Source organism: Fukomys damarensis, unplaced genomic scaffold (genome assembly GCF_012274545.1).
Source record: "Fukomys damarensis isolate Sample0158 unplaced genomic scaffold, DMR_v1.0_HiC HiC_scaffold_16, whole genome shotgun sequence".
Classification (NCBI taxonomy): Eukaryota; Metazoa; Chordata; class Mammalia; order Rodentia; family Bathyergidae; genus Fukomys; species Fukomys damarensis.
The window spans coordinates 122,453,107-122,517,081 of record NW_022900928.1 but is presented as its reverse complement, the minus strand read 5'-3'; the positions used below and the strand labels follow the sequence as shown (position 1 = coordinate 122,517,081).

Genomic DNA, 63,975 nt, shown 5'->3' with positions numbered 1-63,975 from the left:
AAAAAAAAAAAAAAAAACAAATAGTAAAAAAGAAAGAAAGTTGCTCAGTGTGTAGTCAGAAATATTATCCTTTCCAGGGTTTCTGGAGCGGTTAGCGTTGATGACTTACCAAAGGCTGACGACTTGTCCCAAGTCCTGAATTCCTAACTGAAGTTCAAGAGCGCTGCTTCTCTGCGTCCGGCTCCTGCTCTGACAGCTGTGCTGCTGTGCTTGGGGTATATAGTCAAGAAAATGCATCGTCACGTGTTCCCGGAGGAAGATTTACAACAGTGGTTGACTGTGGCAGAGTAAGCAGGGAACTCAAAGCTGAACTTTGCAGCTGTGAAAAGAAAAAGACTGGGAAGTGGGAACCACTCCTCCCTGCCGCATTGTCTAGCCAGAACTTTCAGGTGGCCTAAAAGAGTGTACTAAGTTGCAACTGTTACCCGGGATTCCATCCTCATTGAAAATAACTTCATGTTTCATTTCCCTCTAGAGAGATAAACATTCTGCTACCTGTGGGTTTTGGAGGCAGTCAGAACTCATTATTTGAATGAAAGATTTTTGGAGGCAAAAGCTGGATTTCCTGTCAAGAAACTAAGGCATAAGTTTTAGCTTTTCCGCTAACTATGTAATAGTGATAAATCCTTTATTAAATGTTCCACATCTCAGGTCCATAATACCTAAAATCACTGGGCATGGAGGAGGTTCAGCAACTACTGTTCTGTGAAGCCTTGGAACTTTCAAGTTCCTTTCAGATTGACTGTACTAAGATGGAAAGCCAGCTGGTGCAGGTCAGCCTCCTAAAAGCACAGAGAGATCTCAATTGTCTTATGCATCAAGCTCACCAAACTATTTTTTATATTCATTAGTTTTTAAATCTTTCGGGTTATTTTCAGTGGGCTATGTGAGCTGGAAAGTTGTTCTGGTGATAGATACTGTGAGAGGGGTTGGCTCCGTTCTCCCGCGCACAGCCACTCCTCTGAAGCATCCCACAGATGTCTTTCACACATCCCTGTGCTGCTTCCAGCAGCTCATTAAGTCACCAGAGTGGCTGGACTTCTCCCCATGAGTCCACTGAGCACAGTCCAAGTTCTGAACATCTAGACAGAGTCTGGTTAAAATGGCTGCTCTGATCAAAACGGAGGAAGAGTTGAAGACTGATGCCAGTCCCTCCGACCCCGGCATGCTTATTCTGAGAGACTTATTCTAAATGAAAGTAAACTAGAATGAACCCTCCACCTCTGGTTGTCCATGATCTATGAATTGCAGCCAGACCTTCTTGCAAGCAAAAGGCAATATCCCTTATGGTTCTGCTGTTGTACATTTGAAGCTAAAGGGAAATGTGAAAACTACCCTCTGACCCATCCAGAACATATAAAGGCCAGGCTCTGGAACTCTCCCTGGGAATGTGAGTAAGTCCCTAATTCTAATGGGACACCTGGGAAAGAGTGGACCAAGAGCCTCTGGGGCAATGGACCATGAGCCTCTAGGGCAGCCTACTGGACCAGTCACCAAATGTTTTGGTCTATGCTCACCCCTACATCCCCAGCTGGCTCTCCTAAAAATCCCGGCATTGAGATAATTAACCCCGTGGAATTTTGCTCACCAATAAAGATGCCCTCAAAACTGTGTCAGTCCTTAAAAGCTGTATAGTTCCCTTGGCCAAGGGACACCTGGCCTTTCCAACCTGTATCCATGAGCCCTGGCAGAGGTGAGTCCACATCTTGGCCTCCAGGGATATCTGGAACACTAGACCAAGGGAGACCCTCAGGACTCGTGCTTGTCAGATGCTAATCCCAAAAATGTGGATTGTGCACTTTGGGATGTTCAAGGTTGATAATCACCCAGGGTTTATCACAGGCTGGGAACTGGAAGATCTGTGAAGGCAGACAGGAGGTGGGGAGAAAGGATATCAGGTTAAAAGGGCAGAAAGAACAAAGCCTGCTACCAGGAAGACAATCAGAAACTGAAGTTTCAAACAAAATAAATTTCCAAACAGGATCCAACAGCCCAAATCAGTAAAAAACAAGAAAGGGCATGCATGCTTGGACAAATCTAAAATGGAGGCCAAAAGACTCAGGAAGTTGGACAGACACAGGAAGAGAAAAATCCACCACTTCAGGAGTCATCCCAGGAGCAGGGAGAGGACAGCCTAGATGAAATTCCACTGGTTGCCTGCAAGGTGTCCCTGCTTCCTCTGCTGACCCACCACTCCCAGCATGGACCTTTCTACTACAGTTCAGTGAATCAGTGCCTGTAAAACTCTTAGCACCAGCTGGCAGAAAGTGTACTCTCGGTTTATGTGTGTTTTTGCCATTGCTGGAAGTCCCTGTGGCTGCAACAGGCTTCTAGTGGCTTCTAAAAGTGCCTATGCCTCTCTCCAGACTGCTCATTTCTGTCTCCCCAACCTTCACCCCAGGAAGGGAACTTAAGTTTGGGGGTTACAACCTCCCAGCCCCTACCTTGGTCTTTTCTCCAGCCCTCCATCAGGCCAAAACTTGAGAATTGTGACAGTGAAAACTGGCATAACTCTTATGGAAGGGCAGAGAGCCTGGCAAGTGCCATTGTCACAGAAAGGAAGGGCACACGAATTCAGTTATGTCTGTGCTGCATTGCAGTTTCAGGAGGCAGCAGTGCTAAAGAAACAAAGCCATCTTACAGATACTTCCTCCTCAATGGCTTACATTTGCATATCCTTCACAGGGTCTTTTGAAGAACATTTCTTAATAACGATAAAGTCCAATTTATCAAATGTTTTTTCTGGTTATGCTCCATGAATCCTATTTAAGAAATTTTTGCTATACACAAGATCATGAAGACTTGCTCCTATTTTTTTTTCTAAAAAATTTTACAGTTGATTTATGTATTTAAGTCTATGGTCCACTTAGTATATGGGGCAAGAGTTCACTTTGTTTATTTTTTAATTTGGGTTTTTGTTTTGTTTTTGGTTTTTTTTTTTTTTTTTTTTTTTTTTTTTAATTTGGGTTTTTTTTTTTTTTTTTTTTTTTTTTTGCAATTGCTCCAGCACCCTTTGTTGAAAAGATTAGCTTTTTCCTATTGAATTATCTTAGAAACTTTGTCAAAAATCAATTAACCATATTTGTTCAGGTCTGTTTTGAAATTCTTTATTTTCCCTTTCTCTGTCCATGCTTGCATCACTATTACACTGCCTTGATAAACCTGTCTTAAATTGGCATTTTCAATAAGTATAGGTTATGCTGTATCCAATATCTCCCTGAGTGTCTGTTATGTACTAGGTCCACATGGATTCTAATAAGTATTACCATAATCACTTTACTAATAATAAAACTGAAGTCCACAGAAGCAAAGCAAACCACTGAAAGCATACAACGAGTGTCAGACCTGGGATTTGGATACAGGTCTATGAAATTACAAACCCATTCTGTTTTAACTATATTTTGTCTCACTGTGTGTGAGACAAGGAAAGAACTGAGAAAGAGTGCAAAGTAAAAGATGGATAGTTCTTCCAACTTCTTTTGGATATTCATAAACCTTAAAAAAAACTTCCTAACTAATCAAATACTCAAACATAGATGCAGACTTACAATTACAAAATGCTTCTTCTGCCCATCAGTTGGAGACTGGATAAAGAAGATATGGCTCTTCTATAAAATGGAATACTACTCAGCCATAAAGAATGAGAAATTAGAGTCATTCGTAGGAAAATGGATGCATATTGAGGATATACTCTAAGTGAAATAAGTAAGTCACATGTGTAAATGCTGAATAGTTTCTCTGGTGTGAAAAACTATAATTATACATAAGATCCTAATGGTATAATTGACAATGTGAAATAGGAATAAAAGGGTTAAAGGTGTGGGGGAAGTGGGAAGGGTAGGGAAAAGGAAATAAGGGAAAAGAAAAAATATGATAAAATAAAAAAATGGAAACAAAGTCTTTGCAAATAGGGAAGGGAGGGCTGAAGGGATGGCAGGGACAAGGGGAAAAAACTGAAATCCAAGACCTGTCATGGAAAGGTATAAGATCCCAATGGTGAATGTAACTGCACTGTATACCTAAAGTGTACCAATAAACTTGATGAGAAAAAAAATACTTCTTCTGAATACATGCTACTTTTAGTTTGAGGGCCAACTCCCTCAGTATGTCCTAGAAGCTATCAGCAAATCAGTAACACCCTTGTCCTGTATTCAGCTACCAGTACAGAAGTTTCTCTTCTGCTAATGTACACAGATCATTTCTGATCTTGCTTTGGTGTTTCGCCCTGTTTTATCTCCTTAAATATTTTTGTTTTCTTGTTTGTTTTCCTACTTGATTCTGACACACACTTTCTCCAGAGCCTTGATTCGGTACTTTCATTTCCTGGTAACGTCATTTTTACCAGATGACCAAGAAGTCCCGGGACACACAACTCTGAAATTATGTTAACAGCTTCTGTAACTAAACAAAGTCCGTGCTGGGATAATAGCACAACCATGAATCTCATCAGATTAAACGTAAGTCTAGAGTCTGGAGATCTGACCCAGCTCGGTTTCACCCGAGCTACGTGACTGGATCTGTTGCATAATTTCTGCGTTTCAATTTTAGCTATCTGCAGGCATGACAAGAATAAGATCATTAACTGTGTCAAGAGCCTCAGAAATGTCCCATAATCCAGTGGGCTGTCCCTCTCCTGAGCAGACCAAGCTGCAGATCTGGCAGAGAACTGCTGAATGATATTTCCGTGCCCACTGCTGGTCTTGGTTTTCCCAGAAACTCTTTCTGAAAAGTTGTGTCTGGGAACTCTTGCAGGCTTATGCCTTGAGTCACTCTCCCTTGACACAGACCTTTTAGCATTCCTAGCCCTAGGAGTAGGACAGGGCTGGATATCTGACAGGGACTTCAGAGGACCTCTGGGCCATGTCTTTAAGACCTTCTATGTCTTGGGAGGATGTGACTGTGACAGATCTCACCTAGACGTCATCCAAAGGAAGATGGCATGGAAGAAATCAGAACTCCTGAAATAAAGCATGAAGTTCTGTTAATTCATCTTTGTTATCCATTATTCAAACATCTTTTTCACCTGATTTTTATCTAACAAATATTTGCATAGTAATTCAAGCATCTCCAGAACTGCTCTAAGCATTTCACAAATTCTATCTTATTTAATCCCCATAAAAACCCTACGAGATAATCTCCATTTTTATCCTCATGCTACAGGTAAGGAATCTGAAGCACAGACTAGTTGGAGTGGGCCATCCTGATCACACAGTAAGTGACAGAGGCACCAGTGGAACCCAGAGCTGAAAAAAGAGAAGGAAAACCTTGAATATGCCTCTGTGAACCTACAAATGGTGTGGGATATGGACAACCCAAACATTCTTTATGTAAAGTAGCAAGAGTGATAAGCATTACCAAAGAGATAAACAGTACTAGGAAAGTCGATATTAGGTGGATATGAATTCCTTAGTGAAATCAGGGAGTGCTGCCCTCAGCTGGGCTATTGAGACTGAGTAGAAGTTGGGCAGATGCACAGGGAATATTGGCCAGGGGTAGATGACGAAAGACCCTTTGAGGAAGAGAATGGGGAGACCAAGGGGATGATAAGAATGAGAACCTAAAAAGTTTATGGGGACTCTATCAAGGCAACAGGAGCCAGGGAAAAGATGGAGCTGGAGAGGTTGGCATGGGCCACATGTACACCACCCAGGAGGCATGAGAACAGGTGACCACAAGAGGCAGGACAGAAGTCCCCACCCTGAGGAGATTAAGTGTGAACTAGAGAGGCAACCTCAAGGCCTGGAGTGAGTGTGCTGGCTGGGTACTGACTGGATGCACAGTTAAACCAGGGGCATAGAAGTGCACAGCATGCCTCTGCAGAGTCAGAGGTGCCAAGGAAGCCAGGGTGAGCAACTGACTGACTTAGTGAGTGTGTTTGTGAAGTAGTCTCTGGAACATGGATTCTGCTTCCAAAATTCTCATCAAGAGTTCCAGACAGTTTAAATATAAAGCTCTTACATGCATCTCAATCATAATTCTCAAGGACTCTCAGTGGTGTACTTGGAATAATTCCTGGACAAAACTTGAAGGAGGTGATATAGAACTCCCAGAGGCCATAAGACAAAATAAACGTGTCAGTGTATGTAGTTTTAAAAGATGGATGGTACATCCAGGGGAGGGGCCTGGAAGGGACTGGGAAGTCATGGTGCCCTGTCCCCACTGGCTTCCAGCCAGACCAGAGTCCAGCAGCAGAGAAGAGGGGAGAAGGAACTTTAGCTCCTGAACTTGAGCCATTATAACCATAGCTTGGAACTGCACATATTAATTATGGAATGGAGACCATTCACCTAGGCGAGAGTAGCCCAGGGATTTCACGACCAGAGAGAGACCAAGAAAGTTATGGGGTCAGCCTAAAATTTCCCTCATAGAGCAAGGGAAGAATCACTCAAATATAAAACTGTTGGACCAGGATTGGAGTTCAGGGAGAGAGCACTTGCTTTGCATGCACAAGTCCTGGGTTCAATTCCCAACACCACAACAAAAATAGGCGGATGCACAGTGAAGACCGCAAGCCCTGATTGTCTGTCTTTGCTGTCACAAGTGTGAAAGTGTGGAGCAATGCCAAGCACACAGTGGGTGTCCATTTACCTTAAGTATTAAACAGTTTTAGAAAAATGCAAACAGGGTGCTCCATGCACTAGCTACTTCAAATTTGAATTTCAGAACCATAACTGATTGCTCATCGTTTTATTCCTAAAATGGTACCTGATGCCCACAATAGACCCTCTAAAAGTATCTGTCAACTGAATAGCAGAAAGAATTTGCTAAATGTTCTTCACAGCCTATCTCATTAAACTTTCACAACAGCCCAGTGAGGGAAATTATGTGCAGGATTTTGTAAGTATGGACAATGAAGCATTAAGAGAAAGGTGTCCCTGTTACAGGAAGTAGTAGAACCAGGGTGAACAATCCTGCCTCCTGCTGAAACCATGCCAGACACATACTCCATTTCCAAGACCCACACAACTCAAGTGTCATTGGTCACTTCTTCTGGCCCAGCTGTCAGAGGTCAGGATGGAGAGAGGATGTCAATGGAGGGTTTCAGGGATTCTAGCTGAGGACAGGGCTGACACTTATCTACAGAATGGATTTCAGCCTTTCCAAGATTTCTCTAAACCTTCTAAGCAACAGATGATTACACAGGATGCAGTGAAAACTACTCTGACTCTTGCGTGTACCAAAAGTAGTTATGCTGAGGAAGGAATTTCACTGTGCATTTCAAACGTATTTCATAGCTTGGGCTGCTCTTTTGCAAAACAGACTAAACTGCAGATGACAGACAGGAAGTGGGGATCCTCTTTCCTCTGGATTAGCTTCCTATCACAACGGTTTCCCATCATTTTCCTCCATTCATCTCCCTCAAGAGGCAAAACAGGGATCTAAAGCGCAGGGAGGCCCGAGGTAAGGGTGAACAAGGAAGAATCTTTATCTTGCCATAGCCCCAGGATCTCACAGTCAGACCAGCTGGGCAGGAAGAATGGGCTTCTCATCTAGGAAGCTCACCCCATCAGCATCCCACAGGTTAGGTCTCCCTGACAGGTCAAACCCAGGACCTGGTGATATCAAAGCTGACTCTCCAGGCAGGAAAATTACATTAGAAATGCCGATCCTTCTGAGTGGTGGGCAGGAGGAGAGGTGAATGTGCCCCATCCTGCCAGGGGCTCCTGTGGAGTGAGGAAGAGACATAGGGAATGGCCCGGTGGTCATCAGCCTGGTAGGTGCGGAACTACGTGCACCAGATTCCTATTTGCAGACATTTCCAGACACCCATCATGGTCCGAGAGCCCCATGCTTGAATGCGTGTGGTGACATATCCATGTGGCCATATCTGTCCATTCTTTTACTGACTGCTTCACCCAGATAAATAGGCATACCTGTCCTGCAACCTAAACCAACACATATTTCACAAAAAAATTAAAGGTTCAAAACGACAAGAAAAAATCACTAAGAAGATAAATCAAATGCAAACAAAAATTAATGTCACACAAGAGGGGCTGGTGTTTGGGTTTTTTCAAATCCTAATTTCGTGGTTGAATAACATGGGCTTCCTCTTTCAACAGAACTACGTATTTGTCTTCAAGGAATCATGTGCCAAGCCCCTGTAGCCCAGATCAGGGCTGCCACCCACTCTCAGATCTGGATCACCATGGCCTCCAGCGATTGTTTAGCCTGAGAGCAGTTGTGCTCAGCTTGCTGTGACTGTGTGACTAATAACCCAGCCCCAGCCCACGGGAAGCCTGGCCCCTTAAGGCTAGTCTCTTGGGAAGAGTGGGTGTGCATGTGTGTGTGTGTGTGTGTGTGTGTGTGTGTGTGTGTGTGTGACAAGTCCTGAGTCTCACTTGAAACTCTACATCCCCCGTGACTTAGTTCTTCTTTCTGGTATAAAGAGGCCAATTTTTTTTCTTAACACTGCAAGAGACAAATTTTACCTCTTCCATTAATCTATGAAAAGGTTGGTTGGATTATCTGAGTTATCTTGGTGCAAATAGGAGAATAATAAATGGGTAGGATGGTGGAGTGGTTGGAGGGACAGGCTCCTGAATCAGATGCCTGCCCTGAAGTCTCATCCTCTGCCACCCACTAGCTGTGGGCAACTGGGAAACTGATCTAATTCAGCCAAGCCTTGACTGAGGCTATCAAGCTTCAAGCAAATACTGTGTGAGCACTTTTCACATTATCCACTGCCTGCTATGCACTCCTGAGCTTAGCTGCTACTGTTAGTTACTACAGATATAATTTCTACATGCTAAAATTTACTACTTCAAAGTGTACAACTTAGTTGTTTTTAGAAATTTATTCACAATGTTGTATAACCATCACCACTGTATAGTTCCAAAACATGTTCATCATTCCAAAGAGACATGCCATCCCCATTAACAGTCATTCCAATTCCCACTCCTTTCAATTTCTGCATTACTCTACTTTCTGTCTCTATAGATGTGCCTCTTAGGGACATTTCATTGAAATTGAATCATGTAAGTGGTCTTTTGTGACCAGCTTCTTTCACTGAGCAAACTGTCTTCTAGGTTTGGCCATTTTGAGGAACCATCTATCTTAGTGGTTGTGAAGTAGAATTTTATTGTGGTTTGGACATAACGTCTTAGTCTGTTCCTGCTCCATAAAAAAATTACATGAACTTGTAATTTATAAAGGATAGACATTTATTTCTCAGTTCTGGAGGCTGGAAGCACAAGATCAAAATGCCAGTGGGATCAGCATCTGGAAAGAGCCCAAGATGGAGGCCTCACATGGCAGGAAGCATAAAGGCAATGGAATGGATAGGACTCTAGCTGATTTGCTCCAATCCTTTCATAAGGACTCCAATTTCATGGCCTAATCATCTTTCAAAGGCCCTAACTCTTAATTTTGTTGCTTTGGGAATGGTTTCCACATGAATTTTACAGGAGATTTAAAGATTCAAACCACAGCAAGTTCATTTCTCTAATAGCTAATGTTAAACAACCTTTCATAAACTATCAGTCTTTGGTTATCTTCTTTGAAGAAATATCTCTCCAAGTCCTTTCCTCATTTTTAATTGAATCCTGTGTGTATATGTGTGTGTATGTGTGTGCATGTATTACTGAAAACTTAACCAAGAGATTTAGCAAAGAGCTATATCCCCAGCTCTTCTTTTATGTTTTGAGATGGGATCTCACTAAGTCACTAACTCATCTGAACTGAGCTTGAACATAAAATCCTCCTGCTTCAGCCTCCCAGAGTGCAGGGATTACAGGTATGTGCACCATGCCCAGCTGTCATTTTTTTTAATGTCTTGTAAGAATTCTGTATACATTCTGAACACTGAACCCTTACAACATATATGACTTTTCATCTGTGAATAGAAATAGTTTTACTTTTTTATCTGAATGGTTTTTATTACTCTTCTTTGTCTAAACTTTTTATCTAATAACTTTTCTGAACTAATCCTGTATATCTATATTCTTTGTCAAATCCAGTCACTGAAGTCTCTACTCAATTATTTTAATGACCAGATGATGACTGGGTCAGCATTTGTTTTACACGAACTCCTAGATCTGACCATGGGGGTTTTGTCGTGGAGTTTTGTGCATGTTTGTAACTCTGGCATTCAGATAAGTTTATAACTCTGCGTTCACCTTCACTTCCTATTTTCACAGATCCTCAAGGTCAGCCAGAGGTGACCATTTAGGGCCTAGGGTCTCTCCTGAGAACGAGCACATCTTTATGTATGTATATGCCTTCTGGATTCCCAAGATTATGTCAGAACTTTTCAAAATCACAGTAAGGATATTGTTCCTTTTGTTTTTTCTTGGAAGCTTTCTTTTTGTTTTCTTTTTAAGTCTTTTGTTTGCCCCAACAACTGTCCATTGCCTCAGACAACCATAAAGTTAATCAATTATTTTTAACTTTTTTCAACAAACAGCCATTTTACCACTGAAGAAACTTTGCATTAAGCAGCCAAAGATAGCTTCATGTACAGGATCTTCTAAGGAGTCACCATAAAGGTAAAATAATGGCAATTCTTTGGGAATGGGGCTCTGAAGGAGCTCTAGTCCCACTCCACTTCCTCTGGTGAATGTCAGATTACTGCAGTGATTTCATTTTCAGGATGTAAATTTCCAAAACTACTGTGAAGCTGGAGGCATGGATGGGAAGAGGACAACTTAAAACACCATAGAGCCCTCTGTTCTTACTACTTTTCAGCTATTTTTCTTGAACAACAGCCTCCAAATTGCTGCAGGCCTTTGATTAACTTCCAGCGTTCCAACAAAGTTGATTCTGATCATGTTTGCCAGCTTCCTTGTTGCTCTTATGGATGAAAACATTTTCAGAAGTCCTTAATCTGCCATTTTCCTTGACATCATTTCTGCCTCATGTTTTGTATGGACTGTAGCTCTACCAGTTACTTACTAGCTGTGTCACTGCAATGGAGTTCCTTGACTTCTTTGTGTTTGATGTCCTTCTTTATGAAGTAGAGATGACAGAAATATTATATATTGCCTTAGATTATCATGTGGATTAAAATAGTAAATGTATGTAAAAAAGTGTTGTATAAGGCCTGGCATATAGTAATGACTAATAAACTGGTTATTGCTGCTATTATTATTATTTTATAACTATTATTATTATTACCATTACTATTATTAATCTCATTCCTATAAATATTGCTAGGGGAAGAATTATTATTCTATTCATTTGCCAGATAAACAAATGGTATCAAAAAGAGATTAAAGAACTTGCCATGGATCACATAACTAGTACTTTTGACTCTGTTGCTGTAGAGCAATAGACAAGGTGATCCCCAAGTTTATGCTGTGAAATCCCACTAGCTCTCAATAAAGAGCCTAGAAACAAATATAGCTAAGGCTGAATTTGATGCTTGTGACGATTGTGATCCCCAGAGAATTGGGGACTTGATCGCATCTCCCTTTCCCTCTGTAACAACGAGGGAAGGAAGAGCAAAGAATATACTCACAGATCATCCAAAGGGAGCCTGGGGGAGCTAGCAAAAGGGAAAATGAAGTGGAGAAAGGGCTTCAAAGTGTATCAGCAAAAAGACATCATTTTCTCCATATTGGTTTTCACCTCACTTACCATGACAATTCTTTATTCAGTTCCTATTTACATTTATATTTATATTTTTATCTTTATATTTATAGTGCCTGCTCCTTGAATCTGGGGGCATCCAGGCAACACGACCAGCCATGTCAGACTTTTCTCCCTTCTTGCTTCAGTGAAGAGTTTCACCAGGGAGCCCGACATAGTTCCATTTGCTGAGCAAATATTAAAGTTCTTCTCTGGTCAGAGAGCACTACTTTCTGAAAGACAGTCTTCGTGAGTAAGGGGAGTGCAAAGATAACATGCAGCCTCCAGCTTCAAGAAGCTAAGTCAGTTATGGAAATAAGGAAGGTGCCGAAATAAGCAGAGAACCATTAACTCCAACAGTCACCAATGAGGTAGAAACCAGAGGTCATCGAGGTTCTGAAAGGAAACAGTACATCAGCCAAATGGATCAGACAGCACTGACCTTAAGGTTTCACACCGAGATGAAATGAAAATTTAGTGGAGTGATAAGTGTATGATTCAGGGGCTTAGGGCAGGCTCAGGAAAGAAGAGAATATAAGGCATATTCAGAGACCCACTAGGTACAGTGCATCAAACACTATGAGAAAGAGAGCCATAGCATGTGGAACAATACAAGTATGGGTAAGGGAATATTCTGCAGCAATTGCAAAGAGGGTGCCTTAGATGTTTTTCTTATTGCTGAGACAAAATACCTGACACCCAAAGTTAAGGGAGGAAAAGTTTATTGTAGCTCAAGGTTTGTAGAGGTTTCAGTTCACAGTTGGCTCCGAGGCAGGGTGGCACAGCAGATGGACATCACAGAGGAGAAAGAGTTCATGGCAGGCAGAAGGCAGCAAAGCAGGGAAGTAGCAAAGCAGTAGAAAGTGACCACAGCAGCCCTCTTTCTGTCCCTTATTGTTCAGACTATATGACTTTAGGGTGGTAGCACTCACACCCAGGCTGGGTCTTCCCATCATCCATACTTAAAACTCTGCCAAATCAATCAGTGAACTAATTTAATAATCTCACATCCTTAATCCCAGCATCACACACTCTAGATCCAGCCACTTCTGAAAAGACCCATCTATGACCTCATGAGGCTTCGGGGAAACATGTAGGCATAAGGTAGCACATAGAGGCAAAGTTTTAGAAGAGGAGCAGGAAAGTAGTAACTGTTTCAGAATGCAAGGTGGGAGATGAAGCTGGATACCTCTTCCCAGCAGGGGCAAGAATGAATGGGTCACCACACTCAGTATCTTTAGCTCTTACTCAGAAAGAGGAGGTGGTCCTTGGGGTAAAGGCAGGTAGGAAAACTAGTGGGAATGTTGCAAGAGTCATTTTGAAGCTCTCACACAAGGGCCGGGACACTTCTGATGGGTGGGGAGTGTGGCTCAGACCAAGAAGGAATGGAAGACAGAAAAGGCTGGGAGACCATTGCTTTAATCCCAGGAAGAGAACAACAGTAGCATCAAAGAGAATAGAATGCAGGAGCTGGACCAAAATGATATTGTGGGGCATGAAAAGGCAGATTACACTGCATTTTGTCTCTTTCCTTTCCTGACATAATCTTTAGAACACAGAAGCAACTTCTTGCTCACCACCTACTCCTGTCTACCCCATGAAGTGGCAAGTGTGTAGGGGATGAGAACTTCCTCTTTAGGCCATGGAAAGCAACCATCCACAACAATGTGACTGGACTAATGCTTACTGCAGCATTTGAGTTTAGATGGGAAGGCAGAACTCAGGAGTACAAGCAAAGGACCAGAGTCGGGATGCCTGGGCTCCATCACTCATTCTCCCACCTTGGGGCCACGGCCAAAGTCTCGGCAAAGTGACTGAGAAGAGGATGAAGCACACCCCCCCGCCCCATCAAGAGCAGTGAAGACTGCCACACTGTGAGATCTTCAGCTCAAGTCGCTGGAGGCAGCACCATGGTGGCTGGCTTGGGGAGAGCTGCCCTCTGCTTGAGGAGAACCACTGCTCAACAGGCACTTCCAGTCCTCGCTGGTACTTGCAGAGCATCCAGCAGGAGGGGTAGTGGCCACCTCAAGAGCTTGTACTCACATCACTCAGCCAGCCAGCCAGAGAGGCCTCCACCAACCAACCCTTCCACTGTCTATATGGAGCCAGATGGAGTCAGAGAGAACATCCATAAACACAACTGGAGGCTGAGTGGAGCTCATGGGGACACACCAAGGAATGTGGGAAGAAAGGAAAGAGCCCAAAGGAAGCACTAAGTCTGCATTCTGGGTAAACAGAGATGCTCAACTATTATCTCATTTGGAAAAGAAGCAGAGTACTCTCTTTGGGTTCAAGTGGCCTGCAGCAAACTTCTTACCTGCTCCACACTGCCCAGGAAGCCCTCAAACAGTAATATTCCACTGGGCTGCCCTCACCCTGGTCCCCAAACTGCACTCTAGTGCACATCTCTACCCTCCACTCCATCGAAATCCCACACCTTCACCTTCTCTGTCTTCAAGGTCTAATTCAAGTGCCAAGACCTAGTACCAGCTTCATAGCTCTTCTCCTCTTCCTTTGGCCTGAGGAGGCCTCACCTTCACCTGCTCTCTAAAATACTTTGCTAATGGTTAACTTATGCCTCTAAAGATGGGTATCTAAGTTCTATGAAGCACAGTGTGGAGTCTGCCAACCTATAAGCTCCTGCCTAGGGGGACAATGTCTTAGACATATTCATTCTTAAACCCACAAAACCCAGCTCACCGACCAACTATATGCATATTATATATTTATGGACCTAATCAATTACGTAGTATTCAAACTCTTTTCTAGACCGAGAGCTTCCTCTCAGAGTGGCCAGTATCACCCAAAAGTTCCTATATTACCCGAGATAGATTCTTGTAACCTCTGACTATTGCCATTGCCTTCACCTTGGTAACTAACTCAGGGTACTATCTTCCATCCTCAGCATATTAAGCCAACAAATACTTGACTTCAGGATCCATCCCCTGCTCACTCCCACCAAATTTCTTTTCCTCTTCTTAGACTACCTAAAGAGGTCTAAAAGATACCATACTCTTGACTCAACAACTACACACTAGGGAAAAGTGTGGAAAAAAGGAAAAACCCAGTTCAAAGACAATGATTGGTTGAGTTTGGCTTAAGGTTTGGATAGGCTCCAGCTCCCTGGTTTTGTGATTCATTCTCAAGGAAGAAAGACATGTGTCCTGGGAATGTTCAGGGAAAACAGTGGAATTCTTTCACTGTTTTCAAGGGCACCCAAGGAAGGAAATTCTGCAGCTAGGGACTGTGGCAGGTGCCACCTTCATCCCCTAGAAGTTGACTATAGCTTTTCTACAGATTCTTGCTGCCTTAATAGTGCTGCCAGTGGAGCCGTGGAAACCTAACAGCTGTTTTTCACTCAGCAGACAGAGAGGACCTTAGAGAGTATAATCCAGCCCTTCCCAGCTATAGATGAGAAAACTGAGGCCCAGAGAGGAACTGAATTAAGCAGTTACCTAAATATGTCTTCACAGATCTAAATTCTCGGTCTTTTTTTTAACCCCCAGTCTGATTAACTAGGTTCACACACCGCTTCCTGCAAATTGAATCTAAGCAATACCGGTGGATTCCCTTCTACCTGCTCCCTGATGCTTTCACAACTGGGGATGGGGGCTATTGAGAGAAAAGCAAGCAGAGAAAAGCAAAAATGGAGGGAAGATTAGAGAAAAAACTTTTCCAGGGGCAGGGTGAGGAAAATAAAATAAAGAATACTACCAAAAAATTAAAATCACTACAATAGAGATACACATGGCAATACATATATCCCAAAACACAATTGAAAATTGAAAGTAAATTGCAGAAAGATGCATACAGTTTTATGGCATTTGTCTAACGTTTACGCTGTAAATTATTGTTGTATACAAACATTGTAATAGAAGTGTAGGATCTTGCACAGGACTACCAACCATCCAACCAAGACGGTGACTACTCATCAGGAGGGCAGGAAAGAGGGAAGGGAGAAGGGGCTTCTGTTGAATCTGTTATGGTTCCACTTCTTCAGCTGGGTGGTGACCACATCTGTGCTTGCTACATTGTTTACTTTTTTGTATCCCTGAAATATTTCTTACAAAAATAAACAAGTCAAATTGATCTCCCAAGAATTGAAGAACCTCTCTCACTACCTCCTCCTTCTCCATCTCTCCGCTCATTTTCAATCTGCCAATTTATATATGACACATATTTCACATATAGATACAGAATATAGAGCAGGAGGAACTAGCCAACAGATAGGCAGTCAGATATTTATGAAGAGATACATTATTATGTGCCAGTGCTTTGTATGAATGATCTTACTTAATCCTTTTGATTGCCTATCCTACACATAAGCTAAAGGAGACATGGAGTGCCTAAAATTCACAAAGCTAGCAAGCAACAAATCCCAAAATCAAGCCCAGGTGTCTGATTCCAACATGATGCTGATGAAACTCAACCTGTTTGCAATGTCACTTGAAATAAAAGGGCTCAATGTATTTAAAGGTTAAAATCCTTCCTTTGGAAAACTGGAAGAATAGGGGAACTCAGGAGAAAAAAAAAGTAAGTAAATAAAAATAATTAATTTGGTCAAAATGAGCTGCTTGATGTACAGGCTTGGAAAGGGTCCCCACAAGGCATCCTCTGTCATCCTGACTTTGGCCACAAGCTGAATGGGGCTTCTGTCCCATAGATGAGACTAACTTTCTTCCCAGACATACAGATCTGTAGTAGGCATCTTATTTTTCAACAATTGCATATGCAAATCTTTCCTCCTTCCTTGTTTTCGTTTTCTGGTGGAATGAAACCCAAGTCCTACATCTGAGCTATACTCCGAGCTCCTCTCCTGTTTTAACTCATGTCAGTTGATGATTCTTTGGCACACAATCACAAATGCAGAGTCCTGAGGACAGTGATAAAGCAAGTGGAGATGCCCCTTGTAGAGGCAAAGCTGCTTTCCTGGTGGCAGACTAAGTGACTACTTGCCCCAACGGCTAAGTATCAAGCCCCATTGTAGGCAATGATTCTGCCAGAAACATTATCACCCTGATACCTCTGCAACTATTTGTCTTTAAAATAATAATGATGATGATAGGAAGGAGTAGGAAAAAAAATTCACTCTTACAAAATTTGACCTGAGACTGAAAATCAAAAAATAATAATAATAACTCTTAAAGTTCATTTTCATTGAAACAGGCTGATTCTTATTTTTTAAATGCCTGCATATGATGACTTTACAATATATGCTGTGTGACCAACTGCTTTTATGTGATTGGTCTTACCATTGAAGTTGTGGTCAACTAATACATATTTTACATTTAAGTATTTGGAAATATGGCCAGGACTCATTGAGAAATGGAAACACTTAGTTACCACTTCCTCTGACGAATTTTTGTCTGTCTTTCCCATGGAAGGACTTTTATTACACCAAAGACAGATATGCTCGCTTTAATGATGTCAATAGCATAAGAAAGGAAATGCAAGCTACCAGAACACAGATATTAGACACTCTAGACCAGCGGCAAGTTTACAGAACAGGAAGCAGAGGCACCATGGAGTGAAGTCAACTCCTGGACCTACGTGAAAGAAGTTGACTTTGCTTCTGGGTGTTTTCCTGCAGAGATCAGAAAGACAAAGTTTGGCCCTATGTGACACCAGGTTAGAATGGATGGGACCTGCCTCCAAGCTCCAGGCGCATCATTTCCTTAGGCATTTTGCTCTTGGTGGTTTGTCTAAGGTCAGCAATGCCATCAGTCCTACCACGACAATCAAGATTGGTGCTCGCTTGATGACTAACCAACAATCAAAGATGTATTGTTGCTAATAGTGGTAATGTCGCCAAAGACTTATACTTTCCTTGGATTTTAAAGAGTTTTGTTTTTTGTGTTTGTTTGTTTGTTCGGAAAATGGCTACCAGATTAACACTATATTCTCAGACTCATTTCTCTCAGTAGGGCCATATAACTATTTTCATCAATGGAACAAAAACAGAAGTGATGAATGTAACATTTGGGCTAAGAAGAGTAAAAAGCCAGTGCATTTTACCTATAAGAAAAATAAACTTGAGTTGTTTGTAGAAAAATAGATGCATCTTGAGGCCAATATATTAAGTGAAATAAATCAGACACATAAGCTTAAATATCACATGGTTTCTCTTATATGAGAAACCCAAAATATAAATAAAGGGCAAAATAAGAGATAGATAATAGAAAATATGGAAGTAGACCTTTTGTAAAAAAGGAGAGGGACCAAAAGAAGGAGGGAAAAGGGAAGGAGGAGAACTGGAGGAAGAAGGGATGAAAGGGAGGGGAAAGAGATGAAAAAAGAATTAAGATATATTATTTATGTATGGGTACCAACTCGATTACATGAGGAATGTAATCATTATCTGTTGTAAACATGTACTAATAAAAGATTAAAGTTGAAAAATAAATGAATGAGTGGAAGAATGAATGATGAGGCCATAGTTCTCAGGACGATGACATCAATACAGTCATCTAATAATAACAATGCAACTCAGATCAGCCCCTCGGAAACCCCATTGGAGGCTACTTGAGCAGATTCTGCTGAATCACTCCTGAGACAGCACCCTGACTGTATCAGCACAACCATACCAAAATGATTGCCACCACTCGCCATGTGAAATAAAGACTCTAGAGAACTAAGACACACAGACCATTCTGTTTGAAATTTTAAGTTCTATTTAAGCCCTCTGCTTTGCTCTACTAAATAATTAAAGGCTTGGCTTAAAAATCCCCTTAACAAAAAAGGTTTTCTCTCAGCTTTTGCATATATAGATTATTCAATCAGCTTTACCCACTTAGTTGAACAGATCACAATTAAGATCAGAAGGAAAAGAGTCCAAAAGCCATTGAATTTATTTGGCACATAACCCACTAAGGAAATGGCTACATAAATACAGCCCTTGCTGAAAGTCTTCTGTTTGCCCAGCTGTGTTTATTTAAATTAAATATTGGCCCTAATGAGGTTTAATATTGACTATTCCATGCCCACCCCAACTTACCTGGACTTGGGGTTCTTAGCTGCAGAGAAGTAGGGCCAGTGAATTAAAAACTTAGGTTGTGCTCACCAAAAATTATTTCCAGGGATCCAAAGACAATGACCTCAGTGACTTGAAGCTCAGGCCTTGCTTGAAGTAAAGACAAAATATATCACAGATCTTAAAAAGAATTTTTAAAATTTAAGTGTGGTTATTTTGTAAAGGAACTGAGATGCCCAATCACAGAGACCTTCTTTTGACATACAAGTGTAAAGACTGGAATCTGGTGCTTTTCAAACATTTTTTTAGTGCTGGAACCTGTATTTCTGGATAGCTCACACAGAATCCAGATAAACCAAGTAAGCATATTCCAAACTACTGCAATTAAAACAGGATTAGGATATGAAAACTTCTCCAGGTGCTGTCCCTCTTTGTCCATGGAATCCACTAGGGCTCCTCTTCCAAAACCTTGGACTCCAAAATTTGTATCGTTGAAATCATAAATCTAGTTCAAACTGAGGCACAGTGACATGCCCCTATTCACTTAGCAAGTCAGAGTCTGGACCAGGCATAGAAACCAACTCTCCAGACCCCTACCCAAGACTTTCCAGACAAGGGGCTGCCTCTCTAGTTGTGTGCACATAGCCTGTGTATCCATAGCTTCCTGCCCACCTTGTGAGCACTTCCATAGACACCGATCTTGTTCCAGGATCAACACATGCCACTGGGATCCTGGAAATGACTGGGAATCTGATGGAAGATGTCTTATGAAAGCAGAGCACGCACATCCTTTCACTGGAGGTGTCCACATGAGGTGACAGAAACAGACAGTCACAGTTTCTTGCTATTCTGGAGTTCTCACACCACTCCTGAGCAAGGAAGCACCAGTTCTTAGAGGCAGAAAGGCTCTCAGGCACTATCTAGCTTTTGCACCAGCTGTCTCATCTTACAAATGGGAACATTTATGCCCTAGAAATCTGAGAGTACTGTAGAGATATAAATAGCTGTGACTTGGAATGGAAAGGGGCTCCTTGATATGAGGATAATGCATAGGCCTCCTATTATTAGAACTATTAAGAATGCTTAGTAGAAATGTGGATTCCTAATTAGAGCATGAATCTTCATTTTTACAAGCCCTCTCTAGGCCAGGGATTTAGCTCGGGGTACCACCACCTGCCTTGCAAGCATAAGGTTCTGAGTTCGATCCTCAATGCCAAAAAAAAAAAAAAAAGGAGAAGAAAAAGAAGGTGGAGGAGGAGGAGGACAAGAGGAAGAGGAGATACAAGCCCTCTCAGGCAACTCTTCTGCATGTGCTACTGGTCTAGTGGAAAGAATGTACTCACTGATCAAGTAGACTTGGGTTCAAAACTCAGCTTTTCCATCTTCTAAGTGTAGGATGTGAGAGCAAAGCTTTTAAGCTTATGTCTCCTGTGGCATGGCTGTAATGTTCCAGGGGGTTAGGATGGACAAACTTCTGATAAAATGCTAATCCAGACAAAGAAACTTTGTGCTTGCCAATGGGTTCTCTGGTCCCTTTCCAAAGACACTGAGTCAGTTGGTTCAGCCCCCTGGACAACACCCTACTCTGGCACGGTGGAGCCTGTCGGGGCATGCTGACCTACCTAGTCCATCAATCGAGTGTCTGCTTCTTCCAGAAGCCCCAGGCACACATCCAAGAGTCTAATGTCCTTGTCACATCTTACTTTCCCTTGCAGCTGGCTGACAAAATGAATCTCTTCTCCACTTCTCATTTTATCCTTTTCTTTCTTCTCACCCCTTAATTTTTTTAACATTGCAGTACGTGGGAAATCCCAAAGTGCTAGACAAATATCAATTGCTATGATTATTACTATAAATTGGGAAGGGGTTATAAGAAACAGCTTTCAACTCAGCTATAGAGAAGTTTCAACACCCCAAATGAAATTTAAGGTGGAAGTTGATGTGAAACGGTTGAGGTAGTCTACTTACAGAACTAAATCTGAAGGAAGCCAAGAGGTCCTGTGAGCCAGGTGTCTCTACGTGCACAGAACAGAAATCCTGAAGATGGCTCGCTCAAGATCATCCCAGCTAGACACCAGTGGAGCCTTGAAGGCTCCACTTTGTAGGCTGCACCACACCTAACCACTGCCACATTGCCCTTCCCCCAACCACTGACATCGTCCAGGTCAAAACAAGCCTCTTTCTACTGCGACTCAACTTGGGTAGTCCGGTCATACATGCCGGTTCCAGTTCATAAGCAATTACTCAGCATTCTTTTTTACTGTCAAAAAGTACTTCACTTTGGATACCATATTTCGTGATCACCCAGTGCTTAGGGAATCTGACTGTAATTCTGTCCATTCTCCTCCTTGAGTGGTCAAAATTAATTTGTTTCAACAATATTTTGTTTCTGAATTCTATTTCTTATGGAATTTAATGATTTCTGAACATGAAAGTTACAAACTCATTGTGCACAGGTCAGACACTGCTACTTCAAGAGGTATGCGATGCACAGAGGAGGGGGGATTTACTTTGCACTGTTTTAAAATTCTACTAAACAATTCCCTTGTTGTCGTTTTTCATTTGAGAAATTTCAACTAAAAACTGGGGTTGGGAGTATTCTCTTTAAAAATTAGGTCTTCCATTCTCAAGTCCATAGCAGACAGCTGAGCCCAGGCTTTCTGGATCAACACATCGGTCACTAGGTCACCCATCATTTATATATTAGTAGCATCTGTGGTCTTGTGGTCTTGCGATCCCATATATATACATTTATATAAATATGTACACTTATGTAAACTATGTGTTGAGTTGTGCCCCCAAAAATATTATGTCAGAGTCCTGTCAGTGCCTCAGAGTGCATTCTTATTTAGAAGTCACTGCAGTCGTTGTCAGTTAAGATGAGATCATCAGGGTGGCTCCTCATCTAAAAGAGACCAACTGGTGTCCTTAAAAAAGGGGAAACCAGGACACAGACACACGCTCATAGGAGTACACCAGGAATATCAAGGCAGTCATCGTCTGCATGATTTATCTACAAGCCCAGTGACACCAAGGGTTGCCAGCACCACCACAAGCTGGGGACAAGCATGGAACAGATTTTCCCACAGCCTCAGAAGGAATCAATCCTGCCAACCCCATGATCACACCTCTAGCCTCCAAAACTGAAAAAATAAAAAAAATACGTCTATGTTGTTTAAGTCACTCTGATTGTGGCAGTCTTAGCAAATGAACACCTTTATATAACTGTGTATAAATCTATGATTCTCAGTCATCTGCCAAAAGGGGACAGGTAGCAACATTCGGAGATATATTTGATTGTGGAAAGCTGGGAGGTTGGAGCCCTACACTCACCTAGTGGGTAAAGTCCAAGGATGCTAGTGACGCTGCAATCCCTCAGAATGATTTTGAGCCCTAATGTCAGTAGTGGTGTGCCCAGGCTTTCTGTGCTCAGGCTTTGTATACATTAATTCATTTAGTCCTCCCCAAATCCTGATATCATAGTACGCATCTTACAAATTAGAAAACTGAGGCTGGAATAAAGAAAGGTTAATTCACCAACAATTGAATTCTCGAGTTCCAGCCAGTCAGTGCAATAAACCTCACCATGTTCCCTCTCTCCATCCTGTCATTCTGTCTCAGGACACATCCTAAAGCTCTCACCCTTTGGTCTAGAACTTCCTTTGTCCCACTGACCTGCGTGTGTTGGCTCTGGCACCAAAATCTGAAATTAAATGAAATCAAGATCTTTGACTTCCGTGAAATTTCCAGGCTGTTCACATCATGGGACTGGAAACCGGAAAAAACATTCCCATACTGTTAGCCTGATGAATGTCCTCTTTATTCAAATGGATGTTATAAAATATATAAGAAATAGCATAATCAACTGTAAATTAACCTGACTCCATCTGACCCCAGTTTCCTCTCATAGCCTGGGGCATCATGTCCCAAACCTCACACAGGGGTCACATTGGTATCTAAGTAACAGCTGTGGGTGCAGCTTTCTCAAAGGCAGTCAGCATTCTGCTTCTGCAGAATGGGGATGGATCTGGATGGATCATGGCAAATGAAATACGCCAGCACGGAAAGACGATACTGCTTTATCTCAAATACAGAATCTAAGGCTGGTTTCACAGACATGGAAAGGTGGTTACTAGAAGTTAGAGGCAAGAGCTAAGGAAAGGGAAGTTGTACAAAGTCCTGGGTAAACTAAAGGTCCAAGTGCTAGGGAGATACTGCACCCCATGCTGGTCACAGTGAGTAATAATGGACTGCATATTTCAAAATTGCTGAAAGAATACACTCTTAATCTTTCATCACAAAATATGAAAAAGTGACAAATTGGTAAAGTGATAGCTATATTAATTAACTTCACTGAATGCATAATATATGCCTAGATCAAAGCATTGGGTGGATAGACCATCATTTGTCAATTAAAATAAATAAAAAATATGAGCTAATAATAAGGGAAGAGACGTGCCGCTCGCTCGCCTCTCACCATTTGCTCCTCTGTAAAACAAGGGAGACATGAACAACAACAGCACATGGGGAGGATTAAATGAACTAAGACAAGTGAAACCCTGGTAGCAGTGGTTGGCACATCTTAAGTGCTTCATGAGTGCGAGCCATTATTCGGTGTAGACAACTGCTTTCTCCCTAGGTGAACTTAGTTAATTTTCTGATTTGTAAAATGAGAACAGTCCATGCATAATAACTTTCCCGTCTACTTCTTCAGTAAATTGTGAGACTTAAGTAGTAAAATTGATCCGTACTCAATTTGCGAATTGCAAGTACCATACCAATGTGAAAGTATGGTGGTCTGACTCGCAGTGGGAGAATCAAGTAATGGCCTGGCGTCCACAGGCTCACAGCAGCGGGCGAATGATTACCTGGATCTACCCCTCCACTGCCTGGTTCTCAGCAGATGTACTCATTCTGGTCCCTGCTTGGTCTCTCCATACCTAGCAGTTCTTCCACCTGCCTTGTTCCTGTATCTTTCTCCCTTCCAGTTGATTTCTCTCAGGTCCTTCCTGCCACTGGACCCTGCTCGGAGCCATCCCTGGCTTCCCAGAGAGAGTTCAGGCAAAGGTACTGGGAGTCTCATTCCTTTCTATCTCAGAAGTCCCAGAAAAATATTCCTACCCTCCCCTGAAGCTTGCAAACCCCATATATCATTAGATTCCTTCACCTATAAATAAAGTTTTGATTCGCTGAATACTCTCTCAGACAAGAGAAAATCATTTGAGTCCCTTGTAAAGATTGCCAATTTTTTCCACTACCCTCTAAGAAGACCTACTTAGAAGATGGGGAACCAGCAGTCTCTTAGTCTGGAAGCCCCAAATTCTATACTGGAGCTGGGTTTTCCAGATTAGCTTCTATGAAAAAACTGCCATAGGATTTCTAATGTGAAGCCCCCTCCACTCCCTAGAAACAGTGAGCCTGACTCACAGATGTACAAGAATTCTAGCAAAAGGATTCAGCATGTTTTAGGAAACCACACCTCCCAGATTCCCATGACCATCCAACCTCACCTGGGCTCCAGCTGCCCCCTAAGTAAGGAACAGATTCTCTCACAGAGGGACCACTCACAAAGGGATTAAATGGAAGCTGGCACAGGAAAGTGCCTTCCAGAAAGACAAAATGCTTCCACTGTTATGTTACTGGTGCATTCTGCCTTCTGGCTGACCCTCTGAGAGAAGCCACCTAAAGCATTTAAGACGTTCCGCTCATTGCCCAGTTTCTTCTAAAAAGATTACGTTAGGACATTCAGGGCCCATCTGTGAGCCAGGTCCGTGCTACTCTGTCCCTATGGCTGCACTGGGAACAGTGATGGGCTGTCTGTTAGCTTTGGCTTGTGTTAGATCTGTCAGCCTGCAGTGAGGTTAATAGATGAGTGGAAACTCCAGTTCTATCAGCCTCTAGATTTGTTGTCATTCATCCACGTGTGCCATAAATTTGTCAGGAAAAGAAATAAATTTCTCACTAACTCTGCAAATTCAGAGTGTAAGATATGAACTAACCAGGAGGTAAAGGAAATACAAGTGTCTCTACCTCTACGTTCCCTTAATCAGTTCAATCCTATGCCATAGTCCTTTGCAGTGGAGTTGGTAAGGGTTTTTCTATATTTGTTGTTGTGGTTTGTTTGTTCCTTGTTTATTATATGTTTATATACACAATAAATACATTCATCATGGAGAATTGGTGCATTCACATATCGCATCTTGATCCTTCCCCTTTCCTTCCCCACACCCCATCTACCCCATCCCCAAGCCCCTTTCCATCTCTTGCCCTCCTCCTATCAGTAGGTTAGAAGTAAATGAGGCCTGATAAACAGAAACCCGAAGGGAACTTGAGTGCAGGAGACTCTTGTGGTCCTGCTAGAGAGAAGAGAGCATACCTTCCATCCTACTGTGATCCAGAGGGCACAGAGCAACTCTCTGCTTCTATCAAAGAAAGAGCTTTGCAAATGTCAGTGTCTTACTTCAGAACAGGGCTCACTTATATTTTCTATTACTACCCCACAAACCACTCCAAACAGAGGCTCCGTGAAGTATCACCCCACATATTCTCTAACATGGGGCTGTATCACCTGGCAAGCCCCCCTTGGCGTCTCACCACAGCTGCAATCAAAGGTCACCTTGAGGCTTTGCCCACTCGCTACTCACTGCTGGTGCCTAGAGAGGAGGGGACGCACGCAGGTGAAAAGCTGGCACTCCTCGGACATCACTCCATCCCTCCGCTGTCCCTACACCATCCGCCCACATGGCAGCTTCAGCACAGGACGTCCTTCCTGCCGTGTTGATCAGTGCCCTGAAGGGAGACAGACTCAGAGACAGGCAGGGTGGGAGCAGGGGTCTCCTTTTATCGTGAAGCCTTGAAAGCCTCCAAAGGCCACTCTCACTACCTCCTGTGATGACAAATGAGTTGTTAAGCTGTCCCAAGACCAAGGCCTTTTTAATAGAAAGAGAATCAAACAACCCTCCAGAAGAATGGTTATCAGCTCTGCCAACACATTGGAATCACCTAGGGACCTTTGGGAAATCCTGACACACAGCCCGCATCCCAGCCAAAGTAGAATATAATTATTAGCTTAACACATATGATGGCTAAAATAGACAAAGGGAATTTCTAATAAAATACTACAAATGTCAATGGACACAGTGGCACATGCCTGCGACCCCAGCACTCCGGAAGGCTAAGCCTGGACAATTTAGTGACAGAGAGATCCCGTTTCAAAAATGAAAGAAAAATGTTAAAAGAGTTGGAGAAGTAGCTTAGTGTGAAAATCCTAGTTTCAGTATCACAAGCCTAATATCCCAGTATCTCAAATGAAGAACAAAAAGAAGGAGAAGGAGAAAGGGGGGAGAAGAAGGAGGGAAGGTAGGAGAAGCAACAGGGGGAGGAAGAGGAGGAGGGGTAAGAGAAGGGTGAAGGATACAAGAGGAGAGGGAGGAGGAAGGAGGAAGACAAAGAGGAGGAGGAAAAGGAGAAGGAAAGAAAGGAGAATGACTCCAGTGGTTTCACCGCCTGCCTCGAAAGCACAAGGTCCCAAGTTCAATCCCCGGTACTGGAAAAAAAAAAAGGCAGATAAGAAAGGGCTCATGACGAAATGCTGGGCCTTGTCAACACCACTCATAACACAGTCAGATGCTTATGCTAATGTAGAACCATTACGAAGGCAATGGCTACTCATGTGCTATATTGGAGACACAAAAGGCTGTACAAGAGCTCTAATATCGTGGATGTGATTTTTCAATTTACTAGGGCTTTCATAATGAAATACCACAGCCTGAGTGGCTGAAACAATATCAGTTTATTTTCTCACAGTGCTGGAGGCTGGGAGTTGCAGATCAGGGAGCTGGCCGGTTTGGTTTCTTCTGAGGCCTCCCCACTTGGCTTACAGATGGCTGTCTTCTCTCTGTGTTTTCATGGGCTCGCACCACTGTGCATGTACTTGTCTGATGTCACTTTGTCCATGCCCCAAGCTCCTGTTTTTGTAAAGATACCCATGATATCAGATCAGGCCCCACTGTAAGGATCTCAGTTTAACTCAATTATCTGTTTAAAAGCCTCATCTCAAAGAGAGAGAGAGAGATAGAGACAGAGAGAGAGAGAAATAAAAGTCCCATTTCTTAAGGGTCACATTCAAAACTGCCAGGAGTTAGAGCTTCAAAATCTAGATTTGAAGGGGAACACAGTATAAACCAGAGGAGTAACCAACCTTTGATGAGTTTCCAAACCAAAGTAGTAAAATATTCCCTCAATTTTTAGTGTAACTGGATTTCTAGGAAACTTCTCATATATTATTAAAACTGTAGGGCCAGGGATTTAGCTCAGCGGTTCGGTGGCCTGCCTTGCAAGCTCAAGGACCCGAGTTCAATCCCCGGTACCAACAAAAAAATAAAATAAAATAAAACCGTGCCCCACCCGTATTACCACATTAGGTTGATGTGTGCCTTATTCCATTTGTGCCGCTACAACAAAATACCATAAACTGGGTAACTGATGTACCATAGAAACTTATTTCTCAAGTTCTGGAGGCTGAGAAGTCTGACAGAAAGGAACCAACCAGTATGGTATCCGGGGAGGGCTGCTCTGTGTTTCCAAGAAGGTGCCTTTCCAAGGTGACCTCTGGAGACGAGGAACACTGTGTCCTCGCAGGGCAGAAGAGACCAAATGGGAAGAGTGCACTCCTTTCAACCTTCGCCCTTTTTGCTGATTGTACTCATGAGGGGGGAGCCTCCCTGACCTAACCATCATCCGAAAGCCACTTACCTTAATTCTACTCCATGGGGATTAAATGTCAACCTGAATCATGGAGACATCATCATTCAGTGATAGCCAAATATACAGCAGAGTTCTACTCAAACTTGATCATTAAGAATAGCTTTTACACTGATGCAAGTGTCCCACGGGGCATTCAGGGCTGTGCAGGCTGAGAGACAATGTATTTGTGCAGAATTGTTGAGTACTGAGACAGTGAGGCACCCCCAACTAATCCTCACTGAATGTCAGTAACACTGCTTCAGTTACTGTGGCATCCAAGTTGTTCCCTAGAGGGCAGAACTGGCCCCTTTGAGAATGTTTGATTAAAGGAGCCCAATGATAAATCATAACCTAATCATTTTTCTTGTCAGAGAAAAAGTACCACCCCTGGTTTATATGTTAAGGTTTAATTGCTGTTACTAGATTTTCTAAGCTTGGGGCCAAACTATTTTTATGTTTGATACTTAAGCGTGACCACAGGTCTATTTGACATGATGAAAATTACCCAAGTACAAAAAAGATGGCTTTCGCATAAAAGCAGTTGTGTCTTTATGGCATTCCAAATTAGCCACATCAGTGATTCTCTCTGTTGGTCTAAGAAGCAGTCTAAAGCTGATCACCAGCAAAAAAGGTGTAGAATTTTTTTTCCCTCTTGTTACACATTTGGGAAAAGAGCCAAGACTAAATTTGCCACGGATGAAATATTCTAAAAGTATTTCGGCTGTGAATGTTTACTTTAAATTTGATGTGCTGTGTCTATAGACACCATCAACAAAAGATAGAGGACAATATAGAGAAAACACATTGTTATTTAGCTAGTGGCACCATGATGCCCACAGACCCAGAATTGGCAGGTAATGGAGCCACGAAACTTATTGTAATGGTTGATCTAAAATGTCTTCCAAAAGACCCATGTGTTCAGACATGGAGCTTTTGAAGGGTGATTAGGCTCAGGAAGGCACCCAACTCCAAGGTGACTAAGTCCACCGGGGAGTTCAGAGTGGAATGCACCGTCAGGAAGCGGGGTCTGGACAGAAGGTCAGGTCACTGGGGATGTGACCTGGAAGGGTGTATCTTCCTTCCCAGCTCCTTCCTTCCCTCTCTGCTTCCAGGCCACCATGATGTGAGCAGCTCCCTCCACCATGCCCTTCTTTCCTTGGAGCCAGCTGACCATGATTAATAAAACAAACTTCTCCTCCTTTAAGTTGCGGGTGTCAGTTATTGTATCGCACCAACAAGTAAGGCAGACAGAAGCCCAGGTGCATCTGACACCAGAGGTCTCCTCTGCAGAACCGTCCAGGTGGGGTGTGCAGGAGAAGGCTGAAAATGGGGCGAGCACCCACTGTCAGGTGAGCGGTAACCACAGCATCTTGCCTAGCAGGTGGCGCAGTCGGAATCCCTCCTCTGAGCACACCAAACTCAGTCAGCTTCTGAATTTAATTGATCATTGATCAAGGACCAAATTTCACTCCCATTATGAACGTCTAAGTCAAGGGAGAAGAGATCTAACACATACATAATTCCAATAATAGGGCCATATATGAAGTTTCAACATCCAGAATGTTGAATGTATTATTCCTTTCATGATTAGCTTTTAAGTGGCCTGAAAAGCGACAGTGTTATTCCATGTTTTTCCAGAGCCTCCAGCTCTGCTAATTCTTGTGAGAAATCTCAAGGTAATTCCACTTTGAACAGTTGGCAGCAACCCTGGCTGTGTATTGTCCTCTGTGTCCCCATCTGTTCCAGCTCTCAACATCTGGAAGATTTTCCTCAGAGAGAGTAGAGAAGAAGATTAAAGACTTATTGTTATCTCCTCTTTTTAATGGATTTTCCTTTGACTGTAGCTATTGATTTTTTCATAGCATGAACAAAATAGTTTATGGTCATGTCTACGTGTGGAAAAATAACAGATAGCCCCTAAAATATTGGCCAAGATGAATCATAGCGCAAGTGATTACAATAGCAATTTACTGTAATATATACTTTGGAATGAATGAGACGATATGACAGATTCAACTACATACCATACATAAATCATGGAAAACACAAAATGATCTGGAAAAATGAATGGGATGACAGATGTGACTACAGTCTCAGCTCAGTGTCATCTCCTAGGGAACAAATCTAGAGAGCTTTATTTTAGCTAAGACATTCAAGACTGTGTTTTAGATAAACTGCTTCAATGTAATCATTATTTGTGTTTTGAGTTGTTAACTAATCCTCAAGGTCTTTGTTCTGGCAAGAAGAGACGATGTTTATAGTACATTCGTTGCATGTGATGATACTTTGTGTTGTTTAATTACATCTGAAATCCCAAGAGTCCCTGCTGCAGTCCCTGTCCCTGGGACACCAAGAAGGCTATAACAGCCTAGAATTAAGGAGCGGGCTCTTCGCCAGTGACGTGAAGCTGGGGCTCTCAGAGGGCGGCCAGGTTTCCCTGGTGACCCAGTACCATCGAATGACTTTGTACACATTCTGTGGTATTCAGAATGATAGCTACAGGAAGTCAGAGAATCAATCAAATACGACTGCATATAACTAATTCCTCCCTCCCATTTCCACCTTTCCCAAACACATTTAGGGATGCCTTTCTTGATAGATTCGATCATATACATATGGTTGATATATCTAGGTCAATGCCTTGATTGAAAATATCCAAATGATATACAATTACTATCCAGCCATTACAGTCATAATGTATTCAAACTATTATGATAATTTTACAATGGCTAAATGAAATATGAATGGGACAACTGATCTTCTTTGCAGCCAGTTCTAATCTTCATCACCCCATTGACCATTTGGCAACTGATTTAAGGGAATTGTTAAATATCAGTTAATAGCTTTCCCCGAGACCGCCAAGGGAATTTGACAAAAGAAGAAATGTAATGGTTTGTTGTGGGCCTGAGGCCCATGAATTACCCAGACTTTTAAAAATCGTTCTTCCATTCAGTACACATTTACTCAACAGCTAGGTTCTCAGCACAGGACTATATCAGGACTTCAAAGATGCGTGAGAATCCCGCAAAAAACTAAGAGCTGAAGCAAAAGGAAAGACAGTGTGCACTGACCTATGACATAATGCTAATTGTCCACTACAGTAGCCACTGGCCACATGTCACTCCTGAGTACTAGCCATGTGGCCAGTCTAAAAGAGATGAGCTATATGTGCCATATATACCAGATTTCAAATAATTGGCTCAAAAAGAGCATTTTAATATACCTTACTAAGTTTTAAACTGATTACAGGTTTGTGACAGTTCATTTTATGTGTCAAATGACTGGGCCCTGTGATATTTGGTGAAATGTTATTTTGAGTATTTCTGTGAGTGTTTCAGAATGAAATTAATAATTCAGTGGATACACTAACTAAAGCAAATTGCCCTCTGTGATGTAGGTGCACTTTGTCCATTAGTCGAGTGCCTGAAAAAAGCACCAAGGCTGACCCTCTGGATGGAATACAGAAACTTTCCTGCCAGATGGCCCATGTCTTTGCCCATTCAGGCTACTATAATGAAATGCCATGGTCTGAGTAGTTCATAAATAACAGAAATGAATTTATCGTTGTTCTGGGGAATGAGAAGTCCAAGGTCAAAATGCTGGCAGACCCATTGGCTGGTGAGGACATGCTTCCTAGTGCAATGATGGCTATCTTCTGTGTTCTCACTAGGTGGAAGGGCTTCTCCAGGGCCTCCCCAGTTTCTCTTTCATAAGTTTCTTAATCCCCTTCCAAAGGCCTATCACTTGATACCATCCCATAGGAGGCTAGAAATTCAACACATAAAATCTGAGTCAGACAGAAACACTCAGCACATAGCGTCTTTAGGACTGAAACATTTCTTTCTTCCTTTCTTTAGAACTAAAACATTGTCTCTTCCTGAGCCCCACAACATTGAGACTTGGAACTGTGCTATCAGCTCTGCTAGCTCTTCAGTCTACTGAAGACACTCTTCAGATCCTGGCACCTGATCTGTGTAACTATGCGAGCCAATTTCCTAAAATAAATACACATACACATATATGCATATATATATATATATGGTATAGCTGAAAATGCAGTGAACCTTTAATTTTTTAACTATCATAGTAAAAGATATATTGCCATTAATTCCTCTGAAAATATTCCAACTTGTTTTGAATACACTTATTCCATCTTTCTTGTCACTTTCTGAAGCAGTTCTGGAAGCTCTTTTTTGTGAGTACCTTGAATTGTGCTGTCCTGAACCGACTAAAATGACCTTTCAAGGTCATTTTGACTTTGAGGAAGAGCCACACTTACATGGTGCCAGATCTGGTGAATGAAATGCATGAGGGTGCACCATAACATTTACAAGTAAGTCGTGGCACCTTTCCTTTGGACAGCATTGGGAGCAACATTCACCCCACTTTTTATCACCCTTCAAAAGATCAGAAAGGACTGCCAGAACTGCTTCAGAAAGGGATAAGAACAATGGTATAAGTGCATTTGAAGCGAGGGGGAATATTTTAAGAGTGATTGATGGCAATGTATCTTGTACTATAATGATTTTTTTAATTTAAAAATTTGCTGTATAGTTTTATCACCCTTTATGTTATGTATATTGGTTCTGTTTCTATGAAGAACTATGACAGATATAATACTGAAATTGCAATTCCAACATATTGGGGTGGGTAACATATATTCTTAAAATTATCATTAGTTTTTTACCTTTTTAATATAGCTACTCAGAGATTTTAACTAATATTTGTGGCTCACACTATATTTCTACTGGACTGCAATGACAAAATGTATGTACCATTTGTATGGGGTGGACAGGAAGCAATTGTGTACAGAGGAAAAGGCACTTGATTCTGCTGGGCAGAGATGTTGACCCTTAATGTTCGTCTTTTAGAAGTGTCTCTGGAGGAAATTTAAGTAAAGGACCAGAAACGAAAACACATGGGCAAAGTCACAGTGGCCTTCAAGCGCTTGCCATGTTTATAGAACAAACAGACCATGGGAGTGAGAGGGGAATGAATCTAGCAGAAGATGAGACCAAGGAGGCACATGGAGAGCCATGATTGCCATGGTAAACAGCTCAGCTTGATCCTGTGGCCTGAGGCAATCACCAAAGGATTTAAACTGGGGTTTGCCATGACCAGGTCTTGCTTATTTTCAAAGCAGAGAGTAAGGTTGAGAAGGAGAAAAAAAGTGGGGGGAGGAAACCATTAGCGATTATGCCAGGAGATGATAAGAATATAAATTAGATCGATGATGGGAAGAATAAACTAGGATGAAATGGTAGACCATTCCCAAAGCATGAAAGAAAGGGCAGACCTGGACATCAGAAGGGTAGGTTTCCTTTCCCAAGCTAATTCTTGTATCCTTTCTGTTAAATGCACTCGTCCTGATTATCAACCAATGAAAAATGACAAAACTGCTGAGCATCACATGCCCCCCTCAGATTCCCATTTGAAGTCCATCTCTTCTGGGCTTTTCCATTCATCTTTGACTCTGCTGAAGAGCCTTAGAGCAAGCACTTGGAGTCCATCCACCCACTCCTTCTCACAGAACCCTCCTGTTTTCTCATCCCATGCTACAGTTCATAAAAAGAAGCCCACATGGCAAGGCCCTGGACACAAACTGCTCCTTTTCTTTCTGCTTTCCTTTTGCACAGAGGTCACTGAAGTCTGTTCTATGATTCCTGTCCTGTTTACATAAGAATTGCTTCGGTCTTCTGTCATGTTTTCATTTTCCCTTGGGGACAAAAATGCTACTCTCCTCAGGATTCATGAGAAAAACTGAGGAGTGTAGTTCAATTAGCACTTGTAAAAAGCAGCCATGGAAGTGTTCTGAGTAAGGAGCAAGATATGAAGCAAACACAAGAGTTAGCAGAGGTTAAGAAAGGGGTGTGCAGAGAAGTCCCACAGTCACAGAGTAGCCCAATGAAGGAGAACAGGGACAAAAAAACTACTTCCATTGGGACAGAAATGTATAGGTGAAATCCAATTTTTTTCATTAAGTTTATTGGTATATTTTGGGTATACACTAAAGTTACATTCATCATTGGGATCTTGTACCTTTACATGATATACCTTGGTTCATATTTTTCCCCATACCACTGCCCTCATTTCATCCCTCTACCCTTGCCTATTTACAAAGCCTTTGTTTCTATTTTTTCCTTTTCTCATATTGTTTCATTTCCCTTCCTTCCTTTCCCCCACCCTTCCCACTTCCCCTACACCTTTAGCCCTTTTCTTCCTATTTCACATTATCAATTATACAATTTAACCCTTATTTACAATTTTAGTTTTTCACACCAGAGAGCTATTTAGTATTGACACATGTGTCCTCTTTATTTCATTGAGTATGGCCTCTATATACATCCATTTATCTATAAATGACTCTAGTTCCTCATTCTTTATGGCTTACCAATATTCCATTTTATAGAAAACCCACATCTTCTTTATCCAGTCTCCAACTGATGAGCATTTGAGCTGTTTCCAAGGTTTAGCTATTACCAACTGTGCGGCTATAAACATGGGTGCGCATATATCACTGTGGTGTGATTCTTTTAATTCTTTTGGAAAGATACCCAGCAGAGTAATAGTTGGGTCCAAAGGGACCTCTAATCCTAGTTGTTTAAGGTTTCTCTATATTGCTTTCCACAGTGGTTGCATCAGCCAGAACAACCATCAACAATGGAGAAGGGTTCCTTTCTCCCCACAGCCCCACCAGAATTTGTTATTGGTTGCTTTCTTGATAGCAGCCTTTCTTACTGGGGTGAGGTGAAATCTCAGTGTTGTTTTCACCTAAATCTCTTGAATGACAAGTTATGTTGAACATCTTTTCATATATTTTTTGTTGCTTTTACTTGTTTGAGAAGTATCTGTTCATTTCAGATTCCCATTTTTGAATTGGGTCTTTATATTTGGGGTTCTGATTTTTTGCATTCTTTGTATATTCTAGATAGTAGACCTTTGTCTGAGGAACAGATGGCAAAATTTTTTTTCAGAGATTGTATGTTGTCACTTAGCTCTGCTGGTGGTTTCTCTTGCAGTGCAGAAGGTTTTTAAAAAGATGAGATCCCAGTTATTGATTCTTTGTGCTAATTCCTATGCTATTGAGGATTTGTTCATAAAGTCTTTTCCTATGCCAGTGTCTTCGAGAGTTCTACCTAGCTTATCTTCCAATAAGTTTAGTATTTCTTTTTTAATCCACTTGGATTTTAGTTTAGTGCATGGTAAAACATAAGGGTCTAGCTTTAATCTTTGGCAGGTACAGATCCAGTTTATTCAACACAATTTACTAAAGAGGCTACCTTTCCTCCACTGAGGATGGTAGGCTCCTTTGTCAAAGATGAGGTAGCTGAATACATCTGGAGTTGTTTCTGTATCTTTGAATCTATTCCACTGCGATCCTCAGGTCTGTTTCTTTGCCAGTGCTGTGCTGTTTTTATCACAGTGGCTTTGTAGAATAGTTTCAAGTTGGGAATTGTGATACCCCCTGCCATGTTCTCTGTTACCTAGAATGGCTTTTGCTATTCTATGTCTCTTCTGGTCCCAAATGAATTTTTGGATAGTTTTCACTAGTTCTGTGAAATATACTGTTGGAATTTCAATCAGATTGCATTGAATCTATATAGCAATTTTGGAAGTATGGCCATTTTCTCTATGTCTGTTCTTCCTACTCAGGAGTAAGGGATGTCTTTCCACTTTCTTTTATCCTCTTTGATCTCTTTTTTCAGAGTGTTATCTTTTTTCATTAGATTGATTCCTAGATATTTCTTTTTTTTTTGGATGCTATTGTGAAAGGAATTGTTTCTCTAATTTCTCTCTCAGTGAGTCTTTGATTTGTGTACATGAAGGCTATTGATTTTTTAGTGTTGACCTTGTATCCAATTATTCTACTGAATCTGTCAATCAAGTCTAGAGGTCTTTTGACAGAGTTTTTTGGGTCTCCTATATAGTGTATCATGTCATCAGCAAATAATGACAGTTTCACTTCTTCCTTTCCTATCTTTATTGCTTTTATTTCTTTCTCTTGTCTAATTGCTGTGGCTAACATGAAATCCAATTTTTAAAAAACACATCTAGCCACTGGTTACAGTGAGAAAATTAAGAATGTTTTTTAAAAGTCAGATTGCGTCTTTGTTGTAAACAGTCTGCAGGGTGATGCCAATTATCTATGAGTCTTCACAGCAGCATTGGCATAGAACCTCTTGGAGAGTCACATGTAGTAGACGTGAAACTAGTCATTCAGCCAAAGAGTCCATTTCCAGGCATCTTGGTCTATGACTCAAGTTGTAAGATGTATAGTCTTTTCATAAGGAAGTTACAGGGGATTGTGCTCTCTAATGCCTTCATTAATCAGCTCCTGACTAACCAGCACATCCTAGAAAACTGGTGAGGGCTGGGAGCTGGAAACTGCCCAAATCAGTTATGGTGTGTGTGTCGCAAGCAATGGAAATTGATTCTGACTATATGAAGTAAAAGTAAGAAAAGTATTGGAAAGCAATGAAATAACTCCCAGAAATGAAGAAAAAAGCAGACAGGAAAAATTCAAAAAAGCCAGGAATCAGGGAGCTCTGGAGACCCAGATAGCAGGATAGCCTGCACAGGACACTGGCCCTGAAACTCAGCAGTTCTACCATCATTCTCTGCATTATTCCTTGTGAGGCCCACATTCTAAGGAGAGAGCTCTTTACCAGGACAGCTTGAATCAGTCATTGATTATCTATTCAGGGAAGATGGGGTTACTTGAAAAGCAGTCTCTCCAGGCTGGAAAGTCACGCAGAAAGTGAGGCAGAGTCCTCCACAGGAGGGAGAAGAGATGCTCAGTGGGCAAAAGCACTAGGTGTTCTCCAAGACCCCATGTGCTTTCTTTGTTCAAGGTATCCACTGTCCTTGCCCTCCCACCCGGTAGCCTTCCCAACCTTCATCTCACTTTCTCAAGAACGGTCCTCCAGGTACTCCAACCCTTACAGACTACTTGCTCTTCTGAATGCATAAAACACAAGTAGTCCCCCACGTGGCCATTCATTCATTCAATAGTTTTGAACCTTCACCATGTACCAAGTATTCTACTAGGCACCCGTTTTCTTGGCTTGCCACTCCATGATGCCCTGGGTATAACCTGTTCACATTTGGGAAATAAAGCTTAGCAACATCATTCTTCATCTGGAGGTGTTTGACTCAATGGGCAGGTATCAATCTTGGGCCAGATTCTAGAACCTGAATAAAGGCTCTTAAATTGTTTTAATAACCTGCTATCATATGGCTACTGATAAAACCAAAGTTCTTAGAAATGCTTGAAAGATAAATTCTAATTTTAAGTGATATCAAGGAAGCATCCTTGATTTGCACAGTTTATAATTATTCAATCCTTCAATAAACAAATATCTATTGAACATCCCTTTTGTGTAAGCAGAGCTGATATTTAGCCCCGTGCACTGGTACAGATATAGTGAAAACTCCCATATTACTTGGTAAATAGTCATCTTTCCTGAGCCTTGTTATACTCCAGACACCTCACATGTAAATCAGGATAGTAACACTTCATCTACATATGTTTTGGGTGAGTAATACAACTTGAAAAGCAGTTTGCCCCGGCCTATCAAACACCTCAAAAAGTGATAGTGTCAATAAGATTCACCCAACCTACAGTATCATTACACTGAAGATGTCACAGTGCCGAAAACATGAAGCTCATAACATGGATCCTTTTTTCACCAAACCTTTCTCCCAACCCTGTGACTGGCAGCACATGGAGCTTAGGGGTGCTCTGTTTCTGATAGATGTATCTCATCCAGAACAGTGTTGCAAAAACTCTGCTCCAATACCAACCAGGTTGGCTCCCTATTCCTTTTCTAACCTCAGCACCATTTTCACTTCTTCCCAATACCAAGTTTTACAAAAGTGTTTGAGTCCTTATGGAAGTCTTATAACTAGCCTTTTACATTTTACATTTAGGTCCACCTCATTCTCCAGTGTGAGATCAGAAGATGAGAAAGAGATGGTATTATATGTCTTGGGCCACAAAGAGAATAGGATTTGAAACCAAGATTCTTCTAACTCCAAACCTACCTTTCTGAGTCTAGCAGTGCTTCCTGAAAGTTATTACAGCAAGGTCCTAAGGACAAATGACATTTCTGAACGTCTGTTGGTGTTGATCTGATGAGGCCCAGTGCCTGATTTCTTCTGACCCCAGAGATAAGTCCTGAAGGGATCAGGCAGGCTCAGATTTTACAGTCACAGCCTGGGTTGAAAGATTTTAATTAGTCACTGGCCCACTATAAATTTCTGAGCACCTTGGGTGAGAAAAGTCCAACTGCCAGCATCACTAGAAAAAAGTCCCTCCTTGCAGCAGTGGTAAAATCGCCTGATGCGCTAGCAGAGAAGATGCCATTCCAGGAAGGGAAAATAAATCAGGTTGAACAGCCTGCAAATGTAACCACATAGCCTCTCGCAAGCAGGTGCTGGATGCCAGCTCTGTGTTTCCTTCTGTGTCAGATTATGTTCATTTTTCCATGAAAAGGGCTCATTTTCTTGTTTGTAATGCTTTACTAATTATCTCCTCAGATCATAAAAGACATATCATGTTTTATATTCATACACAGGCAAATGTAATTGTAGAAGTTTTTACCTCAAAAAATCCACTTATTTAAATGGGAAAAATACATGGACAGCAATCCAGCTCTGTTGAAGACACATATGAGTACTCTATAAATTCTTAATAACCTTGAATTTTCTGAAACTTCTTTTTGCCTGCCTCTTAGCTTTACTCAACAGCCAAAATGACAAGCTTTACTCCTAACCCAGCCAGAGTACGAAATACACCTAGAATGCAGAGCTCTTTTGAGGCCCTAATCACTTGCCTAAGGATTTCCGAAGTGTCAAAATATCATTAAAGAGAGTTTCAAAATCAAAATACTCAGACTATTTTCACCACAAACCCTGGAGAAATAAAACTACAAATAACTCATTGGAAAGGCTGAGAAAAAACACAATCTTGAAGGTTGTCCAGAATATTATAGGACTACTTAAATTTTTCTCTTGAATGCTTCCTCTCTAAAAATCACAAGAAAACAATTAGCAATTTTGCACACAGACTGTCTAGTCCACAGGCTCAAATCTCACACCCAGATGTAGTGATAATAACTCTCTCTTTGAAAGAAGAAAGGCAGGCCACTGTATCCTCATTTCCTTCTCTTCCTGAGATGCCTCTCTGAATAAATGCACCAATTTTAGGGTGAAGCCTGGCTTTTTCCCACATGCAGAATATCTTTATTTGGACCCTGAAGGTGCTGCCATCATTTCCTGTATAACACCCCTCCCCGGAAAAGAAACAACTCCAGGGAATTGTGTCGAAGAGACCATCGCATCTCTAATAAAGGTAGGCACAGAGCTTGTCAGCACACTGTCTGTTGCCATAGTTACCGTAAGGTATGACAACAACTGCAGCTCCAGAAATTAAAGTGTCACAGAACAGAGAATGACTGCATATCACTTCACTAAATGATCCCACATGGCACCCTAGGTGATTATTAGGGAGGAATACTGCATTCCTTCAGGTGGGGCAAATAAGCGAAATGGCCTCTGAGAAAACGGTTTCTCGGTGTCGTCTCTCCTGGATCCCAACAGAACGATAAATTGATCCCTTGGTAACTCTGAAAAGCAATTTTTCAACCCTTGCTTTTTGCAAAGTTTGGGAATACAGTATCACAATAATTGGCCGTTGAATCGCTTTTGAGTCCATAATACCATCTACGACCTGCAGCAAAGAGAGAAAAGCACAGTCACTCCGTAGGTTGTCCTATCTAGTTAACAGTAGCAACCAACCAAATTGACCTTTTCCCTAAGTGGCTGATTTTACTCCAAAATATTTGCAGAGAGAAATCCATCTAAAGAGTATATTTTATTAAGTGTATATTTTACTATTTTAAATGAATTGGCTAATTGTCCTGTCTATACTGTTGATACTTGCAGATGTGTCCACAATTTAAAGATTCTAGACAGCATTTACTGCACCTGGGCTCCTTCAAATTGACCTTGCTTGTTTCAGGGGAGTCATACAAAGCTTTTCTCTGCTCCTTAGAAGCTCTTGTAAGGTAACCAGCACAAGAAAAAGGTCAGATCTCTATCAGAATAATGCTAATTTTATTATTTAGCAAGAGAGGAGTTAAAAGTCTTAGTGATAAGAAGAATAAAGCTCTCCCTACAAGAGACTTGATAATGCTACTAAGAAATACACAAACACACACACACACACACACCACACACACACACACACACAACACCCCTTTTTCATTGAAATGTACTCTTGCTGGCAGAAGTCAAGCTGGAACATCTAGCATCTTCCCAACAACTAACTAGACTTGATCTGCCTTTGCCTAGGGTCTGATGAAGACCGGTGTGAGGAAGTCCACCTGTCCCCTTTCCTCTTAAACTTCACTGGAGTTCACACAATGGGGAAGGGGCCAAGAGGATTCACACAGAGACGGACAGGCTTCCCTGGAGGAGGTAAAAGTGGAGAAGCACAGAGTGGGACTTGAGGGGAGCTGGAAGAGCTCAGAAGTTGAGTCATGAGGACTTGGAGACAGGAGGCAGGGAACTTGCCCAACCCTGGCAAGGTGGAAGAGGTCAGTTAGGGAAACACCTCCCAGTTTTCCTCATCTATAACACTGGGATATTTTCTCAATCCTGTGTCAAAGGGCTGCCTACGTATCTTTTTTTTTTTTTTTTTTTCAGGAACTAGTCCATCAAGACAGGACCACGGGGCCAAAGTGGCTCCACACTGAAGGGTGCGGGTGGAGACGGCCCCAAGCACCCCGCGTGGGTGACTCTGCAGAAGCCAGCTCCACCCCCGGGAAAAGGAATAGAACCCGCTGCCCTGATTCCCTCGCTGTCTCAGCCTTAACAACCCCAGCAAGAAGGGCCCCTGACAAACCTGGGCTGCTCCTATGGTGCACAGACACATATAAATAATAGGAAATTTTTGTTCCGAATCTCAGCTAAAAGAAACCTATTGCAAATAAAATGTATAAATGGAGCATAAAGCTTTCGTTTTCTCCACTGAGCTCTTTTCGTTTTCTTGCTTGCTATATGAAAACATCTAGAAAGGGAAAGTTACTATTAGAAACTGAATAGTTAAGTCTTACATTTCCAGAAGAAAAGGCCATTTCCTTTTCTGTGTCATGAATCATCCTTTTCCCCTACAATGGCTTTTGGTTGTTATTACGTAGGTTTCCTTCAATTAACTTTCTTTCTTTGTAATATGTCAGAGTTTATCTTCTTTTTCTCATTTCCTAGTCTTCTGTCTTCTGGTTCCATTTTGCAAACAGGCTGTCTTTATCCTTTAAAAGCACTGACTGTGCTGCTCACTGGAATATTTAATACCAGATGAGAACAAAGCCACATCTGTCATTTCAAGGATAAATCTAAATTATGATATTATTTGATTGCAAGTGTGTCTATGCCCACATATACATGTGAAAACTCTTTCCCCGATTTTACTTTGGGTAACTCAATCTCAAATTGTAATTTCAGGCTGCATCTTCAACACACATAACCAGACACACAGTACATATCCAATAAATACTTGTTGAAAAAATAAATGAATAAATGTTAACTAATTTGCACTTCTCAAAATTAAGATTTACAATACTTGGAGACTTCAAAGGAACCTGTGAAAACATGAAAGGACTTTTAATTTCAGATTTCCCAGTTAGCATTCCATTGGAATAAATAATTATCTTAAGGACAAAATTTTTTCTGATCAAAATAAATAAGAAGAGATCACAGTTCCAGTTAGGCTGGCATTAGCATACTCCCTCACCCGCTGCTCCCACAGAATGCAATTAAACTGGAAAGAATGCACCCAGCACCTTTCGGGGAAACTCTGGAAAGCAAATGGCATCAGGCAGATAATGAAAAGATCAGAGACCTCAAAATATTACTGGAGGGATGAAAAGCATCACATTTAACCTCCAGTTTCTCCTCATCTGGACCCAAAAGGAGTCTAAACCTAGAATGTGCACTGCCAGCGCATACAAAACCACTCTAAGAGAAGCTTTCTCCACACTTCCTAACACTCTGCAGGAAGGGAAATGTGCTTTCAAGAGTGGGGAGGGCATATCATTGCTGTTTATCTCTCCATTCTTTAACCACTTGGAAACTTGCAGTTGTGGTGAATAACACAGTTGGAAAAATAAGCCCCGACTTTCTAGTAAGATGTCCAAGGAGCACAAAGTCCCTAGTAGCAGTAATTATAGACAGTAAAAGTTCCAGAAAATCATGCCTTAAAGAAGTGTACAAATTCCTGAGCTCACTTCCAGGCTGTGTACATGGGTCTCATGCTAAATATCATACTACAGGCTTTGAGAAGTGAACCACAGGTAGGACTACCTCCAGATCTAAGACTGAGTAGTGACCACACAAGCAGGCACAAACAGCACTAAAAAGACTGGAAAATGAACTGCCTCAGGGTGATTCTATAGAAGGTGGACAGGAGCTTGCACATAAGCAGATTGATGGACTAAAAACATAAAGGAAATTTTTTTTAAAATAGCAGTCTCTATCAGATTGATATAAGTCCCTAAGTCTTAATATAACAATTGAAGTGCTCTGAGATACAACCTAAAATCACTCAACATTACTAAGAGCCAGAATAAATAATCTCAACAACTCAAAAGGAAAAGAGAACAAATTACAATCCCCCAACAACACAGATGCTGTGTAGACTTTAAAGCAGCTATTACAAGCATGCTCTAAGAAGTAGGACACCTGGGTGAAGGGCATGAAGGGAGGACAGGAGAATGGGGAAAAAACAAGAACCAAGATATATCATGTAAAGGTACAAGATCCCAATGATAAATGTAACTGTATTGTTTGCTTTGAATGTACCAATAAACTTAATGAAAAAAAAGTAGGACAACCACTCTTGAAAAAAGTGGAAAAATAGTCTCAGTAGAGAAATAGAAGATATTTTTAAAATAGCCAAAGGCAAAAGAACTAAAACAAAGATAATTATGGAGCTAAAATATTCAATGTGTGGATTAAACAGTAGAATAGCAAAGACAGAGAGAGAAAGGGTTCAATACTTTGAAAGTTGATTAACGTTCATTCTTTTTCAATTTTTATCTCTATTAGTATATGTTTGCAGTACATAGTGCTATGTTCATCATAGAGGCTTGGTATGTGTATGTAGCACATCTTCATTTTTTTTGTCCCATTCCCCTCCTCTTTCTCCCTTTCAGAGAGAAAAAATATTTTTTTAAAAATGAGCAAATGCCGGGGATTTAGCTCAGCGTTTCGGTGGCCTGCCTTGCAAGTGCAAGGACCGGAGTTCAATCCCCGGTACCAAAAAAATAAAAAATAAATAAATAAATAAAAATGAGCAAATGCAGCCAGGCGTGGTGGCACACGCCTGTAATCCCAGCACTCAGGAGGCTGAGGCAGGAGGATCACTGTGAATTTGAGACCAGTTTGGGCTACATAGTGAGTTCCAGGTCTGTCTCAACTACACAGTGAGACCCTGTCTCAACAAAATAAAACAAAACAAAACAAAAGAAGCAAAATGTGCAAAACCTCAAGGAACTTGAGATAGTAGAAAAAGATATAATTTTCATGTCATTGGAGTCCCAAGAAAAGACAAGAAGACAAAGTGTGGTGCAGAAAAAATGTTTGAGGAAATAATGTCTTAAATTTTCTCAAATTTGGTAAAAGACATAAGCTTAAAATTCAAGCCCATTGAACTCCAAAGAGCATATAATCAAAGTTATCTGTGTGCTGATAAAATATAATCAATTTATGAAAATTAAACACAAAGAAACAAATATTCTAAACAGCTAGAAGGAAGATGATAGATTAAATATAGGAGAATGATGTTTAACAATTGTTAAATATTTAATAAAAACAATTGACTGTGGATTCCTCAGTAGAGTCCATAGAGGTCAGAAGGCAATGGAACAACATTTTTTTAAGTGTTGAAAGAAAAGTCAGCACAGAATTCTATAGCTATTAAAATATCCTTCAGAAATGAGACCAACATATAAAGATATTATCAGATCAATGGTCAAGAGAATTTGCAGCAAGAGGGGTCTAGAAGTCTAAAAGGATTGCTAAAAGAAGCACTTCAAATGGAGGGCAAATGTACCAGAGGGCAACTTGAAAATTCAGGAATGAAAGACAAGCAACAAAATTGGTTTGACTGACCAAAACTGATTCTAGTATTATTGATGTAGGATGGTACTGTATCATACCTCTGTGAATGTAAAATATCTTGTACCTGCTTTATGATACATAGTAGTGACTGTGCTTTATCAGAGATATATTTAATGATATTACTCTAGAATGTTCTCTTTCCAGATGATGATTAAGATGCTAATAAAAAAAATGTTGCCAGGTACCACAACAGCAACAGAACTATTGCCAGGTACCACACAACAGCAACAGAACTTTGCTGTTTTCTGGATATTAATCTTTTCTTTGTTTTATTTTTTTAATGAAATATGCTGAATGTCTATAATTTTGTTCAGATGAATGCAGAACCTGGAAAAGCTGTTGCTGCTATTGATGCATAACATACTGCTATTATTGGTCTTTTTATATAAATATAAATATACATACATATATATATATATAATTTGAATTTTGGGAAACTTTAACAGTGCTGTCAACTTTGGAAAAAGTTATCCCAATTTACTGTGTTGAGTTGGCATTATACAGAAATGGACAGCCATACTGGTCTAGAAATGCTAATTTTTAAAGTTTTTTTTTCCATTTGTACAGGGGTAACACACTGTATTAAATATGTAAGGTCATATCTACGTGGGTTTGATTACAGAAACTAATAAAGTATTCTCTAAATAATGAAAAAATTTGGTTTGACTGTTTTTCTGCACTTAAATCCTTTAAAATATTTGCAAAAGTTGAAAAAGTGTATGAAATTATAAATGTGGTTTTAAATGTATGTGCACACATATAACATATATGACAACAAATGCACGAAAAGGTAAGAGGAGAACATTTACAGTGATAGGTGTCTACATTCCCCAGGCAGTAAAAAACATGCTAACCCTAAGCAGACTATAAATAGGTTATGCCATTCTACTAAGCCAGAGGTAAACATTTAAAATAAAGAAAGTTTTGTGAGTTAAGAATAAGCAAGGATTTCTTACACAGGGCACAAAAATCACTATCCCACAAAGAAAAAAAAATTATAAATTGTACTTCATCCAAATTTGAAGTGTCTGTTCAATGAAAAATACCTCTATGTGAGCCGTTTCTTTAGAGAAAATGTTTGTAATACATATATCTGGAAATGAACTTGTACACAGAATATATTAAGAAAAATAAAAGAAAGCAAGCCAATCATGACTATGATATCTGATTTTTTAATAGAGGAAAAGATTTGAAAAAAACACTTCACTCACAAAAAACGTGAATTTCAATTAAGTGTAAATAAAAATGATCAAAAGGTATCACTACACACACAGTAAAATAACTAAAATTAAAAGGAGCTGGTGATAAAGATATTTAGCAGTTCCAACTCTTTTATATTGTGGGTGGAAATGTAAATGGTACCACCATCTTGAAAGAGCATTTGGCATTTTCAGTTAAACAAGTACTTATCATATTGACCTCACAAGTCTACTCCTTAGTAGAAAATCGCACATTTTAGGTCTTAGAGCAAAACCCAATAGGAATAAAGATTGACATGCACAGAAAGACATGAATATTCAAGGAACTTTATTTGTACTAACACAAATGTCTAACAACAGGAAACTGCACAAACGAAAGTTCAATCTATACAATGGTTTACCAGTGAGCCATAAAAAGAAATGCATTATTGATACCCAGACAATGTCTTGGGTAAATCTCAAAAATTTTGTTAGGCAGCAGAAGCCAGAGTGAAAAAATAAAAAGTACATAATATCATTTATAACAAATTATAGGTCAGCAAACACTAATCTACAGTGACAAAAAGAAGATCAATAGTTGCACAGGACTAAGATTTGCCTAAAACAAGAATGAGGAGCAGCTGGTAAAATTTTTTTCCCACATTGTACGTTGTTTCTTAGTTTTGTTGATGGTTTCTTTTGCAGTGCAGAAGCTTTTTAATAAGATGAGATCCCAGTTGTTGATTCTTTCTGCTAGTTCCTGTGCTACTGAGGATTTGTTCATAAAGTCTTTTCCTATGCCAATGTCTTCAAGAGTTCTGCCTAACTTATCTTCCAGCAAGTTTAGTGTTTTCTGTTTTAATATTTAGATCTTTCATCCACTTGGATTTTAATTTAGTGCATGGTAAAAGATAAGGATCTAGTTTTAATCTTTGGCAGGTTGAGATCCAGTTTATCCAACACCATTTATTAAAGAGGCTATCTTTCCTCCAGTGGGGATGGTCATCTCCTTTGTCAAAGATGAGGTAGCTGAGTACATATGGAGTTGTTTTTGTGTCTTCCAGTCTGTTCCACTGATCCTCAGGTCTGTTTCTTTGCCAGTACCATGCTGTTTTTATCACAGTGGCTTTGCAGTATAGTTTCAAATTGGGAACTGTTATACCTGTTGCCATGCGTCTGTTGCCTAGGATGGCTTTTACTATTCTAGGTCTCTTATGGTTCCAAATGAATTTTTGGATTCTTTATAGCAGCACAGTTTGTAATAGCTAAAACTTGGAAACAGCCCATTTGCCCATCAGTTGGAAACTGGATAAAGAAGATGTGGTTTTTCTATAAAATGGAATATTACTCAGCCATAAACAATGAGAAATTAGATTCATTCATAGGAAAATGGATACATTTTGGGGATATACTCCTAAGTGAAATAAGTAAGTCACACTTGTGTAAATGCCGAATAGTTTCTCTGGTGTGAAAAACTATAATAGTACATAAGATCCTAATGAGATAATTAACAATGTGAAATAGGAAGAAAAGGGCTAAAGGTGTAAGTGGGAAGGGTAGGGGAAAGGGAATAAGGGAAAAGAAAAAAATATGAGAAAATGAAAAAATGGAAATAAAATGTTTGTAAATGGGGAGGGTAGGAGGGGGTGAAGGGAGGGAAAACAAGAATGAGGGAAATTTTCAGTGTGATGAAAATGGCCTATATCATAATTCAGGTGGTGGTTGGTTATATATACATATACATACATATACATACATACTTTAAAAAGGTTGACTTTAAAATAATCTTTTAACCAGCAATTCTCTAAGGGTGCAATATTTTGCCTTTTCCCTGCTGATTGATAAAGTTGTGCTGAAACAGAGCTGTTAAAAGGAACATACTGTTTCACCTTCTGGATGAAGTTAGGGCATTTTGAGTTCAGTTGATGACTGCACCAAGAATACAAATGATCCCAAGTGGCAGGATGGCACCTGTAACTCTGGCATGGTCAGGAGAATGGGAACTTGTTATGAACCAGATCTGCACTGTATGACTTAGAAGAGAGGCAAAGCGGAGACACAGAGTGCCATGACTGAGGTTCCAATCAGAAGCAAATCCTAAAATCTGAGAGGGGGTTGCTGGGCATGGTAGCACATTCCTGTAATCCTAGTACTCTGGGAAGCTGAGTCAGGAAGATTGGAAGTTTGAGTCCCACCTGGGGAACTAAGCAAATTAGCAAGAATCCATATCAAAGATTTTTTTTTTTTAATGAAAAAGGGCTGGGGATATTGCTCAGTGCAAAGGCCCTGAGTTCAATCCCCAGTACTGCAAAAACTAAAAGCAAAAACTAAAGTAAAATCTGAGTGCGTTGGTACCTCAGCCATGCTCAACACCCTATGACATCCTAAACCCACAGATGTCCAAGCCCATCTTCTGAGAGAAAAGAGCCTCACAATAAATTTACATCAAAATATAAAGAAAAGATGGAAGATCCATATTCCCACCAAAACCTCACCCTAAGAGAGAAAAATTTGGGGGTCAAGAGCTAAATTGTGGTTTTCTTTTGCATCCAGGAAAACAAAAATAATGCAAAGGAAATATTCTTTCTTAACTGATGCAGTATTTAGGGGAGAAAAATATACATAGACAATCGTGCCCACATATCAAAATATGCATAATATACTCACAAACACTATTGTATTACTGTGATCTGCTCCTAATATTGAATGAGTTTTTTTTGTTATTTTTGTTTCCATGGTTATTTCTCAGTAGCCTGGGATACCCTGGAAATTTATAGCCTCATTTCCCTAGTGGCTCTGTGTCAGAGAATATAGCAGCAAAGGAAATCAAAAGCCCTATTTCATCAACTGACTCCAGAGGGGACAGTGGAGGGATCGCAGATGAAGGCTGGCAGCCAGCCCCTTTTCTCGCAGAGGAAAATTACCAGAACTCTCTGCTGAGTGACTAAGCACAGCCCACAGTGTTCTCTTCTCATCCAAGGCTGAGCAGATTCAGCTTTATAAACAAGACTGCAAGAGAAGCCATATTGCACCCCGAGGCAGAGCAAGCCCCCCTGAGCAGGTGGTCTTCCTGCCCCATCTAGGGACATGGGACAGATGGCGCAGAACACTGATGGGTGAGAGCACCGAGGAGGTCCCTGGAACAGCTGCACAGGGCACAGAATCGCCCGCAGGGAAGATGAGTGGAAACCGAAGCCCCCAGGAAAACCCATTTCCTCTCCACTTACCTGGCAGAGATAAGCCACAGTTGAGGCCCATGCCCGACTGCCACATGTCTGTCCTAGTACAGGTCTTAAGTTGCCAAGACGCCCTGGACTATGAAGAGGAAAATTAAAAGTCAATTATTGTTTTTTGGAAATAATAAATTTCCATTTTTTGCCTGATACTGTATTAATTATGAGACTCATAAGAGTAAAGGCTTTCTGACTTATTTCTAGCTCCTAGCAGAGGAGCTGGTTCACAGAAATGCTCAGAGCACATTCCCTGAATGGGTGGATAAATCAATGAATAAGACATTACCTATTTTTCCTCTATAACCAGTGCTAATTGTGAAAAAAGCTGATGCGCATATGTTGCGGGGGAGTATATTTGTATTGGAAGGTTGTATATATTTTCATTAAAGCCTAGCTTCTGAAATACCAAAGCCCAGGAAAATATGACCTTGTGTCTTTTTGTAGCTAGTTAGATGATGAAAGCAGAATATGTCCTCCTAGCAGATTTTGAGTCTATTAATTTCATGGATAAACCATAAAAATTTAAATATACAGTTCTCCCTTTGTAGGAAGGATTTTGAGCCATCTCTAGAAAATTGCCAATGAGGAGAACTGTGCCGTGAGCAGCACTCCAGGGAAGTAGAGTCCTCCAGCACCCACGAAAGAGGAGAAGCCAGAACCTGTGATTGATGTACATCTGATGCCTGTCCTTCCAAAAGTACAACTAGAAGCCGGGCATGGTGGCGCACACCTGTAATCCCAGCACTCAGGAGGCTGAGGCAGGAGGATCACTGTGAGTTCGAGACCAGCCTGGGCTACATAGTGAGGTCCAGGTCAGTCTCAACTACATAGTGAGACCCTGTTTCAAAACACACACACACACACACACACACACACACACACACACACAGTACAGCTAGAGGCAACCTCTGGGCACCATCATCCATTCATTGTCTCCTTACAAATTCTCTACCCAAACTTGCTTCCCTATATTTATGTGGGTTAACTGCCTTCATTCATTCATCACACAGATGGCTACCCTGGCCCCTCTAAGAAAATCTAGCCTCTTTCCATCAAGCCATCAAGCATTACCAAGACACTGGACACTCATTTCCCAGGCAAAATGAATGTCCGGTAGAAGATAATTCAAATCCACCTCTTGAGCCGGGAGCAACGGAAGGCTGAGTGGGCCGCGGAGGCCCCTTGGGGTTCCAGAGTTCATGTTTTCCATTATCTTGGAGCAGAATGGGCTGAAAAGGAAGGTTCCTAAGTTCTGGGAGGGAAACTAAAAAGGAATATAAACACAAGCAACAGACAGCTGGAGTGTGGATACTCGAGTTCCTTCTGAACTTTGTACAGGGAGAGCTCCAGTGCTCTTCTCCTCCCCTGTGGAAGTGGGGACAGAGAGAGATTCTGCCCTGCTACATGCACAGACTGCAAAGCCCAGTTCACTCTTCAAAACTCCTTGGGGATTTTTCTGCTCGGTTGTGAATGTGACTTAATAATACAGAGGGGAATACCTTGTGTCCACTTGCCTTCTGTCTTGGTCATCACTACCTTTACTTCATTCTCTTCTAATTTCCTCTATCCTCTATCCCTCCATCCTTTCTCACCAAAGTAAATGGAAAAAGAATTCTCAGGAGGGAAAGAGAAGGCGAAGTTGCTCATCCCAGGAATAAACTTCTGGTGTTTATACTTAGAGACTATCTTCAGTGATATGTGTTTTCACTCCTTCCGTGTCTAACAAATACCAACACTATACCCAGCCTGTGCAAAAGATACCTAGGTGATCCAAGTATCTTGCTGTCCAAGGACTCCCGACACTATGTTGTGTCTTAAGGTTTTTGTAGAGGTGGAGGAAGGCATTGTGGGAACACACTGAAATAAGCTCTTCATTGTTTCTAGAGATGTTGAGGAAAACTCCTTGGAAGTGGTGACACTTGAGTTGGCCCTCAAAGGGTAAATAGTAATTCTCTAGTCAGAAAAGAGAAAAAAGGAAAGGGGTTAGGAGGCTAAATTTAAATCGTCTTTGAAAATGAGAAGATGAAAAATAACATGTATTCAGGCAACCACATTCAGCAGCAATCTTAGACATGAGACCATACTTTTATTCTGGTAAAAGTCAGGGCACAGAGGGTCCTGTACTCCATATTTAATGCTCTGATTGTCACACTGAAATTAGGCAAATGCATGTGACTTAAGTTAGAAAGCGTCATGATCAGATTTGTGTATTCAAATGATTGCTCTAACTGTGGTGCCAAGCAATGAGAGTAAGACAAGAGGCAAGCAAGCTATAAGAAGGCTCCTGCAATATGCTGGCAGGAGATGGAAAGGGTCTGACCTAAAGCCACATCATGGGCTTGGAGAAGAGGACTTCATGTAATTTATCAGTCAGTTGCCAAGGTAACACTTTTTCCTTCCTCACATTGCCATGTAGAATCAGACAAGAGAATACCTGCATTCCAAAGCAAAGATTATGGGCTTTTCTTTGCTTGTCTTTATCAAATATTACCTTGTCTGAGCCTGAACTCGGCTCTGCCACACTATGAGTGGTGGCTGTCTTTCACGACAATGATAATAATGAAGACAATGATTCCCAATTTTGAATGTGAGGGCAGACTTCAAATAACTGTGAATTACCATTTTCTATATTCTGAATATTTTGTATCTCTTCCCCAAATTCATATGTCAAAACTTAAACCCTCCCAAGCCATGGTATAAAAACAAGGGGCCTTTGGGAGACCATTAGATTGTGAGGACTCAATCCTCATGAATGGGATTAGTGCCACTGTAGAAGAGAAAGGGACACCATCTGCCCATATGGTGAGAGGGTCCTTCACCAGACACTAAATCTGCCAGCACCTTGATCTGAGATTTCCCAGTCTGCAGAGCAGAGAGTACCAAATTTCTTTTTATTTGTAAATTACCCCATCTTGGGTATTTTGCTATAGCAGCCTGAGCTGTGTAAGACAAGGTTGAATGCCAATTATTCCTTCACAAGACTCGCACCTTTAGAAATAAACATACCATCATTGATTGAGGCTATTCCAGGGATTCCTCTAAGAACTACTTTACCTCCAAACTAATGTACAGAAATGCCTGCTGTATTTACAATGCTGGAGCTTACATACAGTGAGAGCCTCCTCACGTTAAGGACCTTTGCTCTTGATAAGACCTTTGGCCTTGTTAAGAACCTTTGACCTGGATAAGACCTTTGCTCTTCTCTCTACCCCACTCCGTCCAACATTCCCGGGCCCTTCATTGATCCTCCCTGTTGAACTCTTGGCAAATTTTTGCCCTAGCACACACTGTTCCATCTACTTTGGAGTCTTTTCCTCTGTCTACTCTACTTTGGAAACTTCAGCTTGTCTCTCAATTCAAGGTCAAAGATCACTACTGCCTCTTTATAAAGTTCTCCAATACAGAGTAGAATTGGTTGTTTCCTGTTCATGTCCCTATCAGCCTGTGCTCGCAGCTGTGTGATAGTACTTGGAAATGGAAATGGAAAGAAGGAAAAATGTTTGAGAAAAAGAACAAAGAAATTATAAAATATAAGAAAAAGAGGAAAACAGTAGTATAACAAATAGGGAAGAATAAAGAAATTAATATAACCCAGTAATGCCCCAAGATTAAGAACTAGGACAAAGGGCGTGTGGATCATAATTGATAAATAGATATTTTACTAGAGCACCCACTATCAGATTCTCAAAGCGTTCAGAAAAATGAGAGCTAACATTCTAAGAAAGTGTGAAGTATTTCAAAGTATTCCTAGTCAGTCTTTTTATTCGATCAGATATATGTTTTGACAAAGAATAAAATAGTACATACTAATGTAGCAAATAAAAAGTCTTTAAAGAGAAAAACAGAAATATTCAATGGGTTTGGAGTGCCTATCAAGCAAAGCCATAAAAAATATTCAAGATCTATTAAGATATAACTTTGGGTATATTTAAGTGGTGCTTAGTCTTAAGCAAATAAAAGATTTCAAAAGTTCTAAAGTAGATAAAGTTGTATTTCTTAGGATCTAATGAAATTCAAAGACTTGGACGCTAGAAGGGGAAAATATATATAGGTATCATAAGAGCTTACCAGCCTAGCTTGAGCTGACTGCTTCCTCCAGCCAAACCAAGCAATTATGAAAACTCAGGGTCACAGGGGTTCAGAAGCATGAACGCACTCTATTGAGAGAGGGCAAAATCAAAGCCAATGTCCTCCTTGAATGAAGCACTCAGATCTACGACAAGTCAAAAAACAAAGCAAACAAACAAAGCAAAATAAAAGAAAAGGGGGGGGCACACGTTGCCAAGCATGTCTCCATCTCACTTCTCACCCTTAAGAAACCGGAAATTGGCAAGGTGGAACTTTTTAGAGCAGGTAGAGGGGGAGCCAAGCAGCGGGACAGTGACTTAATGGCTGGAGCCCTACAAAAGGGCAGCTGGGACAACTGCAGCAGCAGAAGCCAGGGGCCGGCGTCCAGAGGAAGTGGTTTTCCTTCAGGCTTGCTAAGAGCAACAAAGGTTCTGGGAAAACGAAGGACGCCGTGGGAAGGTGAGTGACCCAGAAGTCACAGTGTGTGCTTCTGGAGATCAGAAGATGTCTGCACGTGGTGACAGCTTCTCAATGGGAGCACTGGTAGATACAAGGCTTCAAAATCTCCACCTCTTCCTTTCCATCAAAATGCAGTCTGATCCCCTTGAAGGCCACCTCATCATGGCTTCTGAAGGGATTCTTCACTCTCCTGGACTTCAAAGCAGAGGTCGGGGCTCCACACAGGCCCACCTGCCGTGGAGATCCAGAGAAAAGGCAGGAGCAGAACAAGGTGGAAAACACGGTTCGCTGGCTGCCCCTGTTTGCTGTTTGTGTGATGAAAATCAAAGTGGTTATGCCCGGAGCAAGAGGATAAAGTGCCCTCTGCCAGACAAGCAGGATGCCTCTGGCTTGGCTTTCCTAGTGACCTCGGTGCCGCTACGGAAATGGAACCTAAAAAGACACGAGTTTCTGCAGACTGCTCCCCTCACACCCTGGAGTCCAAAGATATCGATGTGAGGAACCCAGCTGATAGTGTTTCTCTTGAAACCAGTCTTTCAATTTTATTTTACACAGGAAGTTCTCTGATCTTACAGTCAGGCACTTGTCTTTAAAAAGAAAATCCCTTAAATGAATACCAGAGCCACAAAATCAGAAATGTTACATGCAAGAGACTATCCTAGATCTGTCTGGCGCCTTGGCTTATCTGGTTTCATGTGTTCAGTCCCCACCAGCCGCTGCCGATTGCAAGCTTTTTCCAGGCGTTTTTTATTTGTAATCCGTTTAACGAAAGACTAAAGCCACCCAGGTCTACAGATAGAACCGAGAGCAGATTTTCCCACCCCAGCTGTGCGTGCTCCTCTGGGACGGGCTCCCTGGCTGCCTCGCCACCCTTGGCCACTGAGGGGAGGAGGCGCGAGGCTGAGAGAGTGAAGAGGTTGCTGTGCTCGCTGCTCCAGGCAGAGTCCAGGACCATCTTCGGCGCTGATTTAGAAGGGGCAGAAGGGCCAGAGCCTGGCTGGGAGTTGTCCCGCAGCCTTTGAACACTGCAGCTATTCCCCGAGGGCCAGCGCATCCGGCGAGGTGGAGCAACGCGGCTTCCAGCCGGGACACAGCACTCGGTGGCTGGAGAGAAGTTCTGCTGGGTCAGGCTGCCCCGTGGAGAGAGCGGGTAGGGTGCTCCTTTTCTTTCTTTCTGTCAGCATTATAAAGGTATAATTGATAAATAGATAAAATTATATCACAATAATATGTATATATGATTTAATATATGTATTATCATAGAATGATTGCCACAATCAAGCTGTGAACACCTCTATCACCTCCTAGTTACCATTCTGTGTGTGTGTGTGTGTGTGTGTGTGTGTGTTAAGAAGGAATGAAATCAGTAGCTCCAAGAAAGAGCTGCATGGCTGTCTTCTTTGTAGAATTATTCACAATGGCTAGCTGTGCACTCAGTCTAGGTGTCCTTGACAAATGTACAAAGAAATTGTGAATAATGGAGTATTATTCAGCCATAAAAATGAGACCTTGCTATGTAAAAACATGGATGAACCTAGAGGACATTATGCTCGGTGAAATAAATCCGGCAGAGACAGATGAATACAGTGTGAGCTCACTTGTCTGTGGAATCTTAAAAAGCCAAATGCATAGAAGGAGCATGGGCTGGTGGTTGTCAGAGTCCATGCTGGGGGAAACGGGGAGGTGCTCACCAAAGTCTGCTCGTTTGACCTGGCAGAGAAGGGTGGTGCAGGCCTGTAATCATGAGGCAGGAGGATCACCAAGTTTAAGCTCAGCTTGCGCAACCTAGTAACTTAGATCTTGTCTCAAACTAAAACAAGTAAAACGGCTGGGGATGTAGCTCAGTGTGAGGGTCCTGGGTTCAATCCTCAGTACCAAAGGGAGGGAGGGAGCGAGGGAGCAGATGCAAAGAAGGCTTCTAGGCAGTTACAGGTGAAGCTGTTTGTGCACAGTAACCCTCCCGGCTCCTCAGATCACATCATCGAAGAGCAATCACACTACTTCATTTGAAACAAGGCATTGGCTTCTAAACTATAATTTCTGCATAATAACAAAATGCTATCATCTCACCTCCTGTTTAAGTTTTAAAATCTTCAGGGATTTAGAAGAGAACCCAGTGTCCAAGGGAGAAAACCTAAAGACAATGACCCAGGTGTACAAGGAAGCATCAGTGCTCGGATGCCTTGGCGTGGCAAGGCCCAACTTTTCCCACAGCTGCCATGAGCTGCACTGAGAACCCAGGGTACTCAGTCTCCTACAAGCACCGACTACTCGCTTGTTCCCTATCCAGTAAGCACACGTGATCTAACCACAGTCATCTCCTAACCACAGTCACACAGTGGACCCTTGACTTACGAACTCCATTCGTTCCCAAAGGCCAGTCATTACTCACACTGGTCAATGGAAGGCTCAGGCTCCTCTCCACAGCCTTTGAAGTCTCTCTCCTGCACACAGGCAGAACTCCATGTCCTGAGAGAGACACTGGCCCAGGATTCTCAGTGAACCCCACACAGGAAAGGATGCTGTCATCTTCCTTCCAGAACTCTTTGAGGGTTAAATCTGGATCTGAGACCACCTGGAAGCACAGGTAGCCGGCATTTGGGTTGTAACTCAAGCTCTGGTTGTAAGTTAAAACTAAAATTCCACTCTTAACCCGAACTGTTCATATGTCAGGCCAGTTATAACTCGAGACTCTACTGAACTTTAGTGCTCAACTTCTTTGAAACTTGTCAAATTTGTTACTGCATATAGATTGATGTAAAAATTTTGTCCCAGTAGTTGTCATTTGTTTGGTGTGTATCAACTTGAAGCTAGAACGTGTTGGTGTCCACTGCCCTGTGACTTGATACCCTTTCCAGCCAAAATGGTTTGTTTTTTGTTTGTTTTGTATATTTTTGTATTGCTACATTTTTAGATATACAGTACAGTTTCATTCATCATTGGGATCTTGTACCTTTACATGACATATTTTCATTCTTATTTTTTTCCCATTCCTCTAACCTCCCTTCCCCCACCCTTCCCTATTTAGAAAGACTTTGTTTCCATTATTTCCTTTTTTATTGTTTTTCCTCTTCCCTTTTTACCTTTCCCCTAACCTTCCCATTTGCCCAACACCTTTAGATCTTTTCTTCCTATTACAAAATATCAATTATGCATTTTTACCCTTATTTACACTTTTAGTTTATCACACCAGAGAAACTATATGGTATTTACACATGTGGCCTATTAATTTCACTTAAGAGTGTGTGTTCAGTGTGTATCCATTTAGCTATAAATGTCTCTAGTTTCTTCTTTTTTATTTTATTTATTTATTTATTTATTTAGGTACTGGAATTTGAACTTGGGAACTTGTGCTTGCAAAGAAGGAAGTGGAACCACTGAGCTAAATTCCTAGCCCTAGTTTCCCATTCTTTATGGCTGAGTAGTACTCCATTTTATTAAAAAAAAATCTACTTCATCCAGTCTCCAGTTGATAGACAAATGGGCTGTTTCCAAGTTTTAGCTATTACAACCTGTGTCACTATAAACATGGATGAGCATTTATCACTGTGGTATGATTCTTTTAATTCTTTAGGGAAGACACCCAGCAGAGGAATAGCTGGGTCAAAAGGGACTTCCAACCCTGGTTGTTTAAGGTATCTGCATATTGATTTCCACAATGGCTGCACCAGTCTGCACTCCTGCCAATAATGAAGAAGGGTTCCTTTCTCCCCACAACCCCTTCAGCATTTGTTATTGGTTGATTTCTTGATAGCAGCCATTCTTTCTGGGGTGAGATGGAATCTCAGTGTTTTCATCTGCATCTCTCAAATGACCAGTGATGTGGAACATTTTTTCATATGATTATTTGCTGCTTTTACTTTTTTGAGAAATGTCTGTTGATTTCAGATGCCCATTTTTGAATAGTATCTTTATATTTGGGGGGGGGCCTGATTTTCTTTTTTTTTAGTTCTTTATATATTCTAGATAGTAGACCTTTGTCTGAGGAATGGCTGGCAAATTTTTTTTCACATTTTGTAGGTTGTCTCGTAGCTCTGTTGGTGTTTCTCTTGCAGTGAAAAACTTTTAAAAGATGAGATCCAAGTTGTTGATTCTTTGTGCTACTTCCCATGCTTTTGAGTATTTGTTCATAAAGTCTTTTCCTATGCCAATGTCTTTGACAGTTCTACCTAGCCTACCTTCCAAAAAGTTTAGTGTTTCTGTTTTAATATTTAGATGTTTAATCCACGTGGATTTTAGTTTAGTGCATGGTGAAAGATACAGATCTAGCTTTAATCTTTGGCAGGTACAAATCCAGTTTTTCCAACACAATTTATTGAAGAGGCTATCTTTCCTCCCATGAGGATGGTTGGCTCCTTTGTTAAACATGAGGTAGCTGAGTATGTCTGGAGTAGTTTCTACACCTTCTAAACTATTCCACTGAACCTCAGGTCTGTTTCTTTGCCAGTGTCATGCTGTTTTTAACACAGTGGCTTTGTAGAATAGTTTCAAGTTGGGGATTGTGATACCACCTGCCATGTCTCTGTTGCCTAGAATGGCTTTTGCTATTCTAGGTCTCTTCCGGTTCCAAATGAATTTTTGGATTGTTTTCTCTAGTTCTGTGAAATATGTTGCTGTGATTTCAATAGGGATTGCATTAAATCTGTATAGCAATTTTGGTAGTATGGCCAATTTCACTATGCTGAATCTTCCTACCCAGGAACAAGGAATATTTTTCCATTTTTTGATATCCTCTTCAATCTCTTTTTCACAGTGTTATAGTTCTCAGTGTAGAGGTCTTTTGCTTCCTTTATTGGTTTGATTCCTAGATATTTCATTTTTTGGATGCTATTGTGAAAGGGATTGTTTCCCTAATTTCTCTCTCAATGATTCTCTTATCAAGAAGGCTATTAAGTAGCTACTCTATTGAAACTGTCAATTAAGTGTAGAAGTCTTTTGGAGGAGTTTTTCGGGTCTTCTATGTAGAGTATCATATTGTCAGCAAATAATGACAGTTTCACTTCTTCCTTTCCTATCTTTATTGCTTTTATATCTCTTGTCTAATTGCTATGGCTAACATTTCCAAAACTATATTGAACAGGAGTGGTGATAGTGGATCCTTGTCTTTTTCCTGATTTTAGCATGAGGCTTTTCAGTTTTTGACCAGTTAGTATGTTGTTGGCTGTTGGTTTTCATGAATAGTCTTTGTCAAGTTGAGATAAAGACTGTCTACTCCAATTTTCTGCAGGATTTTCATCATGAATGGGTATTGAATTTTGTCAAGTGCTTTTTCTACATCTATTGAGATGATCATATGGCTTTTGTCCTTGACTCTGTTAATATAATGTATTACATTTATTAATTTATGTATGTTGAACCATCCTTGAATCCCTGGGATAAATCCAACTTGGTCAGGTTGTATGATCTTCTTGATGATCCTCTGTATTCTATTTGCCAGTATCTTATTTAGGATTTTTGCATCTATGTTCATTACGGAGATTGGCCTGTAGTTCTCTTTTTTGGTTGGGTCTTTCCCTGCTTTTAGAATGAAAGTAACACTTGCTACCAGGAATGAATTTGGAAGTATTGCTTCCCTTTCAATTTCATTGAAAAGTTTAAAGAGTAGTTGCAGTAGTTTTTCTCCAAATGTTCTGTAGAATTCAGCAGTGATGCCATCAGGACCTGGGCTTTTCTTTGTTAGTCAATTTTTTAATTATATTTTCAAGTTCACTGATTGTAATCAGGGTGCTTAGAATTTTTACATCCTCTTTGTTCAACCTTGGTAATTCATATGTATCTAGAAATCTGTCCATTTCTTCTGTGTTTTCCATCTTATTAGAGTACAGGTTCTCGAAGTAAGTATTGATGATTCTCTGGCATTCTGCTGGATCTGTTGTGACTTCACCTTTTTCTTTCCTAATTGTATGGATTTGAGCCTTTTCTTTCCATTTTTTTTTTTGATAAGGTTGGGTAAGGGTTTTTATTTTATTTATCCTTTAAAAGGCAACTCTTCAATTCATTGATTTTTTTTTTTTGCATCATTCTCTTAGTCACCATTGCATTGATTTCTCCTCTAATCTTTATAGTTCCCTCCCTTGCATGAGCTTTGGGTTTGTCTTGCTCTTTTTCTAGACGTTTAAGATTCAGCATTAGGTTGTTACCTAGTGTGGGCATTCACTGCTGCTGAGGTCAGGGGGCTGGGGTGAGAGCTGTAGGCTAACTCCAGGCCATTCCACCTCTTACTGGTCTGCTCTGGTTTGTTTGGTTTTTGTTGTTTGGGGTACTTGTGGGACCTCCTGAAACCAAGGGACCTCTGCACAATAAACTGAAAGGGTTTCCAAACTTCTCCAGTGTAAAATAGTCATATTTTAATATCACAAAAATCCTGTGTATTGGTTCAAAGTGAACCTTTGAACAAAAACAGCAGTAAATAAATCTGCAAGATGTGGTGTTCACACAGTCTGAGCACCTGGTAGCACAGTCAGGGCCACCAACTCTCTGACAAGGTTCCCTCGCTGTTAGAGGGTGTCCAAACATTCAACAAGCACCAGGCCACTCGACACTATGGTCAGGATGTTCCACTCTCCTGGATAAACCACCTGGAAATACCACTGGAGCCCAAGGGCCACCTGGCTGGGGAAGGCTTTGGCTCTGCTTAACCATCAAAGGCTCTTCGCTATCTGAGATGGCCTGCAAATTCTCCACCTCCTTGGAATTCCCAGGCCATGAGAGCGAGCAGATTTGGTGGTGCTGATCTTTCTGTGATTTCCCTCTTCCTCCCACTGCAGGCCTCATGCTCCTGCAAAGCTGTGTGAACTGGGAATATCCAGAGTCACCTCTGTTAGGAAGAACAAGGCAATCTGACATGCACAACTTGGGTGAATCTCAGAAACTCAATGAAAGAAGTAGAACCCAAAAGAGAACATGCTGACTGACTCCATTCCTATACAGACGTGATATCAGCAAGGCTGACTTGGTGACAGAGGTCAGGAAAGCCTCTCCGTGTGGGCTACTGGCCTGAAGGGTAATGCTGGGGGAGTTCTGAGGGCCAGAAATGCTCTGAACTAGACTTAGGTGGCAGCTACCTAGATGTACATCTAGGTAAAAACAAGTCACAGGAACCTGTGAGCAAGTCATAAGGACCCCAGCACTTAAAGGGGGAGGCAGAAGGAATTCGAACCCAGTTGGGTTTAGGTTTAATAGCGTGCTGAGTCTGTGCTGCAGAAAAGTTTCCCACATAGAGCTTCTGGAATGCATCTGAAAGACACTGCTTGAACAAAGATCCCATTTTCTGTTCTGAACTTCTATAGCACTTTAGTAAAAATCTTTCCTGAAACATCTACTCTCCTCTGCACTGTGCTCATTTTGGGTACTTCTTTCCTCCGTACTGGATCATAATCACCCTGAGCATCAAGAAACATCTTAGGCTGTAGACATGGCCTCCTCCACAGTGGCTGCATCCAGGTGGGCTCACTCACTGTTCCAGGTACAGCCTGGAGTCTGGGCTGGAGGCTGAGCTGGGCCCCTCAGTGAGGAGGGACCCCGAAGGGTGAGGTCCGCTTGCACCGAAATGCCCTGTGCGGTGCTCCAGGCACTCTGCTTCTCAGAGCCATGTAAAAATAAAAAGTTTAAAATTCAAGAAGACATTTCAGAGGAACGGAGATGAGACGAAGACAGGCCTGTGGCGATAAAGAGCAGACAGAGCAGGCGGGCGTTCCAACGGAGGAGGGCAAGGTCGCCTTACCCTCGGGCCTCATTAGTGGAAATAACAAGTACAGGGAGGCAAGAGCTTTAAAGATATTTAGAAGTTCCCTGAGCGATCACAAAACTGCTGGTGGCAGTATGAGATTTTCAGGATACACAGAGCAAGCCCTCTGAGAGCAGCCCGAGTGGCAATTAGGACAGTGTGCGGTCATGGAGCTTCTCTTCCCTCTGCCAACCATGAGTCACACGCTGCTAATTAAGAAATCAGCGCCGTGTCAGAGACTCAATGTTACCCAATGGGCCAGAGCCTTTGATGGCGATGACTAATAACGTTAGTGTGTTCAGGATTTAATCTCCAGGCTCGATGTCCTGGGCTGATTAGCTTATGAACACCAAGACGAGTCATTTTGTTCTGTGAAGGTCCTTTCAGGGAGGGTACGAGGACTACAATAAGGCAAGGAAAGGAAGAAGTTTACCCCTTGCACTCACCCTTCACTTCCACATCACCACCAGCCAGCCTGAGCCTTGGCTTCACCTTCAAAGGGGTGGTCTTGCTAAGACCTGCAGGAGTCCACTCGGACTGGACTCTACATCTACCCAAAGTCCTCACTGTGTAGCCACCGTGTCAAAGGCCATAAAGGGCAGCAGAACAAAGATGTGCTAAGAATAGAAACTCAGAGTTAAGCAGACCATTTGGACCCCTATCCTTACCCCTTACCAGAATCAAGCAAGCTTCTGGATCCCACTGCAACTCCATTTCATTCATGTGCATAAAGGTGATACTTACAGCACCTACCTCATCCAGCTGTTGAGAAAAGTAAGTGAGATAAAGCATACAAAAGGCTTCACATAGTGTCCAGTTCTGAATGTAGTATGAATATTATCATTACTTTTATTAATTCCTGTGAAGACTAACCATAAGTGTGTCAACTTGATTGGACTGAGATCCACTCAACGAAGTAGTAAAGTACATTTCTAGGTGGGCCGTGGAGCTTCTTCCTTGTCTAAGACCTGCGTGGGATGTCTTCATTGCCATTAAAATTGGACAAATAATTTCCTGATGCCAATGACAGTCAGAATCTTCCAGGGAGGATGATAGCGGCATTGAGTTTGCCCGACATGGAACCAACCCACACCCTCCATGAGTCGGGCCCGTGGTTTAAAACACCCCTGAGGTCATGATGGGCACCCAGCTTGGGAACCCTCAATTCCCAGGGTCTACATCTGAATGTTATGTTCGTTGATGGAGGCTTCTCCTAACTGGCCCTTGGGAAGCTTGTCCTGGAAGGAAGAAGATAGGAGAGGCAGATGGTGTCCCTTCCTTTGTCCCTTCCCCACTGTGCAGGGCTCTCTATGCCTCCTTTCAAAGTCTTGGTGCTTCCCAGATAAACTGGACTCACTGGGGGCCATGTGTGAACTCCTCCCTCTCAAAATGGAATCCCATGTAGTCTTTCCCGCCCTAAAGACTTCTTCTGTTGAGACTTTTGTGCATGCAGCATGAATTTGTCCTCTGAAAACATCCGGAAAAAGAACTGCAGAAAATAGTCTCTCAAATAAGTGCTCACTGGAATCTCTTACTGAGTCCATGGAGTAGCTTAGAAAAACAAAATGCATTTCAGTAATGTGTGTGTGTGTGTGTGTGTGTAGAAGAACAAAATGCATTTCAGTAGTGTATGTGTGTTAAAGTGAAGGAGAGTTTTTTAAATCACATTTAAGCAAGGCAATAAATTAATTTTTATATTCCAATGGTAGAAAAACAATCTGACCTTGTGTTTAGAAACTAGGAGAAATTCATTTCTCATTTTTCATTTTGGAAAGATGCCAGGGGCCAGGAGGTGGGAGAGGTAAGAAGCACAAGGGAGCAGTTTTTCATTTCTAATCACAATTTTTTAGTAGTATAACTTGTATTGTAATGCCTAAACCTCCCTAAATTATATTTGGAGAAAAATATCATTTAACCTCTGATGTTCCTTTGGGAAGAAAGATGTCATGGAAACTATACCTGTGCCTAGATCAAGAGATCCTAACAATGATAAAATGGTTTCCATGACTCCTAAGGGGACATTGGTCCCCCCCCCAGCAGAGTGGCCGTCCCCACTCTACGTCCATTATTTGTCAATACTGGACACAGCCTCCAAAGTCCAACTCGAATGTGTCCTCCTCTACCCTCAGAAGAAGATGGAGGTTCAGAAGAAACCTCCCTTCCCCAGAAGGGTAGTGGTTCTTGTCAGGGCAGTGGTTCTTGTCAGGCAATTTTGTCCTACAGAGGACTTGTGGCAACTTCTGACCTTGGCTGTCACAACCTGGTAGGAAAGGACCACTGGCATCTGCCGGGCAGAAAACAGGGGTATCACTGAACCTCAGCACTGGCCGGGACAGTCCTGGACAAGAAGATTATGTAGCCCCAAACATGGGCTGTGCTTAGGTTAAGAAACCTAGGCTGGGGGCTGGGGTGGGGTTGCATGGATAGGAGTGTCGTGGGATGGGTACACACCAATATGTTATATGCAGGCACGAAAATGTCACCAAGAAACCGATTACTTTCTTCAATCAGTATTTGCTAGTAATCGTGACTCTAAGAAAAAAGTGTCAATAAATACTTCAGCTAGGAAGGAACAGCAAGAAGGAACAGAGAGGAGAGATAATAAAACCCAAGCTGAGTGGCCTGCGGGCTGGCTATCACTGCAGCTGACACCACTCACCTCTCTGCCTGCCTGGCCTCACATCCTTGGCTTCCAGACTCCACACTTCAGGGCTGGCTTTGCCCCTGCCCCTCCTCACACACTTCCGCTGTGGCCTCCCCTCCTCCCTCACTTCCGGTACACGCCCGGCTCTGGCTCTGGACTTCCTCTTCTCTGCCCCTCCTCACTCCTGACTGTGCCCCTCCCACTCCCAAGGGTCTGACCCCAGAATTCAGAGTTCATAGATCCACACCCCTCCACCTGGACCTCTCAAAGGTCTGCGGACTCAGCAAATCCAGAAGTGAACTCGACGTCAACCTTGGCCCCATTCATCCCCCCAAATGCTCACTCATTCTGTCGTCAAACCTATGGTCCCAAAACCTGACCGTGTCTCCATGTCCACCATAGGACCTTTGCCCACGCTGTGCCCTCTGCAGAGAACCGTCTCCCCCAGATCCTCATGGCTCACCCCATCAACCCCTCCTGCAGTGTCACCTTCTTGGGGAGGCCCGTGTAACTGTGCTACTTAACATTTCAGGTCTTCTTCTCCTCTTGTCGATTTAAATGCCTTCCCCAGTGTTCGGCACCATCTGTCCCAGTAGTTAGCTTTCTCATCTAATTTGCTGTCTGGTTCTCCCAATGGAAGCCAAGCTCTCTAAACCTGGAGGCTGCTTTTTGTTTTGTTGTTGTTGCTGCTGTTGTTGATCATTGTTTTTATAAAGATGTTGTATTTGTACATCTTTATGGCCTACATTATGGGAATTTGATTATAATCAGATTATAATCAGATCAGGCTAGTAAGCGCTGGCATCTCTTCAAGCATGGATCATTTTTTTCCATGTTGGGGAAAATTCGGCCTCTTCTGGTTGCTTCTCTCTCTCTCTCTCTCTCTCTCTCCCTCCCTCCTCCTGCTCCTTCTTCTTCCTCTCTCTCTCTCTCCCTCCCTCTCCCTCTCTCTCTCTCTCTCTCCTCTCTGTCTCTCTCTCTCCTCTCTCTCTTTTTGTCCAGGGGATCGAACTCAGGTCCTTGTGCTTGTGAGGCAGGCAGCGGAACCACTGAACTAAATCCTGTGCCCTCCTGGTCGCTTTCTTACTGGTTTCACAGTGTGCATTTCAGGGCTGTGAACCCGGCCAGGGTTACGGCCCAGCGAGCCCACAGTGAGACCACAGCTGCAGGATCCCGGAGGGTACCGATCCCGGGGGGGGGGGGGC

The 63,975-nt window shown here is 41.7% G+C and overlaps 1 protein-coding gene and 1 long non-coding RNA gene across 2 annotated transcripts in view; both read right to left on the bottom strand.

The window, feature by feature from the left end:
• Kcne4 (potassium voltage-gated channel subfamily E regulatory subunit 4) overlaps positions 1–361 on the bottom strand; it is a 3,400-nt gene extending 3,039 nt beyond the window's left edge. The window contains 1 exon segment of the mRNA XM_010611793.2: positions 110–361. Within this exon segment, the coding sequence (XP_010610095.3) occupies positions 110–237 (128 nt within the window). The 5' untranslated portion in view covers positions 238–361.
• Positions 362–26,315: 25,954 nt separating this feature from the next.
• On the bottom strand, positions 26,316–49,021 carry LOC104853691. The gene is made up of 3 exons (XR_777859.1): positions 48,945–49,021; positions 47,868–47,955; positions 26,316–26,502 (listed from the first exon to the last, which is right to left on the bottom strand). It is a non-coding gene; the product is annotated as an uncharacterized LOC104853691 (long non-coding RNA).
• Between the last annotated feature and the right edge of the window lie 14,954 nt (positions 49,022–63,975).